At 30.3% G+C, this 60,948-nt stretch overlaps 1 protein-coding gene across 1 annotated transcript; it reads left to right on the forward strand.

The window, feature by feature from the left end:
• Positions 1-17,494: 17,494 nt before the first annotated feature.
• Positions 17,495-47,837, forward strand: LOC121123628 (galanin receptor type 1). The gene is made up of 6 exons (XM_040718765.2): positions 17,495-17,644; positions 38,380-38,696; positions 42,660-42,823; positions 43,034-43,157; positions 44,083-44,412; positions 46,824-47,837. Exons 1-6 carry the CDS (start codon positions 17,632-17,634, stop codon positions 47,232-47,234), a joined length of 1,359 nt encoding a protein of 452 aa, XP_040574699.1. The 5' UTR covers positions 17,495-17,631; the 3' UTR covers positions 47,235-47,837.
• The last annotated feature ends 13,111 nt before the right edge of the window (positions 47,838-60,948 follow it).

Consider the following 60,948-nt stretch of genomic DNA (forward strand, 5'->3'; position numbering starts at 1 on the left):
TATGAAGATCCTTTATTGATATATTAAGGGGAAATATTATTAAGGCAATATGTTCTATGTCGAAATGCTTTAAGGCAAAATAACCTGAGGAAAAATAGTTGAAGCGCTTATTTATACTTATCCATTCAATTTTTTATTCATAAATGAAATAATTATTACAAAATTGCTATATTTTTTTAAAAATTACTTTCATTTTTAACACCGTAATAAAAGTAATAAATAACTTTTGATGGAGTTCAAATATATCTATGAAATGACAACTTAAACTTCACAGTTTAAATTATGAATATAATTAAATATTGTCATTCTTTAAATAAAATAAGAGATGTCCGCAAGAGAAGGCTGGAAGGGCTGTACCCCCCACAACCAAAATAAATGAATTTTTTATTCTTATTAGAAAATTTAATAATTAATAAATGAAATTTATTATAATTCTTCTAATTTTTTTCCAAAAAATTAAAATGTCTGTGAATAACTATGAATTTTTATCTGAAAAATGTAATAGTTGAAATTTTTCTCTACAAATTGTATATTTGTACTTTAATTTTTAGTATTTTTTTATAAAATTTAATTTAAGAAATGAATTTTTTAGAGTGTAGCTCCGGATTTTTTAATTTAAAAAAAAAAAATTATTTAGAAATGGTTTTCCTAAAAATTTAATTTTTTTTCCAGAATTTGATTTTTTCTAATTTTTTTTCAAAAATATTCCAAACCCCTCCCCCTCCTAAAATATATATATATATGTATTTAATTTTTTGGAAACCCCTGAAAGTATAATTAAGTCAAATCGACTTTGTGAAAAAACTAGGTTTTGTCAAACTAAACACAAACTGCCATAAATATTAGTTGTGTTGTACCTCAAACATTGATGGTTCCTATTCAAAAAAAGATAATCACTTTACGGACGCACCTTAATATAGTCTTATATTTTTTTAATTAACAAAAAATAATAAGAAAATTATATTATACAATTTAAACTCATTTGTGGATAAATATTAATATTTTAAAAGTCATTTGTAAAACTTTTTTGTACAAATTTCCTTTTTCAATATTTTTTTTTTTCTAAAAATGTTCTTTATATTATTTTCTTTATAAGTTAATATTTAATATGAAATAATCTTCTTTTTTTTCGAATTTAAAAACATTCTTATTAAAAAAAAAGGTAATATCTTTATCATTTTACAAATGTCCATGCATAATTCAACCCTAAATAATAAATTATGACATGATCAATTATGTGTGGATTGTTTTCAGCATATTGATATTTCTAGAAAATGGTGTCCGGTGGAATCAAGAACGCTACATATACGAATTTTGGGACCTGTTGTATATCTCTGATATACGTCATGCAAAGACAAAAGTAAGAACCTTATTTTTCAGCAGGATGACGCTCCTACACATACTGGAAAGAAAAATCAAGGGTTGGTGCAATCAAAATTGAATTTTTTTCAACACAGATTGAGTCCAAATATTAATCTTCTTGATTATTTTCTGTAGAAGTAGCTAGATTCAAAGGTGGGAAACACCATAGATCCAAATGTAGAATATCTTAAAGCCTGCATTGAGTGGGTTAGGACGCACTTCCGGAATCCTTCGTGCGTAAATCGTGTTATTCATTTGCGAGAAGATTTGAAATGAAAAGTGTTGCGTATTGACGAAGGTTGCCGAGGTTCCAATTATTTATTAAAAGGAGGGATCCATGACGAACGGGAGAAATGAGGAGAAGGAAAGGCGTGGAGGAATAAGACAAGGATTGTTTATAGAAACATCTATATTCTTAGTAAAACAAAAACCTACTCTGGAAATACATAGAATATAAAACTATTTATACTAGTCAGAAGGTAAAAACAGTACTTTACAAATATAAATACATATTTATTAAAATACAATAAATAAGCGAATCAGAGGGAAGGAGACACGAATACATAACAAAAAGTGGGTTCATCAAAAAATAAATATTATTTTATGCACCTTTTTAAATCTATACAAAAATTATTTTTAGCTTTTTTTCAAAAATCCCATATTTTCCTTTAATTAACTAGAATCTTAACCTTGTATCTACGAGTATATATTCAAATACATAATAGAAAATAAATTGTTTCTATATTCTTATGAATAAAGTCATATTCTCAAGATTTAAAGAGGCACTGACTTTATTTTGAATACCTATACATCTTACACACATTTCTGTAGTATTTTTTTTGTATCAATTTTTTGGAAGAAAACTCAAATTTTCTTAACTTTTTCTTTTGAGTTGATAAATTTCCATTTTTAATTTAATACTATTATTTTGAGCATGATTGTTAACTTTCTGAATTTAATTGTTTTATTTGAATTAGACTGTTCCCATTTTGAAATTGGATATTTTATTTTAAATTGGATTGTTTATATTTTTTGAATTATAGTGTTTACATTTCAAATTGGTAATTCAATATTTTTAATTGGAAATGATGAAGTAATTCATAGAATTATTTCATACCTTTAAAATCAATTATTTAAATACCTGATTAGTGTATTTAAATTTTCTCAAAGTTTTAATACTATGTTTTCAAACTCTGGTCCCTGATAGATTTAATATTTTTCTATTATCGAATATCTCTGGTTGATTTGAGTAATTTAATATCTGTTAAGTAAGTGAATTTTCTCAGTGTAAATTCAATATCTGACAAGTGCAGGATTAGGGGGGAGGTGATTTTGAGTCTCATAAAAACTGAAAATTACGACACTGCAGAAAAATTTGAAAAGACAGCGTTTTTATTGAGCTGATGTTTAAACTAACAATTTAAAAAAAATGATTTACTCAATTATACAATAGTCTTGTTATTATTACTTGCAAAATGTATAAAAATATTTAATAATTATTAGAATATTAACTTATTATATTATTACTGTATATAAATTTTTTATATAATAATTCCGATTTGCAAATGTTTTTATTGGTAGTTAATAACGTATAACTTTTCATAGTTATGAAATAAAAAATGTAACGCTTGCATTCAGATACAAGAAAAGACCACATGACCCTTTAGTTTTATAATTTTGGAACCCTAACTGAACATAAACAAATGTCTTCTAAACACTTGTGGTCAATTCAGCAATTATTGTTTTTATAACTAAGACCGTCACGAACGTTTCTTAACGTATATAATTATTTCATTGTACCAGATTACCCGCTATACTTGCTAGTAGTATTTTAATATTGGTCGACCTACAGGTCTCCAAGTGTACTTATTACACTCTAACCAGTGATTGTTTCAGATAAATAAAAACATGATAAGTTTTATTTATTAATTTCGACCAGTGGCGATAAACAAAGCCTATAAAGGTCGACTTATTTTATAAAATAACAAAAATATCATTAATAATAATAGTTATGCATTCATAGTACAAATATTAAAATATAAAAGACAAAAATATAAAAAAAAAACTTGACAGTACAGAGGAAAAAACAAAGTACTTTCTTGAAGGATTCCATTTAAGATCCGTACATTAAAATCGGATGGACATAAAGTTGATATAGTTTTACCATAAACAAAGGGTCACGAGTTTTGAAGCTTCTTTTAATAATTCCCGGGTTACGATTGGCCTTCTTTATGTATTGAATATGTCTCTTAAATTTCAAATCACGAAAGATGTATATTCCTAAGTCCCAGTAATAATCTAACACCTTAAGACTTGGGTGGATAAACTTTTTTTTGGAGAAAGGAAGCAGGACACATTTATTAAAATTTATATTTACACTCCAGTTAATAAATCTGCTATAGACATCGTCGACAGACTTTAAATCAAAACGTATAGTTTACGTATAATCCGTGTATAAGAATGTATCTTCTCAAACATTATCTACTAAGTCATTAATGTAAATTTCAAAGAGCGTGGGTCCAAATACACTATCTTGTGGAACAGATGAAGTCACGTCCCAAGGCTCAGAAACAGTGGAATTGATAATTGCACTCTGTATCCTATTAGTCAGTCAGGAACTAAGCCATTGTAACAACCTACCCTTTATAGCGATGTTAGAAAATTTATAGAGAAGTTCCGAGTGAGGGACTTTGTCGAAGGCCTTGCTGAAATCAAAGTATTTAACAACACAGCCAAGGTAACAGTTACGACGACTGACGATAATATCCCAGAAAGAAGTTAGATTCGAGACATATGACAAATTAGGATAGAATCCGTGTTGCCTACTAGAAATAAGTATATTACTCTCAAGGAATGATTATGGCTTCCGGTTGACAATCCGCTCCATTATTTTACAGACATGGCTTGTAACATTTTGTCGAATAAGTTGGACAACAATCTTCTCATATTTTTTGTAGCAAATTAGATTATTTCGACTTGGATACCGTTAAAATTATCCCAAGAACATCGTTTTAAAGAGAAAATTTGATTTATTTAAGAGCATCATGACCTGTAATAATAGACCTGACTAACAAAATTTAGATTATGGCAATGTTGTAGGTCTGAAATCACATTTTTTTTTATTGTAGGTCGTAAAACAAAAAAAATTACTTTAAAACTTTCAACAGGTCCATTTTTTTTTTTTTTTTTGGTCAATGTCGAGCGAATTCCAATGTTTGGTGAGATGTAAATAATGTGATTCAAATTAATCCATGTGACGTTGCTGTATTTTAGGCCTTATAATAAATATAACATATTCATCAAGAAAAAGTAAATACTAATTAATTAATAATTACTATGGAGTAGAATGGTTTGAAATTTATTGCATTATTAATTTTTGAAAGGCTGCGACTTATAACAAGTTGTTTCTAGGTGTAAAAATGCATTGAATGTTTCAAAAAAAAAATTAAAATAATGAGCTTTCATATTGAAATTCCACTTAAAAAATATTTTTAATCATACTACCATCGATTTACCAGACATCTCATGTCTGGTAAATCATAGTGTCATTTAGCTTTGTTGTTTCAAATGATATGAAAGAAAGATTTTCAATGTCTATTAATCAGAAGAATGAATACTCTCAAAATAATTATCAGCTATGTTATATGGCTTATGTAATTAAAATTACAATTCATTGCCTTATTGTTATTCTTACAATCTAAAGTGAAGATTAATAGTTCTCTCGTAATAGTTTTATTTTTGAAAGATTCCAAAAACCTTTTTAGAATACCTTAATTGTTTTTAGAATTGGAGTTATGTTTTCTTACTTTGAATGTATATTTGTTGGGCGAAAATTAAGAATGGTTTCCGAATCATATCCGAGTAATTAAACAAAAGTGAAGAATTTCAACTGTTCATGACTTCCCTACAGGATTATTTAAAAAAACTATTTGGAGCTTATTTGATTCTATTCATTCTGATGGTAATTCAACACGACTTCAATTAAAAAAAGTTTTTCAAATACAATTGAAAAATGATTAATATGAGTATATTTTAATAACATGGAATTAATTACCTTATATCTCATTCTTGATAGAGATAAATATTGGATCCTATGGGTACTTGTTTGATTTTAATTTGGAAAACTTTTTAAAATCAATTCATCAAAGATTTATCAATCTTGATTACATATCAAGAGAAAGAAAAGTTTTGTTTTTTGAAGTTGAACAATTCTACAGGAAAAAGAAAACAGTCGGAGTTCATTGAAAGGGCATCATTCAAAGTGCACAAGGTATTTGTGTCTCGAAAAGGATTTTGTTGAACGCCATTTTCTTTTCAACCTGTTTTAAGTTTAAAAAATAAAACCAGACTCTGAAAGCTTGATGAATTGATCGAATAAAATGCCTCCAGCCTAAATTAAAGTCTCTAAACAAGGCCAAAAGCACACGCAGGCCTTCGTCACTTGGTCCCTTGGCAAATCCTGGAAATCATTCTTGATCCGACTGATAAGTTCTTCTTTGGTGTTGTTGATGCTTATTTTAGTTTGTCGTTCGATTGCACCCCACACACCAAAAAATCCATCAGTTTCAGATCCGACGAGTAAGGAGGCCAAAAGTCCGGCAAGATGAAGTCGTCAAAATTGTCTTGGAGCTATTTGACACTTTTTTTCGAGGTGTGGTAGGGAGTTTAGTTCTGTTGCCACATGTTAGGGTTTCCATTGGCAACCATGTGGATCCAGAGTTTCACGCCTCTAGCACGTCTAGGTAGTAGTTATATTATGGCTGGCGGTCCGGATTCTAAGGAATGCTTTGTATTTTTTCCAAATATTTGGGACAACAAATTTGTCAATTGATTCTATTTTTTCTAAATGGGGCAGGTTTCAAGAGCCTATCCAAGAAAAAAATAGCTGCTTAAGTGCTTTTGTTTGTTCAATAGAGCGTGCCAAAATGCCGGCATAGATAGTTTGGGCACCCTATAGAATATACATATGTTCCATAATTTATTTTCAACTTTAAACATTGATTGAACTAATAGACCGATAAAATGTTACACAACTACTTCACCATGATAAAGACAAGCAAATATCAACATCTATCATTTAAATTTTCCCATGCTGGATCACATCTCTTATAATTCGAAGAGCACTTGTCCAACAGCTCAAAAGTCTTCTTCTATTAAACATATTTTCAAACTTGAATACATTTTTTTTATATTATTTTCTTTGTAGTATACACATTTATAAAATATTGAATATATCTATGTATATATTAAATGTGAATGTCTGTGTGTGTCTGTGTACATCTGTTTGTCCTTCAATCACAGGCAAACCAAAGAATGGATTTTCCTGAAATTTCTTTTGTAGTTCGTAAAGACTTCAAAAACGGCTTTAGCAATAAGTTTTTTGGCTTTCAAGGTCATGGGGGCCTTTACCTGTACAACCTAAGGGACAAGGTTTATTTTGGATATTAGAAGGGTTCTTTGATGCTCATGGAAGCGGAGGTGGAATAAATTAACTTACCTCAGGGACTAGAAGCTCATATACACGGCCCGATGGTGGATTGTATTTTAGCATATTATAAGGGGGCTTTCATGCTTAAAAATACAGCGGCGGTGCAGTTTAAAATTGCTTGAGTCTGAGTACTTTTCCTGTACAACCTGAGAGCCTGGGGTGTATTTTGGGATATTTGGAGGTTTCCTTGATGCTCAAGAAAGCAGCTGCAAGACTGCAAGTTGGGCGTCTGACTCAAACTAAAGCAACTACTTTCTCATCACGGGAAGGAAGAGTGCTTATATAATGCCAATATAACCATTAGTATACTCATTTTCATAAAACCAATGTGAGAATATTTCTTAAAACTTTAGAATCTTTATTTTTTGTTTTGTATTCAGCAGAAGACTTCTAAGTTAATTTGAATTTCTTAATGTCTCGGGCAACGCCAGACAAACATACTCTCGTATATATATGATATAACATATGCTTCTTGAAGTTTCCACCTTCGAGAAAGTACAAAATAGTTCTTGAAAAAATAAGAGAAAGTAAACCATTATAATTTAAATGTGTCACTTTCTAGATTAATTCCTTAGCTAAGTTGTAAAATTAAGTAAAACATATGCAACTTTAAAAATAAATAAAGACATTGAGTGAAATACAAGATACATAAAATGTATTTCATTAATTGTACCTCACTAGGGTGTTTCCAAAAATGATAGGCTAGCTCGGTTATGGAGCAGTGCTAGACTGCTACACTAAACTTGACATGGGGAGCAATAATTTATTGCTGGAAAGTTGATTTCAATTAAGTTAATTTAATGATGCAATGGATGATATATTTGTTTCAATACACTTTTTCTTTTGTTGGTGAACTTAAGGGGATCATAAGATCTTAAGTGCTCAAATAATTGACATAAGCAGTCATAAGAAGCTTAGAACATGAGTAAGATTATACAAGTATTTTATCTTACTGGCTTTAGTGTGATTTGAATTTGAGAATTAAAAAAAAAATTAAAATGGCTAATAGATGGTGGCTCTAAGACATTATTAAATTGTTCATACATTAATAGATGCTGGGTTAAAATAACAAAATAAACAATTCATTGTTGGGTTTAAGTAGAACCAAAAGCATGAATAATGAGTCGGAGGATGAAGATGTCATGAATGAAATTGACTCACTTCGAAGATGGATGATTTCACCTTATCAAAAAAGGCTTTGGACCCTGTATATTTCTTGTATTTACACCACTAATAAAGTAACTTCTGGTACAATTCCTCTTCTTGAGATATCTCAGAAGAAAATAAAAGTTTTTATGTGTATGAAACCTCCTTTACCATCCTAAATGTTATGTTCTTTTTCTTTATATATTACTGTTTTATATTTTCAACCAAACAGGCAAACATTATCATTATCCATAAATAAGTTAAATAAGTGCGTTTAAATAATAAAGGTCCCACATAAATTAAATTATAATTAAAGGGATTTTTAACAAATGAATTCATTTTTACTCTGAAGTTTCTAAAACGTGTATAAAATTAAGAAAATTCAAAATAAAAAAAACAAGTACAAGGATAAGGTAGACCATCTGAACCATCACTGACTCTGATTTTTGCATCCAATAGATCGTTCAGAGTGAATCACCTCCTTTATTGATCAAAATTCGATCATTTTGTGAGGTTGAATAAAACCTGTATAGATAGAAAAAACTTTACCATCACTATAATAACATTAGGAGGAAACTTGAACAAACTGAGAAATTTCTTACACTTTTTTACTTTATTTTCTCTCGTTTGGGAAAAATTATGAATAAATGTTTTAAGGAGTCTTTGTTGATAATAAATCAAAAAAAATTCAACAATTTTTTAGAATGATATATCAAAATTTGTATGAGTTAATGGTTTAATGGTAGTTAAATAGTTTAATGACGGTTTTTTAAAAAGATTTTTTTCTGTCAACAATTTTTGTTTATTTCAAAAGACTTTCATTTTCTATTTTTTTAAAAAGTTCCTCTTTGAATGATACAAAATTCCGAGTGGCATTCTTTGTTTTCCGACTGTAATATTCTAGTCATTAGTTCTGGCTTACATTTTGCATTAATAACCGATAAATGTTTCGTAATTTGTTAAGTTAAATTATTAATTACATTGAATAATAGACGTCACATTTTTTAGGACTAAATGTTAAGTTATACATTGTCGGACGTTCCTAGGGGAGGGAACTGGCAAATCAAAAAAAATATTTTAATACTGTTTAAGATTTCAATGCCCTTATAATGACGTCAAAGCCCGTAATGATAAATATCATAATATAATAACACACTTTGCACAAATTCAAAGAAGATAATTATTAATTAGGATTAATTGAATATTAAAGTTCTTTACTCATCATGAATGGATCTCTTCATAGTTTATATACTGGAGTTCCCTTTCCCAATGAAGGAGTCAACTCTACTCTCTTATTAATCATTATAGTTATTCTAGGATGAAGTTTCATTCTGTCGTCCCACGTAGAATACGTAGAATAATGGAGTTCCAAATATGACTAAGAACATCTCTTGAGATGGATGATCAAGTTAGAAGTATCTTTCTTTGGTCCTTATTCTTGGAGAACAAAAAAGTCCACTTTTTCAGGTATTAATGCATGAAGAATGATCTTAGGCTTTAAAAAATGTCAAAGTGAAATTGCATTTAAGTTTCAAATTGTTGTATGTTTTAGATTTATGTCTATAACTTCACATTGTTGTAGTTCCTAATTAACAAATTATTGTTCTATATGGATGGATATATATCCATCAAAGGAAAAAGTGGACTTTACTCTAGTATGAAGCTTAGTTTTCTTCTTTGGCTAATTTTTCATCTTGTTACACTTCTGTAGATATTGGAATTCGAGCATCTCTTGTTGAGGATAAAGTATCTTGGGTCTCTTCTTTTGTCCTAATTTATAAAGAAAATTTCGTTTTTAATTAATGAAGATCAAGCTAAGCAAATGAAAAACACTTTTATATTTATAGTTGTCCCTCCATATCCTCAAATATTTTTGCATGTTATTTATAATATACTTTAATTTTGTAATTGTAGCTTATGTACTGATAGTTGCATAAATACGCGGACTAATTTTTAAACGCTTATATCTCGAGATTCCGAGACTAGAAAGAAAAAAATCCCGCACTAGTATCTAGGTAAATATTTTGGCTTTGTTTTTGTCTTTCTGACTCGCATCAAACAAAGTCGTTTACGATGAATGACGAGGCCAAACGTCATATGGCTGCCACTCTCCTCCGCGCCGGTAGGTCTGTCAAGGAGATAATCAAGGACACTGGACTTTCCAGGACTATTGTGTTCAAAGTCCAGAAGCATGTCAAGGAGGGAAAAGATCTGAAAGACCTGCCCATACCTCTGGAATGACTCAGGATTGGCTCGCTGCCAACATGCAATTTTGGAACAAAATGTTTAGCCACCTCAATCACCTCATTTGAATCCCCTTGACTACAGTGTGTGGTGGCAAATTGAGAAGAAGTCCTGTGTTACCCGCCACCCGAATTTGGACTCATTGAAGGCCAGTGCCATTAAGCAATGGGCAGCCATGGAAGACCATTACATCATGAATGTGTCCAAGACCTTCTGCGGGCGCTTGGAGGGTGTCATAGTAGCTGATGGCTGTTATATTTAGTAATTATATTAAATTTTATACCAGAATAAATTATCTATTATATAATTCTCAAAAAAATACGTCATACGAATTTTATTACGCATTTAATTATTTGCTCCAAATAGTCCACGTATTTATACAACTACCGGTATAATATTCATAGTCGAAAAACACTTAATATTTTACTTAATTATAATAACATATATCACATAAAGTCTTTTATTTTATTCAATTAGAATTGTAGTGTCTAGAAGATGATATATGACTTGTCATTTACCAATTCAGCATACATCTTTTATCACTTACTAATAAATGTAACTATTAACTTTTTAATAATCTTTTTATTTTGTGCTAATATGTAATAAAAATTTATAATATGAAGACAAAGATATCTCAGACACACTAATAACAACAAAAAATATAATTTTGAACAGAGTATATATATTTTAATATACATATACGTATATTAAAATATATATAAATTAAGTTACGCATCGTTGGACGTTTCAAATTGTCGGACACTTAAAGGTTAAGTCGCAACAATTCTTTAGTACTTCAGCCTAGGACATCAAAAGAGATTGCTTTGTAATATTCACACATTTCTAAATAGTCCCGTAACATTTCAATACAATTGATGTTGTACTTTTTTAGAAAGAAATCTCTAAAGTTAGAGGTTCTAATTATTTTTAGTTAAAATTCAACACTTTAATATTTTATGGTGTGTGAAAATGTGAAGATATTGTCTCCATTTGGTTATATTTAAAGAAAATTGCCATGTTCGAGCTCAACAGGATTTTTGACATAAGTATTTTATTTATTTGCTGCATTTTTGTCATATTTCTTATCGAAATAATCGCTGTCTGATAATATGAACCAAATAATTGACAAATTCATTTTATCGGACAGTGTCTTAAATTGAATCAAATAACAAATATCTAGCTAAAGAGCCAAACAAATATTTAGATACGGAAGAGAAAATTCAAATAGTTGTTCATGATGAAAAAGAAAAGGATGAATAGACATACGGTACGTAAAACTCCCTCACGCTTCACCCTCAATCATATTTTTAATAATAATTAGTCAACATTTAATTAACAAAAGTGATTATGCTTATATCCTTGCATCCAACTCCGTTTCGGGGAAGAATATAACGTATCCAATTCTGGAAGATAATGTCATTTATTCCAAGGATACCTCCAATACATATTTGACTAATGGTTAAATCTCTCTCCCAATTACAACTACTCATGCCAAATATCTTATGGAGTCGCTCAGAGTTCGAGTCGATCAATTCATCACCTTGGGAAATTATCAATATTTCGTGCTCACCCATAAATAATTGTTAAAACATTAAGTTTAACTGGATCAAAACTACGATTTCACTTAAACTAGTGTCAATGTGGGGAGCTAAATTTTGAAGTCATTTGGATGAATACATTTTATTGAGGTAAAGATATGAGAAGAAGGTGAAGATTATTTTCTATATATTATTGACCCCCCCCCCTTCCCCCTCCATTATGGTTTGTTACACAATCATGACGATATATTCGAACTAATTAATCAATTAAGAACTCAAATTAATTCATTTTTGAATTGTATATTATAATATTAAATTAATTGATTAATAAAACTATAAATTACAAAAAATATGAAAAAAAATATTTTATCATTGAATCAATGAGAAGCTTAATTTAGTAATAACAGAGTGGGGAATTGTAAGTTATTAGCTCTTTAATCCGAGGGAAGCTAAGCGTTTTATATTGTTAAAAAGATTGAGCTATCGAGCCGCAAGTTACTTATTCCGAGGTAGTCTATTGACTTCCTTCCTTAATAATAAGTCGATCCAAATCGAACATGAGTCTTCCAAGTTAGTGAATGAAACCTTTCTTAACAAAGAGGATAGATTGAATTTTAAAGAATGGTAAATGCAACGATGTTAAAAGGAGAGAGTGGCGTGAAACCAAAGAATTTAGAAGTGGAGAACATCAACATCATCTATCAGAATGAAAATGATAAATCTTGATTGTTGAATTAAATGAAGGATTTAAATTTAGAGACTATCCCTCTTCAATATTGATTATCAGTATAATATAAATTTAGATAAGGAAGAGTTTAAATATCATATAGGATCGTATTGGAAACGAAGGCTTAACTTTTTGGAGTTGACGATAGGAGCAAACAAGACCTGAGAATTATAGCGTATTTTTGAAAAGTTGATAGTTTTGCAAGGTTCCATGGGTTGAAGCGAAGCGACTTGTATTCTTAAGACTCCATGGATGCTTGGCTAGAGTTAGAATCCGAGTATAAATTTAAAAGTGAATCGAATATTGGAAGTATCCATGGAATAGATGCCCTATCATATGACAGAACTGGGTCTATTATATTTCTTCCTGAGACGGAGTTGGAAACACGGATATGAATCTGGTCCTTTTTATAAATTATATAAATAAGACAAAAGAAGGGAGAAGATTCTTCTTTTTCATTATCTTCTTCTAATTTAAGTACCGTGTGTCTGTTCCCCCTCCATTCGTTCTCACAAAGTAATATGAGATCCTTCATCTCAAGGATTGTCAAATAATCAGGGATTCCCCTGCGTAGAAGAGTAGGTATGTTGTCCCAAGAATAAATATTCAAACAACATTGTCACTCGTATGAATATATGTTTCTCCTAAATTTTTCTATATTATAATGTTCGAAACTAAGAAACATGATTTGAATAACGCCCAAAATTAAAAATTATGATTTAAAACTTGCCCGAATTTATCAATTTTGTGCATTTTTTGATTGAGTTTTTAGATCATTAATAATTCCTCTTTATTCGATGTTTTAATGAAAATACTCTGATACAAATTTCTTACTAATATGTGATGATTTAAAAAAATCTCAAATAGAACGCACGATGTTTATGTAAAGTACATGAACATAAATACCTCTTCAATGTGTAATTTAACCTAATCTGTCATGATTTTCAATTAAGGGATAGGTGTCGTTTGGGCTTCATACAAAGTGAAGATAACGCTTTATTCTTATAAATGAATTCATAATACATGGATGTGATTTACAAAAGTATAACAGTTGAATCTCCCTTACGTGCATTTGATTCATATTTGAAACGTTTGAGAGAATTGTTGCACATCTGCAAAAAAAAATCCTAGTTCACTGAAAATTCCTCTAATCGATTTTGTTGCATATTTGTTACATAAGAAAAAAGGGCCATAAAATATTGCATGCATATATAACAAAGTACTAAAATATTTGCATCTAAATAATTATAGTACAATCGAAAATGATTTAATATTTTTTTATAACCATTATTATGAACAAATTTTGAAGTTAAGTCTCCTGAACTAATCAAATAACATATTCTTACTCGTGGTATCGAAGATATTTATTACCTTTTTATCCGGTATTTTGATGCAATATAATAATAATACCTACTCACTCTTTTGAATAGGTTCAGTTTCACATTAGCACATTTTAGACGGATATTATATTTCATTAATGTTTTTTTGGTAAGTTACATACTTTAAGACTTAAAGTAGCTTTTTTGAAATCTTTTTGTCAATCAAAGGAAGTGTTGAAAGGTTGGGTTTGTGACATCACGTGTATCCTAGATATTGAATTAAAAGTTATTTCTTTCATAGTACAAAGTTAACAAGGATAGATATTATATCCGTTATGCTTCTATCTGTTTGATTTTAGTATCCTAAATTTTAAAGGCAATATCAATATTTGCCTATTACGTTTATGACAAAGAAAAAACCGTAATTTGAAGACAGCAGTATACTAAAAAAAACATAGTCATATATGTATTTTATATTCACCATTCTTTTGGGAAAAAGTAAATGAATTTAGAAGAGACTATATCCTAACCTAAATTTCATATTTTTCGATAATTTTTCAAATACGAGTTTGAAAACCAGAATGATACACCTTTTATGTTATTTATATCTTGGGCAGCTTTGAAAAGACGACATATCTGCTGACAGAGCACGGAGTTACCTCACTGACACAAAAATTGACAGTGTTTTTTTTTGTTCTAAACTGTTATACCGTTTTATTGGATTAACTTTGAGGTGTTATAAGAGAAAATAAATAAACATAAATCCCACTATTTTGTCGATCCTCAATTTTACTTTGAATTCAAAAAGTACTTACCCTTTTAACTCCCTGGACAATCCTCAGGAGTGTTCTTTATTGAACACTGAGTTGGTGTAAGTAAAGTCAGCTATACTCGTATGTTTGTCTAAAATGGGCTATACAAATTTAATTATTTTAAGGTAGAAGTGTTTAATTTTTTAAAGCTCCATAATACATCATTTTTGAAAGTTTCAGCGGGAAATGGAGTCTGTTTTGAGGTTAATAGAATTATTAGTAAACAATATTGGAAAATCCGTGTGGCTGTCTACAAAAGAAAGAAATACACGTGAAACTATGTTCTTGAAATTGCCAGGGTGTCTACAGGATTTTTTTTTCTTTTTTTGAGGGAGGAGACAAAAACATTTTCGAAAATTTTTAAAGTTAAATTTATTAGAAAATAATAAATTTAAACTAATAATCTTCTTTTTTTTTAGAAAATACAAATAGATTTTGTTCCAATAAAAACTTTGACATTTAATTATTTTATGAGAAACGCCACATTTTTATATCAGCGTTTCTGGAGGTGGCCAATAAAGCCTCTTTGGAAGCGGTGCTTTTATATCGAGAGCAGTAAAGTGAGAAGGGCAATTGGGGCGGTAATAATAAAAAAGGCCAATTACATTTAAGTATAAGAGTTTGTGTGTATGTCTTTTATGGGTGCCCTCATGGTTGGGCCTTGGGCCTAGGAGACCAAAACTTTTCAAGGGTACATATTTGACAGGGGGGCGCTTATTTTATAACCAAAACACAAAAAATGGATTTCGAATGGCATTTTGGAATTGTAGTTAAAATAAAGTTTGTCTGGAGATAAATTTGACACATAAAATTTGATGTTTAACTGAAATATCTGTCATTTTATATATATTTTTTAATTTTACTACCTTTTTTCATCAAACGCCAATTTTCAATTTCCGGAGCATTTTATAAAGTAATTTTTGCAATATTTGAAAAAAAATGAACCGGTTATCGAGGATTATTTTTTGACAATATTATTTTACATAACTTTTTTTTGCTTTTTCAAGTACTTATCATAGTAGATTTGTGTTTCTCTTTATTTTGGTAATAAATTCTATAAGCCACCATTTTTACAAAATTAATGGAAAATAGTTTTTTGCAATTACCTTTGCGAATTTCGACTGGGCAATTATTTGAGAAAAATTAAACATGGACTTCTAATCTAATTTTTTTTTTTAATTCATATATGTTGGTATCATATGTCTTGGAGTTTATAAGAACTTTTTTTATATAATAATACATTTCATATAATATACAGGGCCTATAATATAATGCATTGTAGAATACCCAAACGCTCACCCGCTCTGAAGGGATCTAAAGATAAAGAAAATTGCGTTCACCATTGTCATTGTGATTTCCCGCGCTCTCTTTGTCCCGAGCAACACCGGGTAACCTTTTGCTAGTTATTAAATAAAACAAATAAATAATCTACAAAATTTAGAAAATGGGTCTACAAGGTAGTAGCATTAAATATGTTATACATTATCTGGTTCATACGATAGATGTACGTTACATCCAGATTTTATTAATGCACTTCATTAATGAAACCTTTATATTTAACCCTATACTCAGTCATGGACGTATGGAATAATTATTCCAGATCTCTAAATTATATTACTCATTATAATGTTACTCTCTAATGCATACATACTTCTTAAAATAAATACTTATAATTTCTTAATAGCATGGAACTACGGAAAAGAAAGATCTGAAAACTAAAACCGAAATTATGCAACCTAAAACTCCAAGCAAGGACTCAAAGAGTTATAAAATTGTATTAATATATATTTTTGAATCAGTAATCTTTAAGTTCATTAACTATTTGGTCCACTAGAGTGGATTTTTGATACCATTAATAAGTTTTTTCGGGAGAAAAATATCATATTTGCTAACATGCTCGTGGTGCAATATAAATTTGAGACATTATTCGAAATCTTTATTGGTTACAATTGATATATATTCAAATTTTTGTATCCAAAATAAAAATAATATCAAACAAATGTTCATTCTATGATAGTTTCAACTTTGTATGAAATCCTCATCAAGGCCATACGAAATTGTATTTTATAATGCTCCCATTACTTTTTCCAAAAATTGTTTAATACATTTCTGAACTTCTTTTGCTAAAATGTAACCAATCTTCTGAATTCATCGAAATCTCCAAATCGAAAGACATTCATATGTCCTCTATCGAAAGACCCCCTCAGTAATTTTGGGGCAAACATTGAGTTTACAATTCTGTTTGGATTAATTGAAAGGCTGGCTGGCTGGCAAGGTAATATCTAAGATATTTCTACGATTGATTGTATTCATATTAATATAAAGTTCCTTCCTTAAGAGTATTAATTGATTGTATCATATTTTGTGAATATTGCTAATCGTAGGTAAGATTATAATAAATGGACTTCTAACAATACATGTTACTATTGAAGCAATTGACAATGAATGCAAGACTTTTTATGCCACGCACATATATTGAGTATAATCACGGCACAAGGATTTATATTTCTGATATTGCTAAAAATCGGTTAATAGTTAATCTTTTTGGTTATCTGCGCTAAATTAAGTTTTTTTTCGGCTAAGCAAGTCAAAAATCAGCCAGGCTGGTAATGCAAATCCTCAAGAATTAAGAAAAAGTAATAATGGCTTTGGAAAATGAAAGCCCTCTTCAGGTTGTAACCACTAAAAGTCTCGCACACGTATAAAGTTATATTTTACAACAATATATTTATTCATAATGTTAGAAAGAAAATATTTCCCATGCGTTGAACGAGAGAGGGAAAAAATTATCTACGCGAAGAAGCGGGGAAAATATCGAGAGAAGAAGATAATAAGGATGGTGGTGGTCTCTCTTTGACAGCATTCTAAAAAGAAGATTCCATTCTCTTGCACAGTATAGTGTGTACATTACAATACCTTAGACTTTGTTAATAATAAATTAAACTACTCAAAAGATTATTATTGAACCTTTTTGAACATTAGACCTTCTGATTGTATGAAGAGAAGAGGTAAGATGTATTTTTCCTTTTGTAGATTTTCCTGTATAATCATAATTCAATTAGCAACAATATATTTTTATTAAGGATTCGTCGACGGTATAGCCGCCCCCTCGAAAGCTACCGAAACCCCGATTTAATTCGACAGCCCGTGTCTCATATATTTACTCCGAAAACTGGGATATAATATTTGTATCCATTAATCGCATATATGACACAATATAAAAACTATAAAATAAAAACATAATCCAAAATGTCACTAAAATAGCCATTAGCAAGTCTTTTTAACGGTATTCAAGAAGAGTAAAATTTCTAAATTTTCCAGTTTTAATTCGGCCAAATTTTCTATACTCAGCCCATTGATGAACTGGAGACTCAGTATTGTCTCCACAGAGTCTGCATGATGTGTTTTAGCCATTTTCATGCTTCGTAACTTTTTGTTACTTCCCTTTCAATCATAACACCATAAAAAATATTATTTGAATCGTTGATAATTAATTCCAACATCTGTTAATAATTCAAAAACTGATGCAGTAACATCCCAATTAATTGGATACTACAGGTATACGTCATTAATTACAATGTCCAATAGCCAAAATGATACAAGAGCAGTATATGCTCAGTTTAATGGAATTTGATCTTTTGATTCCAAATATGGTCTTAGTATTTTTATGACAGCCTTGTGGCCATATATATTTTTTTCTATTTTTAAGTTTAAAGCTTTTGTAAGCGCTGAAAGAGATAACTTGTGTAAATATAATATAAAAGCCCATCGTTGAATAATTCTAAATCTATTTTTAAAACTAATTTGAGAACTCTACACATTATATCAAACATATTTCAAATTTAATAACTTGAACCTTCCACAATTATTACATTGTTTTCATCGATATCTGAAACTATGAGAAATGGGGTTTCATCCAGATCAAAATCAAAGTCCTTTAAGCAAATCATAGAATGATGATTAAAAAAACAACAACTTTTCTTCAGGACTATGATCATCCCTCATCTAAGACATTCATTGATCATGATTTGATTGCATAGATCCATGCATCTTTATTTCAATCTCTATAGACACAAAATGACCCGTCGTAGAATTTTAGTGAGTGAGGAATTCCAAGAGACATACTTTCGATGGTGTCTTTGGAGCAGCCCCTCAAAAAATAATATCATAGCGGTGAGGGAACAGTTTACAAAAAAATGCAATACCATACATGCACACTTCTTCATTGATGAACACTGATCCCCAATTCGGGATTCTAATCTCAAAAGTGATTTCATTTCACACATTTTTTTTCTTTATCTCTTTCTTTAAGCATGCAAATATATTGCCTTTTCTTATAAGATCCATTCAAAAATTAGGTTTATCCTTGCATTATTGTCGTGGTCTTATCTTAAATTGACAACGACATAGAGCGTTTTTGGGAGGCTCTTTAAAAAAAAAAAATCATCATATTTTCAGCTATCCAATAAGATACTTTCAACCTTTTGATTATATTCGTTTAGAAGCCATGAGCAACGGAATAAAAAGCACATATTTTTAACTTTAAACAATGATAACTCGAGTTATCAGCATGAAATATACATTTTTTATTTTATTTTAAAATGACTCAACAATGGTTTTAAAATGTATTTACATAATGTTATCTTCAACACAAAGCGCTTAAAAGAGAATTGAACCCTGACAATAGAAAAAAAATGTATGACCTTTTTCTAGAGGCCACGAGGCGAGCATAGAAAAAATAAGGGCATATTTGGAATTAGGGGATCAAATTCTATTAAATTTAAAGATGTTGTTCCTGTGCTTTTAAAAAAAGTATGATTTTGTAGGATAGTGTTATTAACGTGGAATGTTAAAGAAAAATACAAAATTTTACTAGAATATATTAATTTATGGGATGCACAATCACATAGAGTTTTAAATAAATATGCACTCTAATGATATTCTATAGTTAAAAGTTTCCTTTTGCCATATTTCTTTCTATGTACAATAATTCCTTTCGTACCACGTGATTGATACCCTGTTTTTGGGGCTTCCACTTTAGAGTTCTGATTTATGATTACTCCATTTTTTGTGATCGCACATATACTATATTTGTAATTGTAATGACCTTTTATCAAAGTTATTGTCACCTTTCGTTTAATCTCTTTGTGTATCACATACGTAAAAGTTTTCCATAAAATGTTATTAATTCAAATATAGGGTGTATCCCTAAGGAATCTCCTCTGTTGTTAGAGTCACAAAAGATCCCTTTTTTTATTTTATATCATCATAGTTAATTTAGGAGCATAGATTTAATTGAATTTATAAAGCTCAATCCTTTGTTTAAAATGATGCTTTGCTAAAAAATGTTCAATTAAAAAAAGATCTACATGAAGTTTATAACAACCAAAGTATCAGGGTACTGTTTGATTCAAAATATTTTCCATATTTGTATAAATAAAATGTACAATGTGTGTTCAAAAAGTAAGGTCACTTTTCAAATAAATTTGGTACGCTTGATTTATTGGATTTTGTTATGTTAATACACTTGCCTGGAACATATATATACTATTACAGCTATATAATATGTTTAGCTTGTTTGTGTGAGGTTTAACGATTCATAGTATTTCACATGTTCAGCTATTTTTGCTATTGAAAAACATGGATCAAAGAATTTGCATCCAATTTCGTGTAAATAAATGAAATTAAGTGTTCCCAAACACTTCAAATAGAAATGACATACGGTGAAACTGTTCTGAGTAAAAAAATGTTTGCAAGTGATACAAACTCTTCCAAGATGGACAGAAAGATGTGAATGCCTCGCGCTAGACGCCCAAGCATGTCAACAACAGATGAAAACTGTCAAATCACTAACAGAGAAGTTGCCGAGGATATTGACATATTGGATGGCTCGTGTCGTAATATTTTTTATAACGTTTTGGGTTTGAGACGAGTGTCAGGGAAGTTTGTTAGTAAATTGATCGATTTTGACCAAAATAATTGTAGGGATTTTTTGAAAAAACAACACCCCAATAATTCCTCAGCCAGCATATTCATCATGTGACTTTTTCTTGTTAACAAAACTGAAAAGACCCATAAAAAAACCGAGATTTGCGACAATTGAGGAGATAAAGTCTGCATCGTTGAAGAGCTCAAGGCTATCCCGAAGAGCGCTTATGATAAGTGCTTGGAGGATTGGAAAAAGTGTTGTCACAGGTTTATTGTATCCAAAAGGGATTACTTTGAAGGAGACAACATAAATATTGATTACTTTTTGAACACGTCTCGTACATTTGAGTTATGGGGTTCGGTCGGAGACCATTATGATTTTTTAGTAGACCAAACTAATTGGATACTATAGGTATAGACAGATTCAATTGATGAATTATAACGAACTGATAACTCTGAGAATTAAAAAATGTTGTTTATATTTTTGGAATAAAATTAGAAAAATAACATATTTCCCCACAAAACTGGTCTAATAACTAACAACAGTTAAGATCTTCCATTAGTTGAGAGAATATATCTGACAACTTATGAAAGGAAAAAAATAACAATGATGTAAAATCATCATTAAACATCACCATCACAATTTTATTGAGACAAGCCACTTCTGTCGATAAAATTGGTGAAACCCTTTTTTATACCATATGAATTGTAAAACTCATCTTCCTATGTGTAATGTCCTTCTCAAACTTAATTAGTCCCAAGCTCGAATTGCATGTTTAGCATCCAAAGGAACTCATTATGAAAAATAAAAAATATATTTTAATGAAGATGTATAATGTCTCAATGCTATACTCTTTTTCATTTTTGTACAATTCTACCCTATTTGTTCATTATCAAAAAGTCCGCGATTTCACCTACAACACTGTAAAATCTGCATTGTCCAAAAGGAATAAATAATATATCTGAAAAAAATGTATGTAGACCAATATTTAGTAGTAACCCCTTAAAAGTACTCTCAATTTATTTGGAAGAAGTATACATGTTTGACTATGATGAGGACAACTATAAAGTATCATTAAGAACTAAGAGATGGTACTGGGTTTTATAGAGTTGTGTCCTAAATATACAGATGGTTCAAGCTTGGGTAATCTAAAAAAGTTTAATAAGCTGAACAACAACAAAAAATGAACAAATCAATAAATAGACTTTATCAGAAGCTGCGTATTATCTATTATTATTAAATATGCAATGATACCAAATAACAACACATCACTAGAGACAACTCTTGAACTCACTACATAGATGTGTAACAAGATTTCTGAGGCTAGTATTTGATATACTTCAAGGCTGACACAAAAAGTGATTGTAAAATGAGTAAAAAAACTCACGCAGTTCAAAATATAACTTATTATAGATATAAGAGATGTGAAGTAGGCATTTATTCCGAGTGTTTATAAGCCTACCACACACAAAAACAACATATTTTTATTTAATATTGATAAAATTAGAGAATGAAAAAAATATTTATGAAGATGAATAATGGTTTTATAACAATAAATATTAACAGTCAAAATAAAGACCATATCCCTGATATGCCCGTGTGTTCCTCAAACTACGTTCCCATAGGGCCCATATGCAGGACCAGAAATCGAATTAAAGTCTTGAATAATCTTATTCAAAAGGGGTGATATTGAAATATTTAAAATTTCAAATAATTTTTGGGGATTGGGCGTTTATGGGGGAATACTCAAGAAATGGAGGCGAGACTGCTTATAATTTTTTTATTACATTGGCTATTTTCTAATTATAAAAGAAGTACTAGCCTCAGTCCTCAGATTAAAACAAAAAAAAGTGGTCATCTTCTATTAGTGATGCTAAAGAATCACTTCCAGCAATACTAATTCAATCTAAAAAGTAATAACTACGGGCACTACTTTAAAGATGCCACATCGACATTCAGGGACATCATCTCTCGGCAAGACCACACAGACAAATTTAGTGAGGATGTGACGGGGAAAAAAGTACAGGACTACGTCAAGGGGGTTTGGGATATTATCCTTACACCATAACAGATGCACTTCAAATATCGTAAATTTTCTGGGGTCTTCTTAACGATCAGACAATCTGCAAGGGATGTAATGAAAAATAAACAATATCGAATAATTTCAGGGACTGCAGCTTCCCGGAATATAAACTACAAGAAATTAGCCATGGTGTGGACTCCAAATTGGGTAGAACTGTTATATGGTCTTGGAGGAGCTAGCGATCTCGAGCAAGCGGCCTCGAAGGTGATTTGCAGGCTCAAGACTTCTGTGGCACGTTCCAGAGGTGTCTGTCCTTCAGTAAGAATAGCGGAGGTGGCTCTTGACGAGTTTAATTTAACACAAATAAAACCGTACTTTTTTGCAACGAGAATATTGTGGTCGGGATTGTTGATTTTTTAACATTATATAGGGTTTGTTGCTATTTTTATATTTAAATTGTATATAAAAGGACTCGAGGGAATAAAATCCAAGAAATCAAAAGGAACAACAAAGTCACGACTTTTAAGCCAAACATTTAAATAAATTCAATAAACCTCAATTAAAAAATGTGTAAATTTAATAATAAATACGAGACAAAGATTTATAAAGATAATTAAAAATTGGATATAATCAGATTTGATGTTGGAGGAACATACTGAAAAGAATTGGTGATAAAATTTGCCGTCTTAAACTGTTCTTTAAAGTATATTTTATATCAATTAATGATATTTTGTATTAAACCATATTTTTCCTTATATTTTAAAAACATTATTTTAAAAGGAACGATAATATATTTCCCATTTTACAACTAATGGTGAATGTATAATTCATTTTTAGACTATTAATAATGACAAGCTAAATTGCTTTTTTATATTTGTATGGTTTTTGGAAATTTGAAATTTAATCTACAAAATTTGGGGATAGAGTTTGTTTCTTTATTTTGTATTAAAGCAGTAAATTGTAAAATGGCGAATAAATAACCCTACTTTAAATTATTTTTTTATAATTTGACAAAAAATCACAATTTTAGAAAGTGTGTTTTACATACATTCATAATAAAGAATAACTTTTTATGGAATAAAAATAAAAACCACAATACTGATTTTTTAGTGACGAAATGTTCCCAGTTCTACAAATTACATAAATACATATTAAAGACTTATGGTAATCAACGCTTAATTACGCTTCTATGAATGAGTATGCAGCTATTGTTAATTCAAATCAAAATTATGATTTAATATTTATAGAACAAAATAAGTAAACGACTTTTAAATAATTTCGCTCAAGAGTTTTGGATAAATGGTAGTTGCAGTATATTGAAGTTTATATATTTTTCGGCGATTTTTTAAATCTACTAACTCAAAGAAATCACATTCATTTTAGTGCAAAACAAAAGCATGATTCAATGAAAACATTGGCCACGCAACAGAAAGGGCCAGGAGCAGCCACCTGTAATTGCTTAAGAAATAATTATAGTTGTAAAAAATTTGACCTGTGAGTATGCTAAAAAAAGAAACGGAAAAATAACATTGTAACCAGGGGTGTGTGCAAGAAGAAGGCTGGAGGGGCTGTAAACCCCACCCCCAATCAAAGAATATTTACTTTGTACAACAAAATTTAATATTTGAAGTTTTTTTAAAATTTCATTTGGTATTTCAAAAAAAAAGTTCCAATAAAATTAATTTTTAAATTTTTTTTCCAAAAAATTTAATTTATATGAATAACTATAGATTTTTAATTTTTTTTCCAAAAAATATAATATTTGATATTTACTTTTTAAGTTTTTTTCCAAAAAAATTAATTTCACATGAACAATAATGGCTTTTTAAATTGTTTTCCAAAATATTCTATTTAATAAATAGCCTTGAATTTTTTTCTATAAAATTAATTTTTTGCAAATAAACCTAGATGGATTTAAACAAAAATTCAAAAAAATGTAACATGTGAAATTTAATTTTAAAAGTTTTATTCAAAAATTATTATTTTTCGTGAATAACTATGGATTTTTGAGTTTTTTTTCCAAAAAATGAAATTTTTTGTGAATAAGATCTTTAAATTTTTTTGAAAAACAAAGTCAAAACACCCTTCCCCCCCCCCAAAAACAACAACATTCGGATGCCCCTGAACCCTGGCGATTTGAGGAATATTTGGAGGGAGAGCAGTTTATATGTCATGAAGTTTTATTAGATCAGCTGAAAAACAGTTATGAGAGGAAGGAAATAAAAAGAAATCCAACTCTCCACTTAGCCGAAATATAAGCAGGAATTTCTCCGATGTCGAACCTCAATTCTACTTGGAGTTTAACAAGGACTTCTTTTAATAGCTCCACAACAAATCCAGAGTGTTACTCTTTATCATTCGCGAGCACAGACACTTCATTCTTAAATGTTATCTCTTGAAAAGTTTTTTAATAGAGATTCTAGCTTTGGAATAAAAACCTCTGTAGATTATAAATACAAAATGTATTTATCTCATTTCAGGTCCTGTTTTCAACAACACTAGATATTACTCCCTTTCCCACTTTCATAATTTTGCATGTACTATAAGCAGATAAGCACTTTCTGTAGTCATCCATTGTTTTTACAAAACATAAATACTGGGCTATTTTAGAAGATAAACATGTTTTTCAATGATATTTTTTAATGGCAAATTAAAAACGGAAACAATTATAGGGGGGGAGACAATAATAAGGGTTTGACCCTTAAAACATTCCCAAAATTAAAAGTAGGAATAATAAAAATTATGCTTAAATATTTCTTATGATTCAAAAGTGTTTTTATTGATTCTGTATCTTGTTCTGAACTCAATATATTTATATTTTTAGGCTGAAAAATGATGAGAAGCGACACTATTCTTTAGACCCTTATTACTTATTTTATATTATAGGATATATAATTTAAGAAAAAATCAATTTAAAAAATATGTATCTCGAAGGATTTTTGGTCCATTTTTTAGTAACCCCACTTTTTATGAGGGTGTACTAGCAAAAGTCAGCATGATCATCATATTTTTTCCGATTTCAATGCAAATTTCATGATGCCGTATCCCGTAAAAGAAAGATCGAGGCAATCAAAGGAAGATACTTCTAACTTGATTATGCATATCAAGAGATGTTTGGATTTCGAATTCCACGAGGAACCATGGGAGGAAAATTCTTCTGAGGAAAACTACCAGATCTAATAAGACAGAAGAGAGGACCCGTTCCTTGGAATGGTATACCAGGATCGAATCGTGTAAGCGATCCATTCACGAAGAGTAGAGAATTTTAATATTTCCAAATGGGATCACTTATGAAATACAAAATGGAACAAAAATCCTTAGAGATGCATATTTTTTTAATTAATCTTTTTTTAAATTATACATTGAATAATTTTCTAATTTATTATGCCTTTTTTTGAGCACAAGGCTTATTGAAAGCGTGGAGCACATTTATAACAAGAGATAAAACAGTATATAGTAGAACCTTGACATACAAGTATTATTATTTCCTTGACGAACTTCGAAGTCAAGCAATTTATCCCCCCAAAAAAATAAGTTGGAAGTGTCTCTGGCGCTCCGGCGTCAACTCTCGACATGGTTATTTCTTCATAAAAATTCGTACCTTGTGACACTCGTATCTCAATGCATACTCTATCTTTGTTTCTACTAGTGAAAGCAGATTAATCAGAATCGGGTGTTTTTTCTGGAATCGGAAACGGGATAGAAAAATAATGTTTAATTTACGATTCTTATTCATCATTATTTAATACTGGTATTTAACTATTTATTACGCTTCCAAGATATAGAAAAAATAGTCCCCCGCCAAAAAAATCAAGGAAATTACTTTAATTTTTTGATTTCTTTTCCAGAAAATTCCCCCCCCAAAGAAAAAAATATATATATATAATGCTGTGGACGCCCCTGATGGAAAATTGTAATTTTTAACTATTATTTAAAATATTAAAGGATAGGAATCGGCATTCCGATTTTTTTTAACCACTAGTTTTTATTCCTTGCCATGCCTAAGATTATTTTTGATAACCAAAAATGTTAATCTCATTAGAGTTGTAATGCCAAACTGCCAATCCAAATCCCCTTGTCGTCTCCATGTCTTTCATTTGCTATGAATATACGCTATGAAATGAAATGAAAGATGGATTACAATCAAGGTTCAAGACATATTAATCCAAAATATTTATGAACATTGAACAATTAATTTCATTATTAATGATGATATAAATGCAGTATAAATGAATATATTAATTAGAACAATGCCACGTCCATCACTCTTTAATTCATGATAATTGATCATGTACCGTCAAGATCAATACGAGTATATAGAATATACATTTTATATAAAGTTGTTCCGAAGTGATTGATAGTGCTCCAATAAGACAAGAAATTATATTCAAAAATTTAAGAAAAGTACTTTATCATGTCACATAGTCTTCTCCGGCACCGATAACTCCCATTAATTGCCAGGAGAGCTCCTCTTCGTTCACTAACTTCATCACCCGTAGAACACCGCGTGTGAGGTCTACGTGGCTATCAAAATCGTGATCCCCAAGCAGGTGTTTCAGATTACGGAAGAATCATATGATAAATAGATTGAGATATGGACTGTAGATACTCTGTTTGACCGTTTTTGTGCCCAACAACACTTCACTCACTCATCCTATTTGGGCTGAGAGAGAGAATGGGGTACCCACATGCTGAGGAGGTTTTTGAAGCGGAGATCATCAGTCAGGGTTCTAAAAAACACTGTGGGTTGTAGGCAAAGCTCCCTGAGACCTCTCAAACGCTAAGTTGGGGTTTGTTCTTTACCAGGTCCTTGACTTGGGCGATGCTGTTGGGTGTCCGTGTCTCCTGGCGACGTCCTGATAAGAATGTGGAATTTTGAAGCTAACTCTTTTTCTTTCTCTTCAAATGAACCTGTTTCAATAATTTCGGAACAGGCTAATATATATGTATTTTACCAGAAGTAGGGAAAAGTCCGTATACCGCAAAGAAAAGTCGAGTCTCAAGTCTTCGCTCACTACTCAAAGTACTTGAATGGTTTCATCAAGTCCTTAGAAAATAAAAGATATTTAAAAAAGTGTACTCTATGTTCATCAAAAAATTTAAATGAGTTTCGAGTCCAAGTAGAATCGGGAGTCTTATTTATTGAATACAAGTCAAATCTTAAGTATTTGATTGTGTGATCAAGTTAAGTTCCTAGTTATCAAAATATGGACTCAAGTCGGTTTCGATTCGGAAGTCTTGAGTAATAATTTCTTATCTCTGTATTGTACCAAAATGTAAAATATTTATATTAGGTTTATGGCTGACACCCGTCGAAACTTTTTACGTCTTTCATTCATATAAAAAAAGTTCCGTTAAATTACTGGTTCATTAATTACAGAGAATGTGATCAATTTTTGTCCGAGTTTAATTGGTTATAAAAAAAATTACAAAAATGAATTTCTGGTACTCATTTTCCAATCAATATTCAAGCTTGATTTGATTTGTATGGGCTCTTAATTTGGGACTTGTACAATTGTTCCCTTGAACGCTAAAAAAAAAGCCCTCGTCTTGAGTTCTTTATTTTTGACATTGTTTAACAAAAATTGTTTTTATGACGTCATGATCCTTCTTTTTTCTTTTACGCACCACCAATTACTACTACAGTATTCTACTACTCACAAACTTAACAGAGCGTATTTCAGAGTGCTCTCTACTTTATTTATTATTATATTTATGTTTTCTTATTGGATGTAAGATGAGTAGTGATGTTCGAGGAACAGCAAATAAAAAAAAGTAAGTAATAATATTCTGCTAAGGCTCTATGTAAATCATTAAATTTATCCTTGTACACACGTCTTCGACTGAGTAAATAACTTTTGTCGCCAAGAATAAAAATTAAACGTTTTCAACAAAAGAGACTCATAGTTGGTTAAAGGATCTTTATGGGTTCAACGGAAATCGTTCAATTTTTTCAAGTCTTCTATGATGTCTTAAGTCTACCTCTTCTTTTCCTGGATTGTAGCTATTAATCTACAATGCTTGTTTCAACAGTGCCAAAGAGGCCTAATAATCCACAAGATTTACCTTAGTTTAGAGCGGGTGTTTTACTTCTAACCTGATAATTATTTTAAATATAAGGAAAGCTTCATTAAAGATGAAAGCATAAAATTCTGTACCATATGATTAATTCATTCTGTCGACCATCGCCACAGAATTCTTGTTGGGGGCTCGTTATTTGCAGAGCGGACACAAAAACTTGGGTAATATACTGAAAAATATGTTAATACGTCACCAAAACCAATATGCTCAATCCATTCCTTGAATTCGAAAATAACTAGTATCGATAGTCCATCATCTCCTTATTATTTTTTTGAGGAAATCTCTCAAAAAGCCAGGAAAGAGAAATGGGTCCTTATGTAGGTTAATAGCCCAGAAATTAGATACCTTTTCTTCTCATGCCTAAGAATTCCAACTGTTCGGAAGTCGATGAGAGAAACATTTTCTTCGATTACGATGATAAATTCGAGGTACTAGACTTGTACGTTACGACATCAATCAGCAAAAAAATTATAGAATAATTAAAATTCAGATGGTGAGTCTCATCTTAATCCTCTACGCGATCCAATGTAGAGTAAATAGAATCCCTAACAGTTTTGTAGTCCTTTATGAGACGTCGGTTCATATTCTTAGGGAGTTCATCAATAATGAAATACAGCTGGGATCGAGAAAAAAAACAAAAAAACCTCCAGGGAAATTCGATCTACTCACTTTGCTTCCTTTCACATCATTTTTCTTTGGATCTTTGAGTTTTATTTTATTTATTGAATCCAATACTACTTTTGCTACAACTATACTCATTGCCCACATACTTTTATTGGTGTATTTGAAGATTTTGTGGTTATGCTATTTCTAAACATCTATATTCCTTTAATGTAAATAACGTATATGCTTTTCTTGAAGGAAGAAAAATATAACATTAACATTTCTTTATAATAAAAAGAAGTTGTCATTACTATTAATATTGAAAAAGAACACATAGAAATTTTTTATTTACGTTAAGAAAAATGGAAACATATATTTATTGGACTTTGGAGCTCTAAACAGATGGGTTAATATATTCATTTGTATCTTTTTTTTCCTAATGAGGGGAAAAAATTTGTTAAAACAAGAGTAACATACTACTCATCAATTCAGTTTGCTCCAAAGGATATTAAAATTGGAATTGTGTTTCTTAGTATTATTATTAATTGTATTTTTTCAGTGATGGAGATTGGGTATACTCTCATCGTAGAATTATTCCGACATCTACTGTTTGTATATTTGATATTGTGGAACACAAATTTTCACCAATGAAATTAAGCTAAAGATATAATTTATCTTTAAGAGCAAAATCCAAAACTGATCTCAGTTTTTCTATGGGTCGTTAGGTTTCAGAAATATTTGAGATTATAGTAATTCGAGAATATTATCGTTCAAAGACATTTTTCATCATCAAGGCAATCACAAAATTGAACTAAGATGAATAAAATTGATGTAAAAAACATCTTTTATGATTATAAAAGTGTTTTTATTGATTCTGTATCCTCTTCTCAACTCGACATATTTCCATTTTTAGGCTGAAAAATAATGAAAAAAGACACTTTTCTTCAGACCATTATAACTTAACATAACTCATATTATAGAAAAATATTCCAACTCTTATATTAAAAAAAAATATTTATTTTAAAAATAAGGATCTCCAAGGGCTTTAGTGCGATTTGGTATTTTTTAAGTGATCTCATTTTTAGGGGGGTGAACTGGCAAATCGAGAAAATTATCTTAATATTATTTACAATTTCAATGTCCTCGTAATGAGGTGAAAGCCCGTAATGATAATATAAATATCATAACATGATACCGCGCTTCGCACAAATTCAAATAAAATAATTATTGATTAGGTATATTTTGAATATTAAAGTACTTTACTTATCATGAATGGATCTCTTCATTGTTTGTATACTGGAGTTCCCTTTCCCAATGAAGGAGTCAACTCTACTCTCTTATTAATCATTATAGTTATTCTAGGATGAAGTTTCATCCTGTCGTTCTACGGAGAATACGGAGTTCCTAATATGACTAAGAGCATCTCTTGAGATGGATGATCAAGTTAGAAGTATCTTTCTTTAGTCCTAATTCTTGGAGAACAAAAAAGTAAATATCTTTAGGTATTAATGCATGAAGAAGGATCTTAGGTTTTAAAATTGTCAAAGTAAATTGCAATTTAATTTCAAATTGTTGTATATTTTAGAATTATGTCTATAACTTCAAATTGTTGAAGTACATAATTAACCAATTATTGTTCTATATGGTTGGATAGATTCCAACCAAAGGAAAGAGTCGACTCTACACTTGTATGAATCTTAATTTTCTTCGGTTTTCTTCTTCGGCTAATTTTTCATCTTGTAACACTCCCGTAGATATTGGAATTCGAGCATCTCTTGTTAAGGATAAAGTATTTCGGGTCTCTTCTTTTGTCCTAATTCATAAAGTAATTCTCGTTTTTACTTAATGAAGATCAATTTAAGCAAATGAAAAACGCTTTTATATATATAATTTGTCCCTTCATTTACTCAAATATTTTTGCATGTTATTCATAATATATTTTAATTTTATAATTGTAGCTTATGTATAATATTCATATTCGAATAACACCTAATATTTTACTTAATTATAATTACATATATCACATAAAGTCTTTTGTTTTATTCAATTAAAATTGTAGTGTCTCGAAGAATACATCTTTTATCACTTAATAATAAATGTAGTAACTCTTGACTTTTTAATAATCTTTTTATTTTGAGCTAATATGTAAGAAAAGTTATTAATATGAAGACAAAGATATCTAATAAAAACACAAAATATAATTTTTAACAGAGTATATATATTTTAATATATGTATGTTAAAATATATATTGTTAAATTTATATATATTCATGAATTTAAGGTAAGAATTAGAACATTGCAGTTTTTAAATTTAAGAGGAGATCCTATGGATAGCCCGACCGTGAACAGAACCCGGAGGGCAGGGGGGCGAGCTATATAATTAGAGTTACATCATCGGGCTATCCGTTTTGACAATAGCTTACTTCCTCATATGTTTGAGTCTCGGCCCAAAACATTCAAAATTTAATACTGTATTTCAGGTGAATAACTCTACAAAGGCGATAAAATTTGTTAAAATAAACCAAGTATGCCCTCTTGTCATGGAAATCGCAGGAATTGTTCTTGATGACATTTTTTTCATTTTCAAGGGACAAATTCCTTGGACGGCAATATGTCCTAAAAATGAAATGAAATCTTTGGAAACCATAATATAATTCTCGATTATGCTCTAAACATTTTGAAGAAATAAGGAATTCCAACTCTCAAGCCATTCCAACATTGTTTAAACATCTATAACCTAAAGTTCCAATGCTCACTAAAAACTCCAACAAACCCATTTTCATTCGGGAAAACAATGATGATGCTAAGAAAATTTAATAAAGATGGAAATCTCAAGCAACTTTTTCATTTCGAATTTCAGGTAAAAAAAGATATCCACAATTTCAGGGTCATACATACTTTGCTCCGTATTTGGAACCTCCTACTTCCGAAAATAGAAAAATAGACTTAGTGGATATGAATCTAATTTCATCAACAATGGAATATGGAAAATGTATATATATATCTTTTTTGCAATAGTTACTTTATCCTTAGAAAATAATAATTGTATGTATTACATATATTTCTCCTGAGGTAAAACATCTCAAAGAAATAAATACCAATATACAAATCCAATTTAAAGTCTATGAAGCAGAAATAAAGGAATTAAAGAAGAAGTTGAAGAAGAAAGATGTCAAAATTTGGGACGCAGATCAATTTGCAAAAAATAGATGGTTTATTCAAGTCTTATGTAAATCAATTCAAAAAAATGACAAAAATTGTAAACTCAATAACTGAAGTAGCGGTTCCATTAATTAAGTCGTCTATAAATGTCGCCAAATGTCATGAAATTTTATTTTTACTGGGTATATGTATGTTAGTATAAGAATGCACATACATTTGCAAATGCAAACTGCAATTATCAAAGAAAATAGAATAGCGTCTCCTACTTTCGGAAGACGAAGAATGTGTATGCAAAATTAAGTAAGTTAAATAAATTATTATTATAGTAATTATTCCACTTTTAATTATTATTAAGCTCAATAAAATTATTTTTTAGTATTCATTTATTGTATTAAGTTCTTTTTGGGCCATTTGATATCTGTCACAAGAGGGCGCTGAAATCTCGTGACGTAACTCTTCTTATAGGGCTCGGGGGGATATCACTAGTATCAGCTCAGTACTCGATGCCAGCCTTAATCGTGCAAAGTTGACTTGGGTGACAACCCTATAGAAATTGGGAAGTTATGTCATTCATGACTTATGGTCGTTATTGTCCTGACATGGACAGGCAATCTCTGCATCCCCTCAACCTAACCCTCAATGAATTTATTTGGGTACGCAACAGTGCAACTCTTCACAGACCTACATAAGTAAATAAACAAAATAGATACACGAACTTAGAGGGGGGGGGGCAACCACTAAGGGTGAAACTTATCCAATGATATGTCAATATTAATTAAATGGTCGAAAGTTGTATTTAAAAAACAACAACGTATTTATATAAATATAGAGGCTTACTGGCTAGAAAGGAACAACAAAAGTAGGCTTTAAAAATGCTTGATTGCCATGATTATCACTTATTATAATAGCTCGATAAATCAAGAGCATCCGCTTGAGTTAGGATATGTAAGAATATTCGCAACTTTCTACCAAGAATATCAAATTGACATACAAAAACAACAATAAAGCTGTGTTAATGTTTACACAAGAGGTCTATAAAACACAATATGGGAGCAACTCATTAATTGACATGGATAAAACTCCATACTCTTCAAATTCTCTTATACATACTATTCAAGGGGCCTATCTAAGTGGATTGGTTTTTAGAGGCCGCTTCCCTGTTGCAAGTGGGAGGCTGATAAGGACGACTGAGATGTCTGTACTTTAAAAGAGGATTTACTTAGTAAGTTGAATATTATCTAAAAAGGCTGAAAATGACTCAATACGATTGTGGAAAAAGGGTATGAGACGTATAGAGTCAGCTACGAGTGAAGGGATCCATTCATGATGAGTAGATAATTTTTATATTCTAAATATACCTAATTAATAATTATTGATTTTAATTTGTGCGAAGCACGGTATTATGTTATGATACTTATATTATCATTACGGGCTTTGACGTCATTATGAGGACATTGAAATTGTAAACAATATTAGGATAATTTTGTCGACTTGCCAGTTTACCCCCCTAAAAAATGAGATCATTCAAAAAATACCAAATTGAACAAAAGTCCTTGGATATATTTTATTTGTATTAAAAAAATATATATTTTTTTTTATATAAGAGTTGGAATATTTTTCTATAATATAAGTTATGTTCAGTGATAATGGTATGAAGAACAGTGTCGTTAAAAATGGCAATATGTCGAGTTCAGAAGAGGATACAGAATCAATAAAAACACTTTCATAATCATAAAAGACGTTTTTACATCAGTTTTATTCATCTTAATTCAATATAGTGATTGCCTTGATGACGAAAAATGTCTTTGAACAATAATATTCTCGAATTACTATAATTTCTAATATTTCTGAAACCTAACGACCCAGAAAAAAACTGAGATCAGTTTTGGATTTTGCGCTCAAAGATAAATTATATTCTTAGCTTAATTTCATTGGTGGTAATTTTGACCCTCTATTTGTTTCCCTGTCTTATACATGTCTTGTACATGCATAGTGATGAAAATTATGTGTATAATATGCTTTAAAAAAAAGGAACCGAAAATCAACCTTGTAGCCAGGAGTTAACACGAGTTAAATTCGGAAATTTAATTAGACAAATGACAAGAGTACATCATAGAGTTTAACAAAGGGAAAAACGCCTATAGCATGGGAAATAAAATAAGTATTAGGAAGCACGTTTTTATCACAAAATCCTCTAAAAAGGTAGTGTCCTACATGAGTGAAAGGAATGTAAAAAATTTAAGAATCTAGGTCATTTTGGGCACTCGAAAATGTGTAAGGAGGAGGCTTTTTCTACTTAATGAATAATAACAGAGTTGCAGTCAGACGATTGAGGAATTTTGAAAAATTCCTCAACGGTTAAGGTCAAAATAATAATCAAAGATGGAATCGTAACTAGGCAGTGCCAGATTCAGGATGTGAAATAACTATAACCGATCACCAATTCCTTAAAAATGTTACAGGAGTCTAAAGTGAACTGTAATAGTGGAGCAACTGAAAGTTTGTGTACGAAATGAGTTAAGTTTAATCTTCAGATCAGCTATGGATGGAAAAAGTGGTAGAAGTCAGGGTTGGTAATGAAAAATTGAAATGCTACTCCGATGAAAAAGCTGCAAACAATTGAAAATATGACTGCATGATTATCCTGCATAATTATAACTCAATCGTTAGATAAAGAGAGAGAATATAGCGATTGGTACACCAGTCGAGATTGAGATAATGCGGCAAAATATAAGTGGAAAATATCAAAATGTTATCATCGAAGGATACATGTCATTGAAGAAAGCGGTATACCTTTCAAATTTTATAATGAATTAAGATACCTTTTGTACAAAGAGAGACAACAAAAAATAATTAGATGATATGGTGAACAAAAATATTATTACACAACTGGGAAACAAACTAACAGAGTGGTGGACCATCTAGTCGTAGTTGGAAAGAAAGATGGAGGCATAAGAATTCCTGTAGATCTCACAGAATTGAATAAATTTGTCAGACGCCCAATACATTCAATGACAAGTCACTAGGAAATTATTTCCAAAATATCATCAGGAAACTTATAGCTCACTATTTGTAAGAGTATAAAGTGATATTAAAGTGGACTTATCAACATGAAGAAACTAAATGACGATATTTTGTTATACGATCAAAACTTCAAGGAGTATGTAACAAGATTAGAAAAAAAATGTTAAGTATCATTAGACAATTTTGAATTTACCGAAAGAGAAGTCAAATATATTGTTGGAGAAGAAAGCATTAATATTGACATTGAAAAAAAAAAACCAAAAGGTTTTTGATAAGTTCCCTATACCCTCGAACAACTCTGAACTGCTTTCATTTTTCAGGATGCTCAATTAGATAAATGTATTTTCTAAAGATATTGCAAAACTTCTAAAAAAATCCATGGACAGGAGCAGGAAAAAGCATCAAAGATATATATGGCTAAACTGCCTCAGAGAAACCACTTTGTTCCGGAAAGGATTACTGTTTTGGAGACTGATTCAGCAAGGAAAAGGGGATTGGTTATTCACTGAAGCAGATAGATGTAAATAAAAAAAGAAACTTTATCTAAGCCAATTCACGATGGGTATGTAATTCACAAGAAAATTATGGGATGACAACTATGAAAATTATGTATATTTATTATATCGCAAAGAAGTTAAATTTATATTCACTTTGTCATAGAAACATAAAATCAAACTATATTTAGAATAATGAATAAGAAAACGATTTTTTTAATTTAAATGGAAACAGATCAAATAATTCGTAATTGCAGACAGACTTTCGAGAAAGTAAAGGTTTATTGAAATTTATGACACGAATTATCTGTATTTAAGAGATTGGTAACAATGGATAATACAATAATCATTATTCCAAAAGGAGAAAGGAAGGGAATTTTAGAACATTTATCGTATCCCATCAAGAAATAGTAAAAATAAAACAACGATCCAGAAGTACATTTTAGTGGCCCTTAATTAATTCTGAAATTAAAAGTATCATAAAAAAATACCAAGAATGTCAAAGTTTATTATCAAGTTTGAATCTGGAGTCTCACATACGTGGTCCAAATTGATCAGTACGTTACAATCAGTTGCAGTTGATATATTCACAGGGAAAATAAATAATTTTTTGATCTATGTCAATCGATACTCAAGGTTTCCCAATACTATATTGCTACAAGAAAAGTAGATTCACATCAAGATTTATCAAAAAAAGGGATTGAAAGATACTTTGTTGACTATAGAGTTCCTGAGCAATTCGAGCCATATGAGCCACTTTACCATTTAAGTTATATATTTTTATACTAACTTTTACAAATAAAATTTATTACGTATTTAAGAAAAATTTGCTATTTGCATGTTAATTTATTATAATTTATATGAAACATTAAATATATACACATTGTTTAATGGGTTATTTTTGAAAGCGGTGCGTGCATAATAAATAAAGAACACACGAGGATAAAATGAACTAATCTTGCGTTTTGCAATTTGTGGATCTCGATTTTGGCGGAAAGAGGGATATTGTATTTATTGAGGTTGGATTGACTATCATAGGAGAAGGGTTCCGACATATGTATTGTGATTATAAATATTAGTATATTAGCAAGTAACACTAGCTCATATTTTGAGATAGAAAGAGAAAGTATGACGTTCGGGAAAGTATATAGAATATAACCGAAAGTCTTGTTAGAGTCACTATGTTTTTTTTGTTTGTAGATATATTTAGAATATTGAGGAAATATAAAAACAAACAAGTGTAAAATTTCATATCTAAAGCTACAAACAATTTCACAAAACTATGACTTGCTGGGATCAATAGGTACATAGGACAAACCATCAAATTTATAAAATGGGTACAGTTGTTCTTTTAAGGCTATCCTACTTATTTGTGGAATTTTATCTTTAGCATATGAGCCTCTCGGGACATTTTGTAAAAACTAGGCTGATTTTTTTCTCTTAAGGCCTTGGTAAGATTGGGATGTCATTTAATAAAGTTTTTAATTATGTTAACTCTTTTAAAACCCTTATTTTAATAAAAAATGTTGGTAAAAAGATGAGTTACCACATCTATGATGGGTGTACACGTATATACGTGTATAATTTTGCAACAATTTATTGTAAAAAAAACTTTGCGTTTTATAATTTTAATTGCCTGTTCAAATTATGATATATTTCGGGTCTCAAAATAATTCTTTTAGTCTGTAGATATCTTTGAACTTTTAAGAAAAATACTTCGAGGTAGTTCTAAAATTTAAAAAAAAAAAGTTTTTTAATATACTCTATAATTTACACATGATAGCCTTTTGTACAAGAAGAATGTACGTTCTGCATACATTAAGTCAGAATGGGACACACACCAAAAGTTGCAATTGTTTCATAGTCTTTAATTAGATAAACAAAGAAGTGCAAATTTGGATGACCTTAACCTGGGTGACCTTTTACTGACCTTAATTTAAAGAAAAAAATACCGTTATAACTAACTTGCAAATTTTTGCATATATCAGTTGAATTGTTTGGCTGTGATACGCTAAAGAACAAACAGGTAGGCCAAAAGCTACAATTCATTTAACTACACATTTGCTCTTTTGGAAACGTAAATAGCAAATTTTCATATAAATTTATGAAATAATGTTGATATAAATTTGGTTTATTTCATTTTTTTTTATAACAAAAATCTTAAATGTCTACTCAACAGTGTCAAATTTCAAAATTTAAAGGCCGTTGAGCAACTCTAAATATTTTTCAAAAAAACCAAAGTTATTTAATGATAGCTACTAAAAGATACATTTTGAGACACTAAGGACCTCATATTTTGAACATTTAGAAAATAAGCTCCACCCTACTGTACAGTGTTCACAATTAATAAGTATGGTAATCCGTATTTAAAGAATTAAATATGTGCAATTAACTAATGTGAATATGTAATATCTTTATCATCAATAGATTCTTCAACTTTCAAAATGTCGCTGAGTATTAATAATTTTACGGAACTTGAGAATGATGCATGGAAGTTGGACCTGAACTTGACTTACTGTTCTAAATGTTCAGAAGTGTCTCCATCAGAGATTTGCCGTTGTATGAATGATCCAAATAGTGCACTTTATGCGGGTCAACATCTACCAGAATTGACTCTGAATCTTGTCACCTATGTTATTTGTATTGTTCTTGGACTCTTTTGGAATCTCATTACTCTTTTTGTCATGATTAAAGGAGATCGGAAAAATCGAAGCGTGACGAATATTTTCCTGATTTCATTGGCTGTAAGTTAAAATAGAATTATTGTTAATACTATTTATCCATTTTGAACATGGTATTTTGTGGATATCTTTATATGAATATTAGAGTTTCTATGTGCGCCCTTAGAAGTACCAACACTGTTAGGCTTAGGAGGCTGTAACTTTGCATGGGTGGCTTTTTTTTTAACCTAGTCGGACTAAGACAGGGTGCAAAAATGAAGCAGTTAACGATGGTTATTATTTTTTTTTTTTTGAAGACATTATTCTTCAAACCTTTTTTGTTTTGCAATTACAATTTTTTCTTTTTTGGAGGTTTGTGTTTCTCTTTCCAATTCTAATAAATGAAAATTTATCAAATATAATTTTTTTTCATGTATGTATGTTGGTATGTTATTTAAATTTTACCTCAGAATCCCGTTAGTAAATAATAAATGCGAAAAAATTTATGTATTTATTCTAATATCTAAGAAGAAATTTATAAATTGTATCTCAATTATTATCCTTTATACGTGTGCGGGTTGTTTTTAAGAGCCTGTGGGTCTCACTTTTTGTATTCTGAACCCCGATCTTACCAGTGGAAACATTATTAAAGAGTAAGTGATGAACAAGCATATTTTTGGGGGTTGAGCTGAATGTTTGTATTAGTGATGGGACGATACCTTAAAAAAATTCGATTCCGATTCTTTAATATTTAAAATAATAGTTAAAAAACAATTTCTTATCAGGGGCGTCCACAGGATATGTATATATTTTTTTTGGTGGCTTGTTTTTTGGAATTTTTTAGAAAAAAAATCCAAAAACTAAAATTATTTGGGAGAAAAATTTGAAAAATACATAGTGATTTGGAAAAAAAATTGAGAAATTAAATTTTAAATATTAAAACTCTTAATAAAAAGCAAAAATTCCTTAATTAAGCAGGGGGAGGTGTTTTTTTTTTTTTCCACAGCTTAGAAAAGTAATAAATAGTTTATTATTAGTAGTAAATAAGAATTGGAATCGCAAATCAAACATTGTTTTCCAGATGTTGATCCCAATGCCATCCCAATTCCATAAAAAACAATGATTCTCCGATTCCTGATTCTGGTTAATCGTCCCATGACTAGTTTGTATAGCTGTGAAATACTAAACTCAACCCGAGGGCTAAAAGTCAATTTACATATCATTAAAATCAATGTAACTCTTTTTTTTAAAAAAACATTAGAAATAAACATAATATGACAAATTTCCTACTGCCTCAAAACAGATAATATAGGTATGCAAAATGTTTGATGATATAATCAATTACACTATGCAACAGTATAAATAAGCAATGTAATGTTACGTGAAAATGTTCCGAAGTTAAATATAATTCAATGGATTATAAGTAATTAATATTTTAGAGGAAGGAAGATTAATCCCAATATCCCAAATCCCAAATACGTATCATATTCAACGTATTTGATAAGTATTTAATACATATTAAGCTATCTAATGGACATATTTATTTTAAATCCGGAGCTTCTCACACAACCTTTTATATAATATATCTATTAAATAATCCATAATAGAATTAAAAGTTAAACAAAAAAATGAATCAATAAAATCCAATGGTAAATCTTTTTAAGTTGTTAGATGAGGTTAATACTTTAGTTTTATAAATTATGAAAAAACAATTTTAAACATATTAGCTTCCCAATATTATTTATTTCATTTGATTTTTGTATAATTAAATAGAATTTGTAGAAACTCTATTCGAAATAACTTAATAATTCATTTATCCTTCGAATACAGAAATGTTTCATATCAATTGTTACTTCCTTTCATTTTCATCTATAAAGTTATTTCAGGGCTCTGAGTCGTAATTATAATCGAAAAACCTGATTTTTCAAAAAAACGGTCTAAACTCCATACCTTTTGGGGTTGAATATTTTCATATGTTTCACATATTTCAATATGTTCATTTTCGTTTCTACGCCAGTAAATGTGCATTTTCTCATTAGGCCTAAATATTGTTGCATAGTGTTGTATAAGTATACCAAGTGGTGCATTGAAATCTGAACATTTTGAATTTCTAAATTCAACAATATATAATTTATTAATCGTCCATAGAATTTCAAGAAAATTAATACTATAAATAAATGTGTGTCTGAGCTTTTTTAATCATTAATGTAGCCGTCCTTAGTGGCGATGATGGCTTCCAGGTGGCGGAAGGCATCACCTGCTCTGGATGTAGGCCTCTGACATGGTGGCTCAGTGCTGGCTGACATTTGCTTTGAAGGCTTCGGTGTTTGGATGACGAATACTGCAGGCCTTCAACTCGACTTACATCTAAATGAAGGAGTTGGTATCAGGTTTGTAAGGGGCAAAAGGGGGGAAAAAGTTGAAAAACAAAAACTCAAAACACTCTTGCATTTGAGAAGATGGTTTTCTATCATTGCTAGAGTCAAAGTAGCTTCTCCACAATCCCTAAGCTCTTTCCATCCACTTTTTTGTTAGGTCTCTGGACAGTCTGGTGTAAAACCCCGAGATCTCTTGCATAAATCCTCATGGAGTTGAGATGATCGGCCCGGTCTGTTTTCTTTAACTTATTCGTGTCCAGTTTGGCCTTTTTGACAGAGCCCTTCTTCCTCTGAATCGTTTGGATTAGCTGGAGGAAATTCGTGGATTACATTCAAGTGGCATTTCTCAACTTGTTTATAAGCTAGAGAGCTCAGATTTTTTTAATGTAACTAATTGTTAAAGCTCTAATATATCGGAATATGAAATAATTTAAATCACTCGACCTTCATTAGTTATTGAATTAGTAAGTGTTGAGATTTCAATGGAACAGCCGGAAATAAAATTTAATTTATGTTATGAAATAATTAAATCCAGAATTCCTCGCAGGTGTAAAACCTCGAGAAAATCCCATTAAAATGGGATTCTCTCGAGAGAAAAAACCCTCATACGAATCATACAGAAAGAGATCGACTGTTGGTTTCCATTCAGCAGTTATCTTTTGTTTGTTTTTTGGATATATTGGATACCTTATTCGAAATTGAGGATTTAAAAGTATTTTTTTCTGTACAGAGATACACATTTTGAAATGAAATCTTAGAGTTCAAAGGGATTTATTTATTAATGTTGACACGGAATGACTAAACATTCCACATATATCATTGGGTACCCAAAATGTTGCCCTTATTTTCCTTATACTTTTCTTCCTCCCGCTTAATATTGTAAAAAGGACCAAACACCACAACTGTACTAAACTTCCCAAGATCAGAATTTTTATTCTCTGTTTGTCTAACCTAGTCATGCAGCCAAGTAAAAGCCCCGTTCCCATTTATGTTATTCTTTCTCCATGTAAATGTCCCATTCCTTTATTATTATTTTTTTAATTTACGCTCACGATGATATCCACAATTTTCACATCTCCATGTATATATATTATTAAGGGGTACAACGAAGAACACACAGCAAGACTACAAAAAGATCACCTTGTGTTGTCTTCTTTCTCTCTATATAATTTTAAAAAAAATCACGTCCTAACTTTGATTGTATCACGCAACCTTACATTAATAGAGAAACATAAAAAAGTTGGTAGTTAGCCAAGTAAGTCAATCCCACCAACTCTGTTTTATCTACTTTATTATAATATTGCTTAGTTATATTATAAATAAAAACGTAGCTATACGTTTGTATTAGTAAATGATACGCAAAATTTCTTCATATAAATCATAACATGCCCACTATATGCGGGATCAATAGGGAATTGTATTGCTCTGCATATAGAAACGATGGATAGGTATAGTATAATTAATTGCTTGATATAACTGAATAAACTATGAAAGCCATAACGTATCAAGTGAGACGAGGGAATAGACAGCTGACAACCAAATATACGTGGGTTTTTTTTCTCAGCGAGGTAAGGCCGTAAAAAGAAATAAATAAGGGAACTCTTTTGTAGTCTTGTTTTGTGTTGCTCTTTGGACGTTCTGAAACATAATCCATGAAATATCCATGCAGGTGGCGGATTTATTACTGGTTTCAATTGCTGCTCCCATGGAACTGGTCCACTATTTTGCTCCTCAGTTTGGAAGTGGCGGCTCCGGATGTAAGGTTGCAGAGTATTCAAGAGTAATCTCGGCGATTGCGTCTATACTTAATCTACTTGCAGTTACTTTCGAAAGGTAAGTATTTTACATAGTTGAGAATCCCTTCTTTCATCAATAAATTAGCAACAAAATAGTTATTTAAAAGTGACAATATTTTTATAGTAAATATTTAAAATACTGACAATATTTCTAGAAGATATGTAAAATAAAAAATGCATTTTTTATTTTTGATAAATTATACATTAAACTATATTATTATCTCTTTTTTTTGTAATACGCCAATAGGTTTATTGTAATTGTGTTTCCAATGAAGTCAAGATTTTTATGCACAATGAAAAACAGTCGACGTGGTCTTGGAGTTGTTTGGGGACTATCATTACTTTTGACACTACCTGTTCTATACACAAAGGTAAGTTTACTTCCTTCACTTCCTTTCTCATGTTTTGAGCAGTAAACAAATACTTTAACCTTGGGTGCATAAAATACTATTACCTGTAACATCATTTGGCGATCTGTATAATTCCTTCAGTCAACAGTTTTAAATCTTTAGCGCTGCTGGTAGGTTAAAAAAACGAAGCAAAAAAGTCAAAACTACACTTTATCTCAATATCCCTTGTACAGTTTTGGAAACAATTGTGACTAGTGATGGGACAACTAATCGGAATCTGGTGTGTTTTTCTGGAATCGGTATCGGGAGAGTAATGTTTGATTTGCGATACAGTTTTATGGGGAAGGGGTTTCTGACTTACGAGGCAGCTTCATACCAAATATACTCAATCCTACTAAAAAATGAAATTATGGTCAGGGATTCTTTGGTTTAAAAAAATTTGGCCTCCGTCATCACGAAACCTAAATCATATTCACTACTATTTGTAGAGTACCATTTCATAAAAGGCTTGTGCAACCTCCAACCAAAATATAACCGCCCTGACAATCTATTTTCCTTTGCCCATCCAAAAGTCTTGCTCCCACACGTTTCTTTCGCTCTACAAAAGTATCATTACAATATTTAAAAAAAGATATACATTTATTTTGCAATTTTTAAACATTTTGCTTCTTAAATTTGAGAAAACAGTAAGAAGTGTGTGTCTAAAAACGTATCTCACGCTCGTCTGGTAAAGAAATCTCTCTGCTTTCTCTATAAAGATATCCTTATTTTCTTATTAATTGTAAGTTAAGCAAAGACGTGACAGAATGAGCTAATAAGAAAAAGAAAAACATTTTTAAAATATGCAGATTGTCAGTTTTGGTATTAATATTTTACGCTTACCGATATAAAGTATTTATTTTCAGCTCTACTAATCTATCAGTTTTAATAATAGAAATCTTTTCAGTCTGTTTATAACGTTCATTATGCAAATAATAGCACAATTGTGAAAATCACTTACTGTAACGACTATGATGATTCACTGGGACTAGCATTTTCCATATATCAGTTGGTGGTTGCATTCATTGTTCCTGGAGTCATTATCCTCGTTTGCTACGTGATTGTTATTGTAGAGTTACAAAAAAGTACAAAACGTATGAAAGTTCTTACAAATCAATCAGCTTTGCCTAAAATAAAAAGAATCAATGGGAATTCAAGTCCTAGGAAACTAAAGGGATCGAGCACTAGAAGTATTCAGTCTAAGAAACTGGAGGACGTTGGAGCTCAAAGAAAACAGGTACTAATAATCATTTTTTTGTAGAAATGCTTAAGTATCTCAATACAATCATAGGTAGAGTTTGAAATTTATATTAGGAAGGCCTAGTTACTTTTATTTACATACTAAGTATATAATCAATCTGGAGGAGCAATTTAACCTTGCCCCTGGTTCTCTTGCAAACTTTGCCTATCCCCACAAGCAACATATCCACATTTGAATAGTTCTAAAAAAAATTGAAATATGGGGAGAAAAAATAGTCCAAAAATGTTTATTGTAGTGAAGAGTATAGAGTTTGAACTATATTGAGTAATGTTAAGAGGTAACAAACACAAGGACTTAAAGTTTTAAATATCAAAATTTTATTTAAGAAAATGGAATTCTTACTTTAGAAAAGTAAATAGTAGTCAAAATATAGCCATAAATAATAAATAGGTAATTTAGATTTATAAATAATAATTCAAAAGTTTGTATGAGGCTTGTTACAAAATTATATTTTGTAATCTAAAATATGTTAAATAAAGTATTGTTCTACTACGTATAGCACGTCTTTTTATCCTTTATATATGACATTATATTTAACCGCTGATGAAAGTATTTCTCTCACTGAAAAAATGTCTACTTTTATACTGGGTTCTCTAAATTCTTAAGCAAGCTAGAAGTAATTGAATCTCTCTTGTTCTCAAGGTTGATTCTTGGTGACGATATCTGGACACTTATAATTAAAAAATACTTTTGCAGGTAGTTGGAATACCGTCTAAAAGATCAACTCATCAAGGGTGCATGAGGGCTGTAAAAGGTAATAAAATCAGTTGATAATTTTTGGCAGAGGATTACCTACTTATAGAATGCGGTTGTCCCAAAATTTGTCCCGTTAATTGGTCCAGACGAGTACTTAAATTGTATCAATAGGTTAAAAAATGAAGACAATCTACTCAAGTCTGAGGAACTTATCTATTTCAAATAACGTAGACAACGACAATGACCGGGTATAGCTTCCTGTTAAAAAGTCATGTTCTGAAGCTTTAGGTAGAGTTAGAGAGATAGCGGAGGCTCTTACGAGCCACACATTCCTTATTTGTTGGTCATTAGAACCATTCCCTGCAGATTTGATAAAATGGTAATATAAATTAGTCTTTGTTGAAGTGACCATATTCCTGACGATTCTGTTTTAAATCATACAAAATTTATTTTACAGATTGGCAAATGAGTTCCTTTTGACAAATTCAAAACATTCCATTGAAGAAAAAAATAAATGCAGACAGGAATTCATAATTCAGAGAAAAATGTTTAGAACATGACGATCTACGGAGTAGTCCATTAAAATCTGAACACTTACTAACTAAATAATTAATAAAGGTTAAATGATTACAATTAATTCATATTTCGATATATTAAAGCAAAAACAATTAGTTCCAAAATAAAATCTTAACTCTCTAGCTTAAACACAAGTCAGAAAATGACATTTGAATGTGATCAACGAATTTATATTCGTGCACCAAGTCTGATACGTTGGAGAGGAAGAAGGGCTCTTTCAAAAAGCCACACTGGACTTAGATGAGTTTAAGAAAACTGCCCAGGACAGTCCCCTCACGTCCATGAGGGTCCAAACAAGAGATCTCGTGATTTCACATCAGACTGTCCAGAGAGCAATCTAAAAAGTGGGGAGAAAGATACTTGTGAGGGTAAAGAAGCCACTTTTGACACCACCAATTAAAGAGACCCATCTTCTCCATTGCAAGACTCTTTGGAATGATTTTTGAATGAGTTGTTTGAGTTCTTTTGAACACTTTTTTTTTTACCTTATGGCCCCTTATAGCCCTTATGCTCACCCCTTTGACTATACCTTTGGGGGTATGTCGAGGAGAAGGTTCGAAGTGTCTGTCATTCAAAAACCAAAGCCCTCAAAGCAACTGTCAGTCGGCACTGGTACGCCATAACAGAGGACTATATCCGTAGCAGGGGTCAGGCCTTTCACCACTACCTGGAAGCCATAATTGATGCTAAAGGCAGCTACATTAATGGTTAAGAGTGCTTAGACACATATATCTTTGTAGTATTAATTTCGTTGAAATTATATTGTTAATTCATAAATTATATCTTGTTGAATTTTGAAATACGAGTATTTTTATGAAAAAAAAGATGTTATGTTAAATATATCTATAACGAAAAAGTTTTCTTATATGCGGATAATAGTTATTTATCATAAATTGCTCTTTTTTGTCTTATGTTGACTATTTTCAGCTTATATTCTATTTTTCCAAGAAATTTACAACTTCTAGTGTAATACAAAATCTCTGAACATTAGACAATATGGCTTAACATTTTTATTTCATCATTTTTTACTAAAAGGAACATTTTTGGACCAATGTCCCAAAACAATTAGAAAAAAATAAATTTATTAATTTTACAAATTATATTTTATTTTTCAGGTCATCAAAATGTTGATTTGTGTTGTCTGCATATTTTTCCTATGCTGGGGACCACGTTTCACAATGGAAATCGTGATAAAAAGTAAGACAATGAATCTTTTTTATCCAACTGTTTACTGGATACGCGTCGTTATCTTCCTTCTACCTTTTATTCACGCCGGAATCAATCCCATCATTTACATCATAATGAGTAAAACTTTTCGAAGCTCTATCATAAAACTTTTAAAAGAAAACTGCAGTTTTTCAAAGGCCTGTCGTCCTTTGAAAAACAATGAAGAGGGAGAACTGCAGGAGTTGGATGGCATAAATCCTCTCTTTCAATCAAAATGCTCCGTTCATAAAATAAATCATGATGACCACGATGAATCAAATTTTAATTTGAAGGATAAAAAGACCATTAGTTCGATATAACACGCTTAAGAAATTGTTTAATAAGACATATAAGCAGGCATCGACATAGAACGTGCCCATGATACGGTGTTTAACTCTTGGACACGCTGGGTTATCATTATCATGCATCAATGTGACCGACGTTCACACTGTGTAAATATTATTTTGCCCATTATATACCTACCAAAAAGAAAAATTACTCATATTAAATATATTTGAAATTAAAATGTATGTCTATATGAAGATGTCTACCAAAACTAACAATAATTTTATTCGATTATACTTTTATTTTAAAGTCTATTATATGAAAAAAGAATAGAAAATAAAATAGGGACTTTGGAATTAAGACTAAATTAATTATAAACAAATTAATAATTTAAAATAAAATTAGAAAAAACAAATATATCTGTTTTCAAAATCCACCAATTTTGAAATAATTATTTTTGTTTATCGAAATAAAATTTCAAGTTTAGTAGAATTTTAAATAAAGAAAGAAACAGAAACAGAAAAAAACATGTAACAGTAAATAGTTCCCAACCTTGCATTTAAAGAAATAATAATGTATTACTGTAATTATGAAATAAAAAGAGAAAAAAAACAATCGTTCAAGTTGAGTCATAAAATGAATAATATATTTGATTATAAATTACCCATATTTGTTAGCCTCCGACAAAACTGACAAACTTTGCTCCAAACAAAATAAAATAAAACTCTTCAATACTGAAGAGTTTAGTGACTATTTTTCATGAGCACACTCTGTCGTAGTTACTCAATACTTAAATACTCTAAAACGCTAACTGTCTTATCTTTAACTAAACACACTTCTTGTTAAAAATTAGTCCTTAACTCATATTTTACGTCCCTGGTAAACAGTTTAAATTTATATAAAATATGAATGGACTTAAACACCATCGAGATTTCATTAATATGACCATTTGCAATTTTTTAGATTAAAATACATTTCTACAAAATCCAAACATTCATGCATCAACACAAGGGAAGTTAAGTTTTGAGGGTTGCAATGTTTTTTCTTTAAGGCTCAAAACATCGTATATAAAATTTGAATGGTTTAGTAAAATAATTAAAGGTAGTTCAATGGTTTCTAAAATTTTGAAATTTTACGATTTTTTTTCAAAAAAGAGGGGTATTGACATGAAAATTATCAAAGCCCTTCGTGCCACAAGAAATCTTTTAATTCAAGAATTTTAGTGTACTTAATTTTCTATAAAAAATACTTGATAATTTGTTTAGTTACGTCTTGTGCTAGTAGGTCGAAAATAGCAAACCTATTATAATTTTTATTTATTGCTATGTACATCTGTCTGCTCGTAAAATAAATTATAGCCATATTTACAATTTATGTGTCCCAAATTATTAGCAATGGTTAATTTATTGATTGAAATGGAAAAAAAGGTTAAGTTAGCATAAATGCGACATTTTTCTGAACTTATACTGATCTTTTTTCGAATAAAAAGTATTGATAAGCTAAATCCATTTAATAAATTGTAATTGAGTATTAAAAAATACCATTGTTGACCTGTTTTTTTGCTTTTACTTGATCAAAAATTCTGAATAGCCAAATTTTAATCAATAAGTAAAGTAATTCAACCTTATTTTATTTTAGACTAACATTACATTTTGGAGCACTGACACTAAGTTTAAATTTTTCATGTGGCTTGTCTATCCATTTTTCATAACAACGATTTTATTAATGCATTCCTAGAGCTACTCATGTAATGCTGTAAACATTGCTAGATGACACTCTTTGATATTCACAATTCTGCTAGAACATTGGATGTTTTTGTTATATAAACAAAGAAATCCAATCCGTCTGGAATATAGCAAGTAAGGCATTTAAAACAAAAACATTTTTTGTCTTCTTTTTGTCCTGAATTAAGAAGTGTCATTTTAGTTATTGTAGTTTTAAAACAAAATCCATTACTAAAAACACTAGATTTAAAACAACATTATATTTAATTGTTGATACTATTACTTAATTGATTTAAAACAAGTTACCTTCGCTGGCAATGGCTCTTGGACTATTTTTACTTGGTCATATTGATATGCAAAAAACAACACGACTGTTGTCACATATGACCATCTATGAAGAGGGTAAATTTTTTCAATTACTTACAAATTTGGATGTTTTGTTCTTGAGTCAAAATGGGAAAAAATATCGAAGTCCACATCAAAAAATTATTTATACACTTATGGTAATTGTCGGAGGACCCTGTTTGATTTGCTCGATTTGACTGTGTATTAAGTGAGGAATCAAATAGACGTATAGTAAAGACCATGAAAAAGTGGAGTAATGAAGCTCAAGAAATGCCGTTGTTTACCCTCAGATCCTGACATATGAAATGATCGAAATGACAACCGACAAACTCTTGATATTATCATTAATTTAAAAGTTGCTAATATAAAAAAAAAAATTGAATTTTTTTGAATTGGTCTCATTAAAGAATATAGTAGTTTATTATCATCTGATGAATTGCAGCTACAATTCTCCTCCAAGTGATCGAAGATCATTGAAGCTTATATCCCTGTTCAAGAAAAAATAGTATTTTAAATTTAAAAATATGTGTGCAATTGAAAATAATATACATTATTGCGTTATATTCAAAATTTTGGTTAATAAGAAATTAAAAAATATATGGAAGTTTATCATGCAAAAAAAATTAAGTTGTGATATTTCTTATGCTTTCCCTATAATAATCTTGGTCTAATATAATAATTCTAACTAACACTAACCCCTATTAGATCTTAATTACTTCTACTACGATGATTATATAAGATGAATGTCGGTTATAAAGGCTTTATTATTGAAAAAAGGTAAGTAAAATGTAAAAAAAAAGTGTCAAAATGATAGTAATTCAACCTACTCTGTCTATTTCATGTAATTAATAGACCATTTCTAATGATTAGGGACATTAGGGTAAATATGGATATAATTTCTCTTAAGAGCAGACTTATTCGATATTCTGGTGACAACACTCATTTTTAAAAAAAACAACTTTAGAATCGTTGATCTACCTCTTGATATTTTTTAAAAACGTTCAAAATTTATGTCCTATGTTTTTACCCTAAAGAAACAAATTTGCGATCCCAAGAGGCAAACATTTCTAAAATTAAAAAAAAAACCTCCACCTTAATCAACACAAACTATGGATTATTAGCATAAATATTACTCATTTGAAGTCTTAATTAGTTTTCTATGATTTTCCACATTTGTAAAGACATTGAATTTGGTATATATTGAATTGAGAGCAATCTATAGGTAATAATCTTAAGCCAATCAAAGGGAAAGGGGAAAAATGACTTCTTTATGAGATTCATGTCTAGGAGTGGGAATATTGGATAAATTGCAGTAAACGTAAATTTCATCGTAATTATATGTTGGTAATAGAAAAATATGAATACTCTTATAGAATTATTCTTACTTATTTTGAAAAGTCGAACGTATTAGTGAGCAAGAGCACTACAGAGTTGATTTTTTCTAGTGGTACACATTTTATTACTTACAATTTTTCAAGAGTAAAATTTCAACGAGGGATTTTTTTTAGGATATTTATTTAACAAAATCATCTGAAAATAGTGTTTAACAACATTTATTTAATATTTGAGCCACCAGCTCGAATAATTGTCTCAATACAAAGCCTAATTCCCTTGCATACCTTGACTTTGTCGAAAGACTCGTGCTTGGTACACTTCTTCTTGATGAACGCTTCTAGAGACTAAACACTCCGGTGAGGAATAGCACACACCCAATCCTCCAGACGCACCTGGATAGAGTAGTCCAAAGAGTTTGCGTCTGGAGAGGAGGGCAGCTACATGTTGATGTTAATTGAGATTAATTGGAAGGAAGTTGTTTTTTTCAAAAAGACAATGACCCAAAACATACATCTGAGCTCTGCAAAAACTTCTTGGAAAAGAAAGAAGCCTCTCACATTTTATCTATTATGCAATGACCAGCTTAATCTCCTGATTTGAATCCAATAGAGCTATTTTGGGAACACCTAGACAGAAAAGTTCGGTGCCCCAAAAGTCAAAATGAATAGTGGAAAATTTTGAAGAATGGCTTGAATGATATCACACCTGCCTATCTATAAAAACTAACAGCAAGAACGCCAAATCTCTGTTAAGCAGGTACAGTGGCAAGGGAAGGATTTTTTGATGAAGCTAAAATTTAAATAAATAAACTTTAAATATAAATGTTATCAACCATATTAAACCTTAAGTTTTCTTCATTTTAATATCTGAGTTACCTGATGATAAAGTCATATATAGTCAGAAAAATTTGTAAAATTCAATATTTTCCAAACTTTTTCTTGCCATTCTATATTTCACAAAAAAACACATTAAAACCTAAAAAAAAAATTTTTTTAATTTTTGTATCACTTTTCTTATATTCATCGATTTTCTGCACCAGGCAAATCTGTATACTAAGGTGTCCCATAAAATTAAAGTTAATTTTTCAAAAATGCCTAACCTCAATTTTTTTTGTATTTGATCTCAGCTACTCAATTATGAACAAAAAAAAATCTTTAAGACAACGATAACAGGTGCCGACGAGAGCTTAAAGTCAATTCGATGACTTGAGTATAGGGTAGACACGAAATTTTTCATTAAAATAAAGATTACACAAAAAGTCATTTTCCTAGTTGTATTTTAACTCGTTTTACTATTAATAAATAGATGTATGTCTGTTTTGTAAAACTTTTGCTTTTCTAATTTGAAGTGTCTCAAAGTAATTTTGTAAAACGTGTTTCAACTTTCTTCGGTCCACCCTACCCTATGTAAAGTAATAATGTTGAGTTTATCTTTCAGAATTGATAAATAATAGGACTCTATTTCATATATTAGAATTATTTTTACTTAATAACGTAATAAATTAATGTTTTTGGATGTATTTTCTTATAATTGTTTTATTTTACATTCAAGATATATCTTCTTGTAACATAGTAGAAATTGCTTTTGTTCATCCTCCGCTGTAGTTAAACCATGGAAGTCTTTCGTAAACTTTTGAAGTATATATCTGCTGTAATATTAACTACTCTAAGCATTGACATTTTTTTCCGGGCTTCAATCCAAGCAGAATTACTACCCCATAAAGATGGAGTTTCACGAAGAAAATAATTATCTATTTTGAAACGGGAAAACATGTGTCATGCTTTTGACCGATATGAAGTAACCTCTTTTTTTTATCTGAAATCAATTTTCATATAATGATAGACGAGTTGTTAATGAAACAATAAATATCACTAGCTTTAAAAACATTCACGGAGCAAACCAAGAACCATCAAATGCTCCATTCGATGCAACATGTCACAAGATATTTTCATTATTTAAATTTACGGCCATTTTTTCTTTGGCTTCTTGATCAACATCATCATTTAAGAAAGAAAGGTTGGCATCTTTAACAGTAAAATACCATAAATGATAACTAAGTTTCTTTCAGGCAGACTTTGATATTGTTTCGTCTATTTTTTTGTAAGCTTTCAATGGTTATAACAAGCATAAATCATTATAGGGTGCTTTGACTGCTAAAATATATTGAATGCAAGGCTTAACGTATATTGTTAGAATCAATAAACAATTATATATTAAGGCTATCTTATCGCCTTTATTTATTTTAGGCTTTTAATTTACTAAGGATATTTTCAGAGAGTATAATTGCTCTGATCATCCAACGAGCTTGGTCCATGGCACCGGAAGGTCTATTTTTTTAAATGATCATTGTATCCACCTAAAAATATAATACATAGTTCTATGAGCTCCATGTAATCATCTCCCACATTTTTTTTTTTGATAGTTCACTGCATTCAATTTCCAAAAGTGATAACTTACTTTGTACTAATGATTGTAAGGAGTTTATTTTGAAGGAATCTATATTTTTCGAGTAATCTTTTAATTTTTGATTTTCACTTCGAAAACACTTTTTGAAATCAGTTCATAAAAATGATGACAAGTAATTAAAAGCATTTCTCTCTCAAGGTTTTGCTCCAGCAGCATAAAGGTACCATTAAGACGACCAGTTTTTGAAGCTGTGGTATCACAGCCATGAACTTACACACTTTCTTTGAGTTGCCAGTCTAGAATTGCTTTCCATATGTAAAGACAATCGGCAAACTTTCTTCTTTCATCTTCTAGTTATTCAAAGCAGGCAATAAAGTTACAACATCTGGTACTTTGTATTTAAAATCACTTTTTATGGCGTTCTCCTATCTTTTCTTCGATCACCATATCCTTTGGATATAAGACTTAATAATACAAAATTCATGAATATTCAACCCCAATAAATCAATAGTTGCTTCAGAAATAAATGTTATATATCTCATACTTAATTGACACCTATCTAATACAGCTACTAAGCTTGGACGAATAAAATCTTTCTTAGTAATTTTTCGGGTTGTTATTTCACGTGAAGTTAGTTTGAACTTCTTTAGAGATAAATCACAAAAAAATTCAAACGGATTGTATATTATCTTGGAACTCCTATTTTGTAATTGCCTTTGAAGTTAAAATCAAACAAGGATATAACAAGGATTAATATTTAAAATGTAATACGATTAGGATGAATAAAAGAGATATTATTTATCAATTTTGAAAGATAAACTCAACATCAACAAGTCAAAATGACAAGCAATTTGGCTGTTAAGAGAAGGATTCTTGACTCAATAAGTTTGGAAATTTCAATGGCATTCAGATATTTCAACATAAGTTTAGAGAAGTGAAGAGGTTTGTTATATATTTTGTAAAACACATAATCACTTAACAGCTCTGAATCACTACTTATATGTAATAGCAGAGTAGAATATGCATTGCAGACCAAAAATATCTAGAAAAGAGAAGCACATTATCTTTACCAGTCTATAATCATGTTCTACCTATTTTCCAAAGCCAAGTGACTCAGTAGTAATAAAGCAATTAGGCGTGAGCTTGAAGTGTCCAGCTTATTATATTATCCGTAATGACCGTATTGTAAATCACAAAGTCCAACTTATAACTGGAATTGATAACAATGTGATAGGGATGAATGATTTCTGCGTTATATACATCCAGGAAACTGAAAGACTCTTATTCAGGGAATAGTTTTCTTAGAGTAGGAGACGAAGCAGTTAGACTTCCAATAATTTAAAAGAAGGAGCTGTGGGTGGAGAATGATAACTCTCTCTGCTCCTCACTGGATAACTCAGTCGATTATTCTGTCGTTTTATGGAACTCCTTAGTTCTTATATGTAGAATTATACGATGATTCCGTTGAAGATCTGAAGGAATTTATATAAAGGGACCATTCCTAACGAGAGCAGAAGTCACTAGTCACAAGTCACCTTGATATGAAGAGGTACCTCCACAATGAACGATCTTTCCGTTAAAAGAGATAAGATCTACCTAGTGAAACACTTGTTCATTGGATCTCGCCTTAAGAGTCGACAGCCTTGACCAGAACATTACACTGAAGAGAGTTATATCATGAACCACCTTGATAAATTCTCAATTCACGTTGTTATATTAATATTATTGTGTTGATTTTTGAGTGAATGCAACATATGTGACGTCACTCAGCTCAGCCAATCAGAATGCAGACGTTAACTGACACACCTATATTATCCACTAACTTCGTATTTATATTCTTTGGGGCTAAACCCCCACCTTCCAGTGATAAAAGCTAGCATTTCACCTACTGATCAGTATGACGATCCTCATACTAGTAACATATGACTGAGTCAAGTAACAAAAATGAATTACTTGAAGTGTATGGCTCAAGCATAACTAATTATAATATTTGATAATTCAACAAAACAATCTTCTGAATTCCATATTCATGTCTAATAGTACTTGAATGTTGATCACAAATCTGTAATTAGTTTTGATATATGAAATTTTGTTTTCTAGAATGTTTGATTCTTTGTAAATAATATCCTTTATTTATTGCTTCAAATAAGTTCTTTTCTTGTAAAAATAATCAGGCAAGAGCGTTGTTTACCGTCTTGTGACAAAATAATAAAATCAATTCAATGATAACATTATTTAATTAAAAATAAAGATGTATATTCCTCACATAGAGGGTGCTGTGAAAATTCTTTTGAGTATGAGTTATTTTTCTAACCCAAAAAGCTACAGACTTTCAAACATGGGAACTTTTTTTAAGTTTTTTCCTGCCCTGTTGACAAACAGAGGGCTTATTCATTTTCAAACACATCCTAATAAAAAAAATAGTTTGGCTTTGTAAGGTTTTAAATTGTATTTTCTCAGAATTGGGCCAGCCTATTCAAATATGAAATATAAGCATATATTTGGAATTAATATAAAATTTTTCAAAGAAAAATTAAATCTTAAATTGAAAAATTAATATTTTAAAATTGCTTGAATCCATCAAATTGAAAACAGACTTCAAAAATTTAAATACAAAATCCTGATACAAAAAATTGATTTAAGATTCGACATCAGCAGAGTGGAAAAATTATCGTGGTACCCCTGACAATAGAAGAATGTTTGGGAGAAGAGCAGCTTATCTGGCATGACGTATACTGTGAGCAGGCTTAAGAGGGTAGGAAAGAAGGTAAACACAAATCCTACTCAATATCTACTAAAAACATGGCAAAAATTACTTCGGAGTCGATCCTAAACTCTAGTCTTATTACTCAAGATTTTTTTATCATAACCATAAGTATGACTTCTTAATCAATGTTGTAGAGTTAAAAATGGTTATCTTATTAATCCATTATCTCACTCCGTATTTACCAAGGGTGAATGAGCTATCAAATGTTCAAATTTGAAGAAAAGATTCCAGTTCTAGATCATTTGTATCCTAAAATAGTAAAACTCTCAATAAATGTGTGAGAAGAGTAGACGATATGGATCTTTGATATTACAATAGTAAACTAACATGTCCTCTAAATATCGAAATCATATTAGCTTCTTAATTATATAACTATTATTGCTATGAATCGGTTTCAATATTATGTTAGACGTAAAAAAAAAATATAGGTTGTTTATTTTTTAAGTTAATTCATTCTAAGATGTATTGGACCTAAAATTTCAATGTTACATACTTTTCTTATGAAGAGTTTTAATTATTTTAAATTTAATATTATGCATGTTACAAGAAAAAATAAATGTAACTATTAAATCTATTTTTTACCATTAAAAACATTAATTTTCATTGTATAATTGTTATATATAATTTTAATTCCATTTCGCCGTTAAAGAAGGAGAAAAAGTATATATATTTGGTAAGGCTTAAAGATAATAATTTGAAGCTTTATTTAAAGAATATAATTGAATCAAATCCTGATGCATCTAATTTTAAGCAGATATGAACAAAATGCATGTTTTCTGCAATGTCTCACTTCATATCCGAATCTTGTAAAATTTATGAAACTTAATACTGGCAAGGCCAATCCTTCTTGCTACAGCATCACAAAGTAATTGGAGTCCCTAAGTAAAGTAGTGTCGTCAATGATTACGAAAGAACTTGTAGGAAATGATCAACTATGATCAATTACTGCAGTATATGGTCATTGTTAGGTTGCCTTATTTAATAAACATGAAAGATGTTAAGAAGGCTGAAAATAGAACAATTGAAGTCAAAAGTCTTAACATCATTTTTGGCTCAGATTTATGTGGCAAGAGACTAAAGGTTTTCATTATTCATGACACAGCTTATCGTATAAAATCAGTCAAAGACTATAAGCAAAATATCAAAATAATATTGAATTTCATTGACCTTGCTCATGGTCTGAACAAAATAGCAACGCTCTGTCTGAAAATCTTCGAAAATACCAAGTAAAATTTTTGTTTCTTAATTCTGGTGATCAAAAACGATTGATTACTACCCTGAGCACTTCAATTCAGTCTCTATCGTATCTTTATTTTTTCATTCATATGAAAAAGAAGTGTATCAAATTAATTTCAATTTCTTAATGTACAGGCAACGCCGGGACATTACATACTCTAGTATTGATCTATTAAATGCAAATGTATGTGTGTAAATCATTGCCAAACTAATAAATTTTTTGAGCCTTTTAGGGCATTACTGATTTAAAAAGTATTTTTCTACACATTTTGTGACTAACAAAGAAACGACTACATAATATAAAACCAAAAATAAGAACCGTACAATTCTAAAAATTATTCTCGCTGAATGTTGGAATGTATCTTTGCACACTAATTTTAGAGGAGATTTTTAGGGTTAAAGAAGGGAAAAAAAGGAGAGATAATAAGACAACAGATTTTTAACCAAAACATGAAATTTGAGCGAACGATAGTTCAAGGGTCGGCCCTTGAATATTTTTTCTCCACTATTATTTGTTTTAAATGACCAATTGTGATACAGGTGTGCGCGTCTAAAACTGAACACTCCTTTAAATTTTACCATTCACATATTCGTGATTTTATTGAGTTGAAACCGGTTTATGCTTCGAGGCAAGGATCTTGACTAGTTATAAACAAAACTCCAGCAAAATCTAAATAGCAACAGTAAAACAACAGCCGATAATATGGAGAGACGTCCAGTCGCAATTTTGGAACTTTCCGCATGGGGAAAAACTCCCACTGAAATTGCAAGTTTCTGAACTGCAGCTGCACCACGGTTTAGAGCGTGGTAGCCAAAGGGACTCCTGAGGCGACCATAAGATCGGACGAAATGGTTGCTGCCGTGGAAAAGCCTGTCGAGGACAAGAGAGGAAGGGTCACCGTCAGCGTCCCCTCCAGGGAGTTCAACGTCAGCAGAAGGACTATGGGCCAGCTAGTTAAGAAAGATCTTGGCCTTAAGGTCTACAAGAGAACCCCTTGTCAAGCCCTCAAGCCTGTAGACAAGGAAAAACACCTTGCAAGGTCGAAGATTCTTCTCAACAAGCTTAAGAAAGCTGCCTCACTCGCCTGATTGTTCGCCGCTTGACTTTGCAGTGTTTGGGCGTTTAAACGGGATACTGTCGGGAGTCCAATACAAGTCCAAGGACCAGCTGAAGTCTGCCCTCAAGAATGCCTGAGCCAAACTCGGCCAGATTCCATCGCCAAGTCATGCAGCAAGTTTAGGTCCAGGCTGGAGTTGGTAGTGGAGAACATTGGCGGCCATATTGAATAGACATGAGTCTAAGACTCTCATCTTTCGTGTTAAATAAGTTAATTCGTCGACCACTTAAATAATATTACAGAATTATTTAACTATTTTTTAAAATTTCAGAGTGTTTAGTGTTAGACGCGCACACATGTATAGTATATTTACTTACTTCATCAATATCCTATTTTATTTCAGTAGTAATAGACGCACCAGAGCTCTGACATGAAGGACGTAATAGCCTATTTTTAGCTCGACTGGATAATTTAAAAAACAAGTTTCTTATCACCCGGTAAAAATTGTTTTACAAGTTAGACAAAATTTGATAACAACTCTCTCCATTGAAATGATTTTTTTTTCAACAAAAAAAAATATGAGGTACAAAGTCTCAAACTTTGTACACATATTCCTTCAGTATTCTAATAATAAAAGTAAATAGATAGAAAAGAGTTTAAAGGCCTACCATATTTTTTAATTAAAAAATAATATAGATGGAGAAATTTAATGTTTAAACTAGTTTCTATCATCTCCAAATACTTTTAGTTTAAGTAAAGCATTAAATAATACATTCCACATTTTACAATGAGTGGTAATGAACAGAGCCCTTACTTAGAAAAAATATGAATAGAAATATATAAAGTTAAAGTAACTAAACATTTGTGTCTCATTGTCTGAGGAAAAATCATTCACCGAAAACTCCCTTTAAAACAATGCAATATAAATTTCAATTCATGTACCTGTAGTAGATGAAAAAAATACAAGTTACAATATTAAAAAAGCTTGATTTAAAAGAAATACAATCATAAATCATCAATCACAGTAAGAAATTATCTCCTACGAGTTGATTCAGATTTTTATGATTACACAAACAAAGGCTTTGTCTAACTAAGCATGTACAAATTTGAATTCATAGTCAGAACATTATTTTGGATATTTCTTTCGATTAGTCTGAACGCCATATATTGACAGCAAAATTGCTCACAGTTCAAAATTGATTAGTGCATGAGTTAAGTACAAAATGTTTCTACTGTCTTACCTTCTTATAAATCTACTTTTAAATGAGAGGAACCAAGAGAGGTTTGATGCTTATTAAGACGTTTCTCTTGTTCTTAGTTATTAACACATTTCTGCCCATCCTACTTTGTTTTTTATATGATTTTAATTTGCTAAATAAATACATTCTTTTCTCTAATTCCCTTACTTTTATCGTACTTTATCAATCTCCCCCCCCACCCAAAAAAAAAAGTACAAATCTAGCCATTTTAGGTATGTTTAGTACAATTACTTTGATTATATTTAAATATCAGTGTTTATCATTGGTATCACGTAATACTCAATGCCTGTTGGATGAATAATATTTCTGAAATACATACATAGGGAGATTTCTTCAAAATTAATTAAAATAATTAGCTGACAGGAACTTTTTATTAAAAATCCTCCACTGGAGTTTGTGTCAAATATGATAATGAAAAATAAATTTGATTATGTCGGTTAGATTTTCAATGAATTACATAGTTTTACCAAACTCGAGTAATTATCGATAAAAAAAGTAATATAAAAACATGATAATACGTGGAAGAGAATGAATAGTTTTTTTTTTATTTCATAAGGGGATTGGGAAATTGACAGATTTGTAGATTATAGGTGTTTTGAAACTACAAAAAGACAATATAAAATATTGATAAGCAATAAATACTTATGGTATAGGAATATTACATAATATAAATCGGAAAGACTGGAAATTTCAATGCATTGATTTATTTGCAGAAATATATTCTTTGGAAAAATTTATTAAAAAAATCTGGATGAAAGAAATTATTTATTTACTATTAGAAAAATAGTAAGAAGGCTAAAATTTTTAACTACAGGGACTCCTTTACCAGTTGATGTTTTAGATTTTGTCTATAAGATTTATGGTATGTATTAAAATTACAATTCCAGGATTTAATAAAATTAATAATGTAATTTAAGAGAAAAATTTATAACTTATTGTATCATTAGAAAAAGATAAATGAGAATAAAGTTGAGCCTAAGGACAAAAAAACAAAAATTAAAAAAAACTTTATAATCTCTTGAGAAAGAAATGTTTATAGAAATGAATATAGGTATACAGTTGAGCCCAAAACTATACATACCCTCACAAATGCCAAGAAAACATAATAAGATATTCATTTTGGATCTACAAACTCATTTAGAATACCCCTAGTCAATTAAAAACTACCCTTAACTAAAAGTAGTATAATAATTTATTCATTTTTGGGAGTAAAGTAACAAAATATCATTTTTGGCGTTCCATAAGTATACATATCCAAACAGCAAAATGGCTTAATACTTTGTAACCTGACGTCTGGCTTTCTTAAAACATTGAATAAGCTTGGGATTAGTCCTTACAAAATTGAGGCAAACACTGGTGTCAATTTTGGCACACTCTTCTTGACAGAATCTCCAAAGGTTATCGAGATTTGTTGGATGTCTTTTCCACAATGTTTTTTTCAATGTAGTCCATAGGTTCTCAATAGGGTTGAGGTCAGGATTTTGGGCTGGCCTGTCTATGACCCTAAACTTATACCTATTGAGCCATTCTTAAACTTCTTTGGATGTGTACTTTGGGGCATTGTCTTTCTGGGACCACCAATGTCTTTCAAACTTAAGCATATCTGCGGATTGATGCAG

This window comes from Lepeophtheirus salmonis, chromosome 8 (genome assembly GCF_016086655.4).
Source record: "Lepeophtheirus salmonis chromosome 8, UVic_Lsal_1.4, whole genome shotgun sequence".
In the NCBI taxonomy this organism is placed as follows: Eukaryota; Metazoa; Arthropoda; class Copepoda; order Siphonostomatoida; family Caligidae; genus Lepeophtheirus; species Lepeophtheirus salmonis.

Coding starts and splice junctions, on each gene's coding strand:
- LOC121123628 (XM_040718765.2), top strand. Junction 38,697..42,659: donor TTTTCCTGATTTCATTGGCT/GTAAGTTAAAAT, acceptor ATATCCATGCAG/GTGGCGGATTTATTACTGGT. Junction 43,158..44,082: donor TACCTGTTCTATACACAAAG/GTAAGTTTACTT, acceptor AAATCTTTTCAG/TCTGTTTATAACGTTCATTA.